Raw genomic sequence first — 60,580 nt, 5'->3', positions numbered from 1 at the left:
GTTTTCTACTTAACCTACTTCTACTTTAACCAAAAGTATATTCCATCTTGTTATTCTTTGATTGGGAACACTAAGCTGCTTGTAAAAAAAAAAGGAAATTCTATGAGTTTATGGTGAATTTTGGGAAAATATCCTATACTCATGAAAATACAGAAAAAGGCCATAATATCTGAATTTGTCATTGTCACAATTTGTCATTAATACAACATCTAAATATTTCTACAAAAATGATAACTTCTCAAAAGGTACTGGTGTAATGAAAATTCATTCTAAAGATTTATTTTAAACTTCAGTTGACTTCAACTTAAGTTGAATTCTTGTGATCAATCTTTTTATGAACCGTTCACTGCAGAAGAAATCAAACACTCATTGACAATTAAGAGTGTGACAAGTCCCCTAGAAGGATAGCTTCTCCAATGAATGTTATAAACTATATAGATGTAGTAGCACCTGAATTATTGAGATTGTATGAATATGGATTAGAGAATGGTGATTTACCTGAAGTCAAACTATTGTTCTTCCTAAACCAAAGATCATTTAGATGGTGCCCATTTTGGACCTGTAAGTCTTTTAAACAATGAATTTAATGACATGTAATTCCATCAAAGCAGGAGTTCTCTCCATGCATTCCTTTATCAGCAGATGCTAATACACTAGCATAGGTTTATTTGGCTTGAGGACATGGTTTTTAAATAAGGTTAAATGGCCTAGACGCTTTGAACACTAAGGAGATAGGGTGACAAGTACAGCTTAATTCACCATTTTAACCAATGAGTTAGCTAGCAAGTTAGCTAATGCACCGACTTATAAACACTGGAAATAAATTTGGTAGCTAGATAAGTAGATGACTGGCTGGTTTGCAAGACCTTCTGCAGCTGGCTGTGAATACTAAATCTACGTTGGGGTTGGTAAGGCCTACCTATTAATCTTGATATCTGTTGTGAGTTGATATTCAAGGTGATATTCTTGTGAAATCAGTAATGATAAGGAATGTATTTTAGATTTTGTAGCTTGTAGGAGTTATATTGCTGGACTAGCATTATTTTTAATCTTTATTTAGGAACTTGTTTTCATGCATGCAATGAAAACATTTCATTGTTTTCAGGCCATCATGTATTTTCTCCTTAGACGTGTCTTGCAGTAGCCATGTTGCCTCTGCTTGACCTCACTCTGCATCTGCTCTGCATAAAGCACAGAAGTAAGCATCAGTTAGAGCTCTTGCCTCAATGTCACAAAATCTTAAACTAGAAACTTGATAACAAAAAAACAGTGCTGTGAAGGCTTTCATTGCTGGAGAAAAAATATTCTGTGTGTGGTTCTGGTTACATCAGATTTCTGATCAGAGGCCAGACCAAAGAATTGCATTTTTATTGCTTTCTTGCCCAATCAATTCAATACAATGGTTAATTAGATAGTAGTTACCTATGTAGTTCCCTGACCGGCAAACAAACAAGTTGTATGTGTTATTCTCACCAAATAGCTAGCAAATAAAGTGGCTATGAGAGAGTTATTTCTGGAAAACATGGAAAGAGCAAGCTCTCTACAGTAAATTATACAATAATGTTCCCCAGTAAGCAAAAGTCTACATGACCTTTTAAACAACTAGATGATAGATAACCAGCTAGAGGGGAATTTAGCTCATTTTAAATGATAATGTTGTTAGTTAATAGTGAGAATCTAAACATTTTTAGTATTCATTCTATCAGACATTTAGCAAGACACAATCTAGTTATTTGCTAGTTAGATAACTAATATTAGCTGGTAAGATAAGGTGACATTGGTTCATGTCAGAAAAATATTTTTAAGAAAGATAACAAAACTGAAATGTGCTGTTTCAACAATAAGTATTTGACCTCTGTGCTCTGGAAGCTCCAAGTTTACATAGATGATAAAATGCCCTAATGAGGACAGTTGCTTTGCCATTGGCCTTTACCTGTGAAGCATTAAAGTAGCTGTCACATTTTTTGGATAAAAGCCCTAATCTGTTTAACACTAACAGGGACTGGGCATCTTTTTAAATTTGAAGGAAGAATGGATGGAGCATAATACAGGGAAATGCTGCAGAAGAACCCTAAAACCCTTTAGTCTAAAAACTAAAGTTTGGAAGAAACTTCACCTTTCAGCAGGATGATGATCCCAAAGCAACATTGGAATGGCTCAAGAACAAAAACGTGAATGTCATACAGCAGCACAGTCCAAAGTCCTGATCTCAATCCCATTGAGAATCTGTGGCACTATTTGAAAATTACTGTCCACAACATTCATCCAACCAACCTGCACAACCTGGAGAAAATCTGCCAATAATGGGAAAACATCACTCCCAAACAGAATGCAAAGGTGGTAGACTCTTACCCCAAAAGGCTTAAAACGGTTACTGCAGAAAAATGTGGCTCTACGAAATATTAATGCACGGTGGTTGACTACTTGCAATATGTGAACAACATATATATTTTTTTCTAATATAAAACCAGTGTCCCCCTGAAATAACTTTGAGTTTCAGTGTTTTACATAAAATATCAGACAAAATTTGTAATTCATTAAAATGTTAAAATTGGTCAAGGGTCCGAATACTTTTGCAAGACACTGTATATTACCCATAGTTATAGCTTTAACTGGATGTTTTGACTACATACAGCTATATCTACCTGTGATCCTGGTCTCTGTATGCACCTTACTGAAAATATATGCATGTAGCCCAGATGGGTTTATCCCCTCAATCTCAGAACACACCAGAGAACAGAAATTGTATGAATTGTTATACTGAAATCAAAACTGGTCTACATATACCACAGCCTATCACATGGGCCTGCTAACTCATGTACAGGGTGGCCGCAGTGGCAAGCCCTATGCGGATTTTAACTTGATAACACCCCTCTATTTGATCTGTGATGTCTGAACACTTCCTGTTTTTTAATGAAAGTAATTACTCTTCCCAGAGTCCTGTGATCAACTGGCAGCCTGCATTTTGTTTGCTGACTTCCACACGAAGCACCTCTGTTTTCAGAGGATGAGGAAACCAAACAAATAATACAAACACAAGGTATAGGAACAATTTTTATTCCAATTTAAAACAGATAATTTTTCAATTATTTTTCTTTGTAGGAGAAGGCTATGAAAATCATTTCATGTTTGAATGAGGTTCAGGCAACAGTGGTTGAAATGAAACAAATACAAAAAAAGAAATATGGCTAAAATACTGTAAATCAATAACCATTATGGCCCTTTTATGAAGGGTTTTGCATTAATACATTTTCTCATCCCACCCAGCCCCACCCCCACCCAAAACACATGCAATTAAAATGACACAATTCTTTAAAAACAGCAGTTTCTCTTCTTTTTAATCTTAAATACAGAATTGTCATTTCCATTCATTTCTAATCACATATTTAGTGTTTTGTTTTAAAAACTGGACCATAAAATACATTGGCCCATTTTATGATTTCCACAACATTGGCACTTGTAAAGAGTCTGGCTCTACAAAGAAAGGGGATTGGCACACTCATTATAGTACATCATTTACATTTGGTATACTTAAAAAAAAGAAAAAAAAAACAATACATTAATTTTATACACCACTACACAATGTTTAATTATCCTGTTTTATTAAAAAAACAATTATATTAAGTGGTCCTACATACAATAGTGTTTGAGTAATTACCAGCCATAAAAAGGAGAAAAAAAGCTTAAAATTCTCTGTATCCACAAATTCAGTGTGGATCTCAAGCAAAAGCATCAAATCCATCAATTATGAACATGTCTCATAGTACCAGCAAAGCTCTTGAATGAATTATTGGCAACTTGCATGAACCCGAGCAGCCCCATTACTACAGGGCAGGTTCAGTGCACTGACCCAGGGGAAAGCAGGAGATCAAGAGAAGGGAGAAAGGCTGATGGCCATAGAATTACATTTCTCTCTCCCTCTCACACACACGCACACACATGCACATACACACACATTCTCTCTGCTTCACTGCTGAATTTCGATGTAACCAGCTGCTGTACTGGCCTTAAAATACCTTGTAACAAGTGAACGGCATGGTAATTAAAGCTCAGATTCAGCCAGCTTGGACGATGGAAGATTGGAGGCAACCTATCCAATATTCTTACCACAATTCAACTGGGATTCTCCTTTCAACTTTACTTTGGTAGTGTATCCCTGTGACATTCAGTGCCGTTTTAGTGCACATGAAAATGGTTTGCCTTCTTGCAAACAGCTTTACCAGTATCTTTATACGAGCAGAAAAGTAATATTTGATTTTTTTTTTTTTTTTACCATCACCAATATCTGTTTATACCAAGACATTAAATTCTACTGTATTGTATCCAATGGCAAAGACAGATATTACACACACATCTGTAGAATACAAAATTTGTGTTTTTCAGTGTTTCCAACATACAGCATGTTCCTGCAAAGTCATAAAATCAAGTGTAGCATTTTTAGTTCCTTGAGTGTAACTAATCCAATGAGACAACATACAAAAGAATTCTTGATTCTTCATATCTGCAGTATTGGCCAGAACATAGTTTTACAACTCAATATCTCTGAACACTGAACCACATGCAAATACAAGCAACGACAAGGAGTTGAATACAAATCCAAAATAAACTGCTTTCACTGCATCACCTATAGGGAATGAAAAAGGAAGTCCTACAAATATGATGTGTGCAACTGGATTTCAGCTGTTCTGTGGGGGATGGAGTGTGCTAAACAAGGTAATGGATAGGCCTAAAACTATCAGAGTAAAACCAAGAGGATACTGTAATTCTAGAGGAGGTAGAAGTACCATAGTCTCCAAAGTATATTCTACCTCACCAAAAATACACTTGTTCCATTCAAGACCTCTAAACTGACATTCACATTCATTTCATCATGAACAATGTCTGAAACACAACCACGCTCAGTTACTTGGGTAGCTCCTACATCTTGTAGCTTGTGCATTAAAAGTGTTGTTTTTGCCTTGTGTCAAAGCTCATGGATGTACTGTATGCAGCTTTAAAGTTAAAATGTACACCCTAGCCACAGCCAAACGTTGTTACATACAAGTATAGCTGCTTTGAAGTAATGGGTACAAATGGAGTGTAATGAATTGACCATTTCCTTTTGCTATGTTTCATTTAAAGTATGCAAATCATAGCACTGCATTATACATCCAGCAAAGAGACAAAGGAGTAATTTAATGACTGGCAGTGCACAGACTCACATAAAGTCTTGAAAAGCTTGGAGGATTATGCATCATACCACCAATTATTTCTAAATAACACAAAACTGAGATAGTACACTGTGTTATATTGATACTGTTATGATTTAACTACAACAACTGTTGCAGCTAAGATGCAGAACTACTTAGTCAAAATTTCTGAAAGCACAACTCTTACTAAACAGTGTTGTGAGATGGGAAGTTGTCATTTTTATGATGACTACTGCAACTCTTTCCCCATTAAACAGCAGCCAAACTCAGCAGTGTAACACCAGTCTACAACTGAAACACCGGTGTGCAGACACACAAAGCACTGGAAGGTGATTTTTTCAGTAGAACATATAATTCACCGATTCTCAGCTCAATGATTCACAGGACAGCACCTAAAACATATCATCAAAACATCCCCGTACACATAACGTTAAAACTGGAACCATCACACAGAAAAGTCGGACTTTGCAGCGTTGCCTGGCAAGTTAAAAATTCCACCTATGAATAGACAAGGAAAGAGCTGACCTCCCTTTCCCTCACAAAATGGCCTGTGGATAGCAAGTTGTTGGCACTGTTGTAATTGACAAATTATGTTAAGTCCATCGTATTATAACTACTATCATATGCCCCCCCCAAAACTATTGCAGATCTTAGGAAGATCCCCCAGTGGTGTCCAGACCTACTGCACATAAGTAGAACTTTCCTACTGAACTGTGTAGTGTTAATTTTCCATGCCCAGCAGATAGAGGCACTGCCATCAGAGACTACTGTAATGCACATGCACTACAATGCTTTCAGGATTACTGGTATTTATAAGAGACCGAGATGAAACAGTCAAGCACACAAATCTCTGGCAAAGGGATCCGAAGACAAAATACAAAAAAAGGGTGTTACAATCAAGTGCAGCAAGAGGAAGCATGATTCATGAGGTTTCATTAAGTATTCAATTGAGACTATTTGTGATGGTCTGCTGTGGTTGTTGCTGTAGGGTCGTACCATCCACAGGACAATGAAACAGTCCATGTCCCTGTGGTTTCGTTCTGCTCTTTCAACCACTAACTCACCTCGGGTGCTGGGTAATAACCAGCAGACCAAAGATGACAAGTGTCATCATAAAATCCTCAGGTAAACCCTTGGATTCCTTGCATACTGGACCTGGGCCAATAGTTAATATCCTGGCACCAACACATGCCCACGCCCATTCCCTGACACTTAGCCCCATTGAAATTTCTCTCCCTGTTCTAATTTAGCCAGTCCTTTCATTCACCGTCTGCTCAATTTTATGCAGTTTAGTAGCCCTTGTAATGAAAATGTATGAAAACTCACCTGATTTACAGGACCAGCACAAAAAAGCCATCTACAAACATATCACTACCTATAGAATCTCTAGAACAATTGTGCCAAAAATAAGATATGGGAGTAAAATCAAAACTAGACCAAAATCGTAAAGTAAAAAAAATGCAAGCATAGACCCCGTAGAACTTAATCCACTGGTAGTTTTTCTTTTAAACTTCCTATATTTGCATAAAGCACAGTCGCAAAGTGAAAACTAATTTTCCACCCTCACACTAAGCAGACTTTTAAAAATATAACTGCCACAAGTAAATAAACAACCAAAAAGAATGGCAACAACCAAGTGTGAAAAGCTGAAAGAAAGCTGACAACTTGGCAATACAAGAAATTTTTACAGCAGTTGAGACCGTCTCCCATTCTCTCTGTGAGATGGGAACACTCCAACGTGAAAGCGGAGGGAAAGTCATAATCAACACCTACCAATCTGGTCCATAAATTAGATAAATAAAACTTTATTTACTTTCTTTTATAAATCACGTCTCATAGCATTACCCAAAATGGGAAAAATTCAATCTCTTTACACCGAAGAGCTGTATTTCTATGCGGACCTCCAAGAACTTTTTAACAAGTTGCTTGGTGCTTACTATAAAAAGCTTTCATAACCAGTTACATCTTCAAACTATTGCTCGTTACCATTCCATTTGACATCCACATATATTAGGTACAACAAGTTGTATTTAACTTCAATAATTAAAAAAGAAAATAAATCACAGTATTGAAACCATTGTAATTTATATAAGTAACATCACAATAAAAGAGGGTCATTCCGTGTCATGTGTGCAAGAGTTTGATTCTTGTCCATTTCAGATTTGGCTAGGGTCTTTTGAAGGTGCCAGTTTTCAAAAGAATATTTCTTTAGTTTAGACAGCCAGTCCAACATGGTGCTGTACATGATGGTTGTTTTTAAAATGACAAAGAGAATCTTTAGCGAGAAGAGGGACCTCTTGCGTTTGGCTGACCTTTACAGCCACAGCTAGGAAAGCGAAATAATACCATTTTTGAACTCACTCTGAAAACACGCATTTTCTAACAAAATCTGGAGATAAACAAGAATCAAATTTCCCTTTTTCTGGTACTTGGCACTGAGTGACCCTACAGTACATGGTAAGGAAATACAAGCAGATTTTTTTCCAATCAAAGTTAGTGTACCACAGATTTTTCATGATGGTATGTATGCATAGTGTATTCATGCATATAAATACACTGTTTACTTTTGCAGACTTTTTGCAGACTACCCCTACCCTTAGAACCTTAGAACTCCTAGAACTGATCTCCAACTTTCTGAAAGGCAAGAATCAATCAATTTTGTTATTGAAAATTTCCCATTTTGTTTAAATACATTTTGGAATTTGGCAAATCAGCAGCAGAACACAGAATAGGAATTTCAATAAATTTGTCAATACAATACGGCAAGGGATATAAATAATATCAAGTGTAGTGGCAATAACAAAGTATACACAAGCCTTTCTCCACAACAACAATCAAACAATACTACAATAAGAACAGTTGGAATTTCATAAAATATTTTGCTGTTGTCAAATGTTGCAAAATTCAAAGAGGCCATCCTGAAAACGTTTTGGCAAATTATAAGATTCAATTACCCACATGGGGGGGTTGAAGAAAAAAAAAAAATGGAGTTCAGATCTGCAAAAAGTCACCAATCATGTAAGCTTTCAGATAGCTCCTCCTCTGGTTTACTTCTTGTGTTGTCTTTACTTATTTTTAATGAATTTTATGCCATCTTGTCTCCCACTATTTGCATTAATGACCAATATTCTTTATCAGATTGTAGTAGAAGTAGTAGTAGCAATAGCAAAATTGATTCAAAAATGTTTAAAGTATTCTCAGCAAGATACACTTAGATTAAACTGATGTGTGTTGCCTCTCCCACGTGCTTGGTCAGAGGGTGTATTTCCTACGCTCACACTTGACGTTACATTCAACGATGTAAGGTTAAGTCTAACCCAAGGGAGACGCATGGAAGAAATGCACCCCACAACCTTCACAATCCCTCTCTTCACTACACCTCAGCTTTGTCTCCATGAGTTTGAATGATTTTCACACATTGCTGTCTGCACCAAGTTTCTCATATTCCTCCCTCAGACAGGCAGCCCACCCAGTCTCAGATGGGGACCTTCCTTCCAGTTTCCAAGCCGGCTTCTCTCTCATTCCATAATAAGCACCTGCATCCCAAACACAGTTTCCAGCAGCTGGCCGTCACTGCTCGTAGGTGCAAACCATCCCCATTCCAGTGTTAAACCTGCAGTCTGCAACAAATCAGACACTGACCAGTGATGCAGGAGCAAAGACACCTCTGATCAAAACTGTGACCGGGTGGGGCAAGCGCTGCAATGGGTGAGGAGCGAGAGGCGGGGAGAGACTGGGAGGCTGTGGGGAAGCCGGGCTCTGATCTGCCAGCTGGAGTGAAAATCAGGAAGAGGACACTGGGGCGGAGGGTGGATCTAGCCTGGCACATATTTGTGCATGACTGTTGTACGTGCGTGCGCGTGCATGTCAGGTGTGTGTGAGTGTGTATGTGTGTGCTTGTGTGCGCTATGTTGTGCGTGGGCTGCAGTGTTTCTCACACCAGGTTGTACTCCTTGAGATTTAGCTGCAGGATGGTGTCCTTGACGGCGGCGAAGACAAAGCGGATGTTCTCTGTGTCAGTGGCACAGGTGAAATGGGAGTAGATGATCTTGTCGCTGTCGGGGTTGAGGTCCACAAACATCTTGAGGATGAACTCCCGTGCCGCCTGAGCGTCTCTCTGGTGACCTGAAGGAGCATACCACACATTCACATCTTTAACACAAACTGTAAGACAGCACAACTTCTCTCAGCCTAAAAGTATTATGTGCCGATGGATATCATAGCTCTCTAACTGCAAGCTAAAACAGATTAAAGAAACTGACCAGATGAGTGAGACTATGGTCCCTGTAATGCTCAAATATTTTTAAAATACATTTTATTTTAGCCAACTTGGCTATTCAATAAAGTGAGTATCATCATTTCTGTTATTTTTCATTCATATTTAGAGCCATATTCCACCTTACAGTACTTGGCTGATTGGTCATGTAAAACAGCAACATTTGTACATCAAGGAGATGCAACGGAAAGGCTCATAAAGTTCTGGACTAGTCTGTATCCAGCACAATGGTTTTGTGGAGAACACCAATCACTCACTATCAGTATATAGAACATGTCCTGCTTTATGGTCGACTTCCTGTGACAAACTGTAATTCATCCTCCAGCCACTTGGTGGCATCATACACCAACGATGCACAAACAGTTCCCTCTTTTAACTCAGTGCACAAAAGCCTAATAGTCACCCATCAGTGTCCTAATCTTTCATAAGTAAAACGCACAGCTTGCCAGAGAAGTTAAACCTGTTTGACATGGTGATGAGTTGAAATGGGAGGATACGAGTCTGACTGGAAATGTCTTGAATACATTTTCATCCTCTACGACCATGATTCAGCAGCTCTGTACACCATTTAAGTCTGTGGGGCGTGTTTAAAAATGTCAAAAATGTATGTCACAATCCACAAATTTATCAGTCATTTAACCAACATGTGCAGCTTTGCAAAGTGTCTCCCAGGGAACACACCTGTAACAAGGGCATTTATATGCACAGGGCATCTCATGAGCACCAGGTATGGGCTTACTGCAGCAGTGGAGTGAGGAGGCGGGAGAACAGTGACAGTGGACAGTGGGGGTAGGGAAGGCTGATGTGTAGACATGCTGAGGTGTAGTGCATGCAGGCATGTTGACAAAGAGCAAGCACACAAGTGGTTTTGAATGAAGTAACTCACCATCAAACTCAGGGAAGTAGTCTACCAGGTGAGAATACATAATCTTCTCCTCCAGCAGATCCTTCTTGTTGAGGAATAGGATGACTGAGGAGTTTTGGAACCATGGATATGTGATTATCGTCCTGAATAGTGCTTTACTCTCCTCCATCCGATTCTGGGAGGAAACCACAAAGAGAGGGCCCAACAGTGAAGTGAGAATTTTACTTCATATTCTTGATGACGCTCAGCAACCTTAGACTGTATTATCCTTCTCTTTAGTCTACTTTAGTCTACTACCTGTCACTGCAGAACTGTGAAATGAAAGAAATGGCAGCTATATCATGACTACACAGCCATACTACTGCCTACAATAGCTAAACCCTTATCAAGGCTACAAAGTGCTTTGATACTGTCCCTCTTTCAGCTACAGGAACTGGAACGTGAACTACAAGGGTCAGTGATAAACAGCACCTAACTATAGGAAGACAAGCATTGACACTCAGACCCACCTGTTATTAAAGAATTACCAACCAGGCACTGAAAGCAAAAGCAAAACACTGAAGAAAGAGAGGACCTGAAAATAATCACACTTGGAAAAAGTAGTAACACATGAAAAGTTCTATATTGCTTAGAGTGTCGGAGACCTGGGTGTTGGGAGTTCTGGATCAGGACTCTTGAGCCACTCACCTCGTTGTCGGACTCCACCAAAACCTGGTCGTACTCGCTCAGAGCCACCAGGAACATGATAGAGGTGACATTCTCGAAGCAATGGATCCACTTCCTGCGCTCTGACCTCTGCCCGCCCACATCCACCATCCTGAGAGGGAGAGATGGGGGATTGGACGGAGGGAGAATCACAGGGAGACAGTGACTCAGAGGTGAGACAGTGCAGGACTAAAGAAAATAATTTATCAAGATAAATAATGCATGTGAACTACTTATGTGATCAGCTAAACTAGTTGTTTTTAACGTTTCAAGTAGGTTTACTTTAAAATGGGAGATGTTCAGTGGCACATACAGTCAGGCTTCCATTGACACAGTGGTTACCTTCCTTAAAAACAATGTACAGACTGAAATCAAATAAAAAAAAGAAACAATATATGTGGAAAATGGATTTAGATAAAATGCTCTAATGTAAATCTAAAATGTAAACTTTATAGTAATCGTTATTGAAGATGAATTTGATGCAATGATGCTGTCATTCACTTACTCAGTTGACCCTTGAGTCTACCCAATTAACCCCTCCCACCAAAAAACAAGACTTGTCAACTCCATCGAAGCCTGGCTGTATTGCCCGAGAAGCTGCAAGTGGCACATTAGACATTTCCCTTTTGAAGCTGCCTCTGAGAAAAGACACTCCAGTTTTATTTCCTTAACACCACACCCCAAATGTATTAATCCAAAAAGAGGCATCCAATCCTTTAAAAGTGGTTCTATCATGAAACGCTGTCATAAATATTGTATGAACTCATTATAGTCAGTTTAAATGTTTTTTTTTTCCCTGACAGCTGAGCACGTAGCTCAGAAGTGGAGATGACAATATGCAAAGCAACTGCACAATACTAATACTTTGAGCAGCATTTCACATAATATGTCAGGGAAGAAAAACTGAATGCAGCATTGCATGTGCCAGTATTTCTGCACGTTCACTGGTAAAGCTTTTTAAAAGAAATATAGGGGTAGGCATTATGAGAGGATATAAATATGATATCTGGGCTTCATGTTTCCCTTTTCCAATTAGGGAATATTTTGGCTGCCTGTATTCAAACTTACAATTTTGTTTTTGTGTACTGTTGTCTTCCATTACTAGTAAACAGTAATAATTCTTAAATCATAAAAACAAGTAAAACCATTTCACAAAACATCTTCCAACAGACCACAGAAGACTTCATCTTATTCCATAGAAGTACTTGTTTTTAACAGAGTTGTGTATAATACATTTCCTTTGATCACCATTTTACAGAAATCTGGTTGGTTTTCACGTAAGGTAACAATGTTCACAGTATATTATAAATATATTTTAAATTACCAAATGTTTTGGTTTCCAAATTTTCAATGCATTTTTAAAGAAATAAGATTTCTGTCCTTGTGGTCAGCTTTTGGAATCCATCAGTGCAACTAAGCGTTGTTTTTATTAAAGTAAATGATGTGTTCAAGTTAATTTACACATTTTTGAACCAATTTAACTTAGAAAGCCATGCATACAATTGGATGAAAAAAAACTGCCTTTCCAGGAATGGCTTTTTGAATACATATGTATTGTATGTTCATATGTACTGTATACTGACTTGTCATGTGTAAACACTGCAGCCTTTACTTACAACTAAAACTCACACTACGCTGTGGCTTATTGTGCACTGATGCATTGAGCATTGCAATCAAGCCCAAAAACCCAGTGTTCAACCCTCCAGTGCAACCCCTTGTTTAATAAACTCTTTCTGTCAAGCATCTTAAATCACAAGGGGAAATGCAAACAGAGGGTTAAACCACAAACACACACAAAATAAATAAAGACTGAAAATGTGCACTGAGCCCCGTCACCCTTGCCCAACCCAAGCCACCAGCTGCAAGCTTGATGGCATGGCAGGAGGACAAAAAAGAATCGGTGTGCCCCGCTCAGCCCAGTGTCTGGCACCCAGTGACCTTTCACAGCACAAGCCAAGCAGCAATGTGGAGGTGTGCGGAAACGGTGGAGGAGGGGTCAGAGAAGGAGGAGGAGGAAGAGAGAGACATATCAGAATAGGAAAGGGGGAGGAGGAGGAACAGAAATGAAAAGGGGAGGATGAAGACGAGGAGAGAGAGACAAGGGGAGGAGGAAGAGGAGGTCAGAGGATGAGAGACAGATCTGCAGAGGGGAGGGAGAAAGGGAAAGAGGAGGAAAAGGAGGAGGAAGAGGCTAGGAGAGCATCCGAGGGCATCTCTTACGGTCCTGTGGAGGAGCTGGCAGGGTCCTTCAGCCAAGAAAGCTGGGAAACTAAGTGCCCTGTATAATCTGTTCAAGGGGAACTGGGACAAGGCTCAACAGACATCAAGGGCAGTGAAGTACTGGCACCTGTGATTAAAATGTTGGGAAGTGAAACTATTTCCGTTCCGTTCAAGCTGTCACACGAGAACATGAGGGTCTCAGTAAGCATGAGGTGATATCATAGAGTCCAGTTCTGGTGCAGTACTGGACTGTAAACTAAAAAGTGAAAGCTGCTTTTGTAGGCTCCTCTGATGTGGTCTGCAAGCAGACTCGCGAGTGAAGGTCCCTGAGCTCAGCGTCACTGACACAGATTTGCATTTGTCCCCAGCAGCTGTCAGAGAGGATGTCTCAAAGAGAGGTCTAAGAGACAGAGAGTGACAAAGGATCACTCATTTCCTCAAGCTGTGTGACCCTGAATCTTCAAAGTCCAATGACAACCCCGGTGCCACACAGGAGGTGGCATCTAAACAACTGGTACATCAAAATCTGTCGCAGAGCAAAATGCCATCTGTGACAGTGTTACACAGTGCTGTTATGAGTACTCCCGTATACGAATGTATATTTCACCAACATACTGAAAATAATGGTCAGCATGGAATACATGCAATATAAGTGGATAACACATATGGGAGGGAATTAGGAGAAAAGGGACTATATTTTTTCAGTCACCATGAATAAATTTATAAATGAAACATCACAGGGACATATTCAAGGCACTCTGCTTGTATCAGTAAGAAGAATCCTTTGGTTATTATGATCAAATGCCTTTCAGACATCCAAATACCAAAATAAAATACTCCCCATACAAGGGCCAGCATACAAGAATCAAAACAGGCAAGGCACTTGAGACTCAGACGCAGAGTGTCTATAACAAAGTTTCCCCAACTGGGGTCCGTAGCCCCATGGGGGTCCATGAAGGAAAGGGAGGGGGTTTGTAGCAAAATGGGGAAATTAACAAGCAAAAAAGTTTAATAATTTTAAATTATATTTCATTATTTAATATTAATTTTTAAATACCCTTTTCTGGTTGACATTCTGCAGCACCGTGATCATTTTGTTTCTCAGTGCTCAACTCAGCTCAGCTGTCGGTCAATTTGATTATTCCAAAACATGTTTTTTAATTGATACCATAGTTTGCGCACTGCTAGGGGCACTGTATAATAATGTTTCATGTTTCCAGCCAGCAAACATGGCCTGCTTTTTAAAGTGGACACATTCCAAAGAACCAGCTAGCACTTCCATGTAGAAGTGAGTCAAATTCCTAACCCGAGGCAATCCCCAAAAAATCCAGAAGGTATGACACATCATACCTTGGAGTCCAGATTTTTGTCCATCAGTAAAGATGGACTTGATTACCCTAAATGTGTGCTATGCCAAGAAGTCTTCTTGAATGAATGCCTAAGACCATTTAAACGTAAAACATTTACAACAACATGCAAATCACGCAGACAAACCTGTTGAATTCTTGGAACGAAAAGCATCACAGCTGGCTAAACAAGCAAGTGGTTTCAAACAGCAACCATCCGTCCCAGAAACAGCATTAAAGGCATCTTTATTAGCATCATATCACATCTCCCAGGCCAACAAGCAAAATACAACTGAAGAAGACTTGGGAGAAGAGAAGACTACCTATGACCGAGGGCATCATTCTAGTAATGCTAAGTGAGGATGCTGCTTGGAAAACGGAGGGGATCCCTTTGACAAACACTATGGTCAGTAGAAGAATAAGGGACATGGCTGAGGACATGCCTAAGCAACTGCTTGAAAAAGGTACAGGCCAGTCCTTTATTTTCATTACAAATGAAAGAATGTGCAGATGTACATAATATAAGCAAATAAATGCATACAACATTTTTGGGAGGTCCCTCAGCCAGAATCTAGTCAGTTAAGGGGGCGCTGGCATGAAAAAGTCTGGGAACCCCTGTTGTACAATGTTGTCCCTGAAAGGCAGAAAGGACCAACCAGCAGCAGCAACAGCACTGCACTTACTTTGTTCAGTAATAACACAGAGGCTTAGCTTTGAAATACAACAGAAAACAAACAGGAGCCAGCAGAGGAAATAGTCACATAGATTAATCACACTTTTTACTGTGAGAACTGCCAGCTTTTTCTACAATGGGAGCAGTCACTGCACTGCTGCAATGAACTGAAGTGAACTGCACTTAGCATAACGTGCATACTGTGAGCCATTTCAGGCAATCAGAGCGGTAACCACCACTACTCACAGCAGCAGCAATCCACAAATGAGGACTTCCATTTAATCAGACCATTTTGTAAGACCACCTGTTAGCCTACAGCGTTAAAACTGGTGCTCAGGTCCTTTCCTCTGCAATTCCCCACAGTTTCCTACTTGACCATTCAATGGCAGAGGTGCAGATGGCACAGCTCTGATGTCTTCTCCTGTCCACAGATTTATGGGATAAGGTTCTAACCTCCTTGGCCCAGCAGCTTCCTCAATGGTAAACACACGCCTCTTGGTTTATTTCACTCTTCCTCTGTCATGATGAAAAAGTACACACACCAAGGTAAGACAAACATCCTGCCCCTTGCACCAACACCAGCAGCACTGTAACTGACGTATTAGTCAAAGGGAAACCGGATATGCCACTGAAAATTGGAAAATATGGCCTTCCTTGGCTTACTGGTGCATTCTATAGGATGTGGCAACATAGCATGATCCTACAACAGCCTGAGCATCGTGAATCGAAAACACCACATTTTCAATTCCACCACGATGATGCATTTAGTTGTTTCTTGCTGTCTAAACAGTGCTTTCGGTTGTATAACAGATAGCAAACAGCACGTGGGCAGTGCGTGTAACCTGACAGGCAGTTCCCATGTGATCTTAGGGCTCACATGACTTAGACCCTTATGCAAGACATGGCTTTATACAGTGGCAAATTAACGGTGTATGAGACTTCAGAATACTTATTAGTTTACTCATCCCTTTTCATAGCTTCTTTATGTCTTAGAAAAATTAAGCTGTAAATCTCAAAGAATGTTTATGAATTTTAATTTTTTTCCTGAAATGGTCCCAAAAAGTGATTTTTCTACTCTATTATAAAACTGTACTATAAAACAAACACAAAAAAGTACAAGGTCTGAACAGGTCTTGATTTGGTTAAATTTTAACGGAACAAACTGACTGTACTCTCGCTAATATTAAGATGCCTCATGAGGGACGCTGCTGTGCCGGCCATCGACCAGGGCGTATACTAGCAGGCAGCCATCAGCAGGGTCCAGGCCCACAGCCAATGACAGAACGCGCGTGAGTGAACACAGGGGGGCGTCACTGGGGGTCAGGACGGCCCTCGAGGCTTCCGTCCCCCTGGTGAAAAACTTTTAACTTGCGCTCAAGGCGAGACAGGTGTCTGAAACCTGGGCTCGTCGGCAGCAGCACAGGTTTTATTTGTGGTAGCCAGCACCTCTATCCTGCCACCTCAGCCCCACGCGGCAGGGAAGGCAGCTTTGATAAATGGGGCTCTCTAGGAGCGACTGCCTAAAATAAAGCTCCTTCACATCAGCCGACCTCCTTTCCTGTCGCAAAGCTGAATGACCTACTTACAAACATGCGCTCTCCGATGTAGGGCGAGTGGAGGGAAAAAAAAAAAAAAAAAAAATCACATTCTTCAGTTCCAACTCCAAGAGGGCAGCAATGATAATTAAGAAACACACACATTCATTTTTGTCTTCATGCAAAACAAGTTGGGCTGCTTGGACAGTTATCACCCAGGACAGAATGCATCTAACAATGCTTGGTTGGACAAGCCCAGCTCCTCATCTGACTTCTCACCTTGCATAGGATGTCAAGTGAAATTGGCAGCAGGAACAGATCTGTTTGACCTTGCAGTGCATGTTCTTCAAATAAAGTACTTCACATGGTACACCCAGTACCACTAGTGGTGGTAACCCCTTGAGTAAGCGTGTACTGTATGTGTGTCATTAATAGCCCTACTGAGCATGGGACATGCTTGCGTGCTTGCTGGGTTCCAATGGATTTGTACTCCTTTGAAGAAATACTTGATTTTCTGTATCTTCTCCTTCCACTCCTTTGAAATCTCTTCAGAACTAGCAGAGGGTCCCTTAAGAATCTCTCCTATCTCTATCCAGCATGGCGTAGCTCAAGCCACACTGCATGACCCTGTCCACACACACCAACTCCTCAAAACATCCCTTCCAGCTTGCATCCATCACTACCACCATGACACACCTTGACCCATGAAACTAGACTAGATACACTCTCCTGCAAACACTGAGGATTCCATCTCTGTAAACCAGGCTGACAGGAACCAAAATCCTATTTTGATAAATCTGGTTTATTTGATCAGCACTCTGGAGGATAAGGAGGATAAAAGATTTCCACCTTAACTTGGTTGGTCGGAATAAGAGATTCAGCCATCACTAAACAATGGCTTGTAAAATTATAACTACTTGAAACGGGACAGGAGCTGAGCATTCATGAAAAACAAATGGGTTCATGATGGAAGGTGGGGAAGAGTGACAATGAAATGCCCTTAGTGAACTATTAGTGGGAAAGACACTGGGATAACCAATTTCTACAACAATAAAATGGGAGGATTTTGTTCAATTAGCCATCTACTTTATGCGCTTTCATACACGGAGGAGCTGTCACAACTCAGATTAGCCCCATACCAGACACTCCAACACGATCATTTATTATGGTATTTCAACATCATCAAAACCAAAACATACACATGCCTAATACATTCCTGTGTGTATATGTGTCACGTTCATAAACAAAAAAACTCAGCACTGAAGTCAGTGGCTGTGTCGGTATCTTCTACCTGAAAATGATGCTTTGCAAGTCGAAAGGGTACTCAATGATCCCTGTAGTAGGGATGCGAACCCTAAGCACATCCTGTTGGGTTGGTAGATAGGATGGTTCGGCGATACGATCCAGATCGTTTAGATAGCTATAAACAGGGAGAGACACAGGAACAACAACAGAAAAAAAAATGAAGCATGACAGCAGGTAGCACAACCCCCCCTCCAAAGCAGGTGGTTCGGTCCGGAACAGATGCTTCCTGGTCGGACCATATTTTGGTTTTCTAAGAGATGTGGGGGTGGCCCTTTTTCCCAAAGTTAGTCCACTTATGCCCTCCACCAAAACTCCCAGTATCTCTCAGAAAATTGCAAATACTCACACCCTGATAGCACCTCTCTGAGACTAGAGTAGATGTCTTGCGTACAAAACGCCTCCCCTCAGACTGCTGAACAGACCATTTTTTGTGTTGCTTTATGTTTGTCTATGAATAAAGACTTCTGAATTCAAGTCTAACTGCTCAATAATGAAGTAGAACAAGGACTGTTTTCCGTTTTTAACATGCAGCAGAGGTACAACAGAAAAAGCCTGAGGATTTCTTTTTCCTCATAGCATCGATTTTCTGTGGCCTTGCACTGCCCTGAATGTATTTTTGATACATACACAGATCAAGCTATTTTCAGGATTCTGTATTTTTTCTGCTACACAATATGGGGTGTACTGAATTTAATAGACATAAAGGCAAAGAAGTATAGAAAATGTTTATGCCAAAAGGGATTAAACCAATCATCAGGGAATAAAGGGAATAAAACTGGTCATACAGAGCTGATCTTTGCCATTAGCAATCCAAATGAAGTGCAACATTTTAGCACTGCGTCTACTGTTATGCTTCTCATTCCTGTCAGAATAATCGCTGAGAGCAACACAATAAGGTTTATTGTGGCTTGGACCTGAAGCCCCTCAGTGCGCCTCAGTCTCAGAGACGGTGCCACCAGGGGCGGCTGAGTGGTGACAAGGGGCAGTGATGACAGCAGCAGCAGCAGCGGCGGCGGCAGCAGCGGTGGTGACGGCAGCTCTCTACACCAGTACCTGAAGATTATATTCTCCAAGTCAAAAGGGTACTCAATGATGCCAGTAGTGGGCACTCGAACCCGCAAAACATCCTGCTGGGTGGGGACGTACCCCGGCGAGGCTATACGCTCTAAATCGTTAAGATAACTGTGGAATGAAAATACAGACAAATGTACCAACAACCACACAAGTGCACATAAATAAAGTTACATACGTATTTGTCTAATAGCCTGGTGCTGTTAAAGTGCAGCAGGCAGAACAACCATCTGAAGACAGAGGGAAGAATAATGAACAAACGGCATATGAATCGACTTTCAGAACAGAAATGAGGATGTCCATTTACAGACTGCCTGACGCCCTGGCATTAGAGCGCACGAATCAGAAGCAGAAATTCTGCCTTGATAACAAGGCAGTCGTGAACAAACACCTGGGTAAAAACTCCACACAATGTAAACAGGACTGAAATGAGAGGTCACTGGTCTGGCCACCCTCGCTGTGGTAGCATCCTTCTCGGTTCTCGTTATTTCACTCTGCTAGGAACTTGTGCATGTCCTTCACATCCCACTGTACCAGGCAGGTTTTTATTTATTCATACAGCTAGGTGAAATTCAACAGCTGCTTTGGGTGATCAAATCAAATGTGATCTGTGATAAAGGTACACTATATTTAGAAGTTGCTGTATAAATGCAACACTTAAGTATGAGGTGGATGTTACCAAAATGACTGTTGAATATCATGAGGTTAATCTACTAAAGCATTAATTCTTCACTGATCTCCACTGCACGGGGCACCAGGATGTTGGAGCTAGTAATAAGCACTTCTATTTAGTAATTAATGACCAATCATTTACTATGGAACTTCCTGCTAAACTTCCACTTCTAACACCACTTAGGCATTTGAGGTTGAAGTTCAGGCATTAGCTTCCTAGTGACTCCAAAGTCCAACGGATGGTCAGTATAAAGCCAGTAACCAACTAGATTATAAGACCAGTGACCAAATAGTTGTTGATTTAACAGAGCTAATGCATATTGGCCTTACCTGATGTGTGCCAGTCATTTAAAATATCTCCATTATTGCACATTATAGAGGTACAGTGCATTGAACTTTCATCCCAGATGTTTCTGAGCAGGGTCTTGCTTAAGACAGCGAATAGTTAACCTTATTTCCAAGTTGATTTTCAAAACAAATCTTATTATAAAAATGAAATTGTTTCTATCCTGAAGAAAAATAACACATGGTAAAAGAAAACCAACAGAAAGATTATGTAACATCATGAAACACTACCTTCTATGATGTGCCATCCTTGGTCCAAAGACAGCACTTTTAATGATCACTGTGAAATAACCTGCAAATCTTTATCAGCTACATAATGTATTATGTATAGAACCAATCTTTAATTCCATTGCAAAATTAATTTTACAGCCTTGATCTGAAAGCAGGTTTGACAATTTAAGCATTGCCGTCACTTTTCTTCAGCTTCAAAATCGAACTGTCAAATACCAAGACATGGACCCACAACGCAAAATCAGGTAGAACTGAAGGTCCTCCGCTGTCTCTCACAACCTCTGTCAATGAAGCATGAACCTGAAGAAAAGTCACACGTGCCTTCACAACACTCATTTAACATTTACAGCAGATTTAGTGCCTGATCTCTTAAACTGTAAATGTGCATTCCCTCTGCACCCACAGAGGCTGCAGTTAGTGTGCCACACTTTGCCTTCATTCATGAGGGGATGATTTGATTGACAGAATGTGTGCTGTAGCAGGGTCTCCCAGGGAAACTAGTCCTCCCACAGTGGATGCCTCAGAAACTTGTTCACTCTGCTCCTGTGACATCACGTTGTGCACAGCACCTTTACCCTGAACCTGAAAGTGGAACATCACGGCTTCAGCAGAAGGACAGAAGTCTTGGCTGGCAGAGGGGAAAAGAGGTACACCTGTCCTCACAGGTACAGCCAGCATACACTCATATTTTTAACCTTTAGTCAATGTGGAGCTCAACAACATTATTAAAGGATATTATTTCATTAATATAGTATTTACTTACTTTCCTTTCGCAAGCTGATGTTTTCGGTTGCTTTGCTAGTTCTGATTTCCAGTTGAGTGATGTTCAGCTGCTCTGTATCAGGGTTCTGCGCATGACCTCATAGCTAAAGCCTCTGTTACTCTGGACAGCAACCTGAGGGATTTTTTTTTGGTTGCTACTTCATGAGACACTCAACTTTTTCTGTGCAGATTTTTGTTTCTTAAATGGTATGTTACTTATGCTTTATACAAACCCTTCATAGATCATTCCATCAGTTTTAAACAATTTCATCAATTCCTGCTCAGTGAATCTGATCTGTGAATCTCAGTAGTTTTCCCTGGACTGATTACCAGGCTAAACCCTCTTCTCTGTAGTGCTACTTTTTTTCAAAAATGGCAAGCTTGCACACCAACTTAGTGTGCATATTTGAGTCAACTCATCGAAAAGGAAAAGCAGTGCATGCTTTCTTTCGGACAGAGGGAGGGACCCAAACAGAGAAAGAGAACAACTGTTTCTGTTAGATCCTGAACCAGAGGGAGTCACATCATGTATGTGGAGGGACAAAGGACATGTCCCTGGAGGGTAACAGGATCAGTAAACACAAAAAATAATGCTTTTTGGTGGGGCAGTGTCCCCCCCCCCCCACCCCCCCCACCCCCTTGCTCAAGTATATAGTTTTTTTCCTAATGTAATCTGATGGGATATGACCAGTATCTTAGGGCATTTTGACCATTAGTATGCCAGGGGGAAAGTTAGATAATGTAACTACTTGAAACTTTTACCTTTTATTTTAATTATGGTAATGGGGGAGCATTATTACCTAAACGTAGTAGCTAGGTTTTTAATATATCATTTGGATGCTGTCCAGTTAAATCAAAGTTGGAAAATTAGGATACTTCGGACAATTCCTGCTGTGTAAACAAAGTTCCTTACTTAGTTGCCAAAGGTGTTTTACATCTCAACCGTGCTCACTCCTGTGAACAGCTGACTTTAATGAACAGAGAACAGGTCAATGTTATAGATACATATGGATATAGACCATATCATTTAAAACAGTTTTCTCATGTGAACACACTACTCAGTAGCAAATACAACCCACTGAACTGCCACTCAGCATGGACGATACATGCATCAATGAGATTAGTGCAGCACCCAAACATGTTTAAACAGCTGCAATCAGCCTGACACTGTGACACTTAGCAGACATTTTTAATGGCAGCCAGTTAATTGAAACTTTTTAAACTCATCACATTTATTCAGAAAACACTGCAATGATTTCATTTATGCAGCTTTAGTCATGACTGAAATCTGAAGATACATTTTGGCAAAATAGCTCCAGAGGCCTGACCACATCAGAGAATGAATTGTAAATTGGGATTCTGAGGGAGACACCTGTATTCAGCAAGCACATCCTTCAATCAGTTTTCATTCCCTTTATCCAAAAGTGAACAACCATCTCAGCTTCTTTTGGGAGTGCAAAGATGGTATGAAGACATCATTAAAGTTGTTCAACTCCGCTATGTGAAATGGGACAGCCAGGGATTACTCTGGAAACTGACATCTATATCACATGTAGAGCAATGATTCTCATATCTGGTCCAAAACTACTGCTACTTTATGGTCCTTTGCTTTGGCTAGGGCGCTCTGATTTCGGACATCTAGCTGTGGCCTCAATCAAGCTGAGACCTGAAGTGACCTCAGCACGGCCAAGGATGGAGCAGCATTCACTGTGACCATGATTAAAGAACAGGTCAAAGGCAGCACATTTTTTACATGAGGCAAATGACCACTTGTGCTGAGTAGTGCTTGCTACAAAGAGCTGAAAAGAAAAAGAAACTCACAAGGTGAGTGCACTCATCCAGGGCTGAGAACCATTGCTCTTAATGACAAATGGATTGTATCCCCTGCTCCGTCCTCACCCTAATACCCAGCTGTGTTCTGGGGCTCCCCGTATGGACTTACTATTTGGTGGAATCAGACAGCTGGTATTCTCGCCGCCGGTCATAGGCCTCCTGGATGCCAGGGTCAGTCCACAGCATCTTTATTGCGGCGACATAGGGGGGGTCAAAGGATGCCACCTTCTCTACATCCACCTCTTTCACCAACAGGGCGTTTGACTGGACAGAAGGACAGGGGTAGGAGAACAGAGACAAAAACAGATTGGTTCATTGGAAAAAATCTTTTCATCAGGCAGATACATCCAATTCCCAACAACAGCTTTTCTCTATACTTCTTTCAGTGTCAAAGTCAACCACCCCAGCTTTACCCTTTTCAAGTTTGGTTTGTAACTATCTGTGTGCATGTGAAGCCCGCCATTGGTTAACTGACCACATCTGCCTAATGAGAGGCACATTAAATACAGGTGTGTGGGTTCTGCTAAGAGAATTCTTGTGAGCAGCTTGTGCCCAATGCTGGGCTTCTTTGCATTTTTAAATAATTTTTATTTTAATTTTTCCAAAGTTTGTTCGTTCTGTTCTGTTGTTTTATGAGATGCATTAGCCAGATTTCTTACAGCCCCATTATTTTTAACCATTAGACAGCATTTCTCAAAAATATAAAAGCCTAAAAACTGCATGATTAACTGGGATTTGCAAGTGTCCACTACTTGATTGATACCTCTTATGTCTACACGGATTGATTCGTAGGTAGGCCTGATAGAATTCCATTAACACTGGCAAATTTATGTTTTCAGAATAAATCCATCTCCTTGATGATAAAATGGACAACTGTCAACACACAACGTTGTTTCACTGTTCAGAAACAAACTCGTAACGGGCAGACATTGAGCAGCTCAGTCAGAACATCCCTGGCGTCAAGAAACTGAAAACATTACTTTTTTCCCGCCCGTTTTCAAGGTTTGCTTTCACTTATGTTTGTGCAGCTCAATTGTCTATACTGGTGTGACAGAGATGGCTTAATTTCAAATGGTGACAAAATGAAGAGTGAGTAGGAGGAGCTCAGAAACTTCCCATTTGTCATTCCAGAAAATCCAGATTTTTTTAATTACCTCTGCTAACTACACACGTTTACTTTGATGCACTGATGTAAGAAACTCAGCTGATACATTCTTATTAATGTATATTCTACAAATAAAAACAATATAGCTATGCATGTGGGTTTTATCTGGGCGAAACACTATCTTTTAAAATGGAAGTGCTCTTGCTACAGAAAACAACTCTACTTCAGGAAATGTTTTGGATTCTGTGTGGAGGTTCAACCTTTGTGACAAAAGTATCTAACAATTGCTTAATAAAGCCACCCTTTTATTCTAAACACTGGTACCCAGAACTTTGTTCTAAGGTGAACAGGGAGGCTGTAATGTGTGCTCTAACTGGTGTCAAATCAGCACAAGCAGCTCAATGTTCTACAGGTCTTTTTTTTTTTTTTTTTTAATCGAATTACAGTGAACAACAGCACTTGGTTGCAGCCTACCCAGCAGGCACATACACAGTATAGGACACTTGCTTCCCATTCTGGAAAGGGTCCCCCTATTTCTGTTTGGTCTACTACATCATAGAATGGATATTCATAAGTCAGCCTCAAGGTGTTGCTTACTTTTAATAGGATGATGTTTCAGAAAGACAGAGCAGCTAAATCTGAGCAGCTAAATATAGCCCTTTCTGCCTTTCCTCATCTTTTTCCAGAGGATAATAACCAATTAAGCAACGCACATAAACTATCAATACGTAAGGACAGAAGGCCAATCATTAACAATATAATACTTTCTATAAAAGGTTGTATTGATACATAACATCAACAGGGCAGACCAACATGGTTGAGTGACATTATGTAAATAAATGCTAGTAAATGTCAAAATATGAAAAGTAAAAGTAACATCAACATTAAGCGCTGAATTAAAAGAAAACTGAACTGAGCCCATTCATAAACTGTGAAATGCACTGCAATAAATGTAATCTCTGTCAGGCCCTGGACATAATGGATTTCTTATCTTCCCATTTTGTTTAACAGCATGTCTATTTGAATATTCATCACTGCATCTCAGAAAACCATACTGATATGAAAATATATGGTGTGGATTTCCTGACAAGACCCTTCAGTGCAAATAAATGCTGAATGTTTCTTTTCCCTGGCAATATTACAGGACTAATGAACGGTTCATGTTTAAAATCTTTCACTGTCAAAGACAGCAGTAAAGAGTTTATATTATTATTTCAGGAGCACGCAACCCAACGCCCCCCTGCTTTAGTCCTAGTGCCTGTGATCTGAGAAATCTGAACTTAATAGTTACACAGCCATTAAAAAACACATTCAAAGGTATGTGCAAACGAGAGTTCTCCGTTATCTGTGAATGATGCTCACCTTGTTCTGCTCATACTTGAACTGGATCTTGAGGGTCTCTGTGGCCCGGATCATGGACTGCATGGAGGTGAAGATGTTCTGGTACACCAGCTTGGTGAAGCCGCGCTTGTCCTCGTCCGTGTAGCCCGTCCCGTGGATGATGCGCATCTGCTTGATGAAGGTGCTCTTGCCGCTCTCGCCTGTGCCTGAGCAAACACACACACACACATCACAGAAACCGTCAACGGCGAACGCACACCACAGGAATGGTCAACAGCGAACGCACACCACCGAAACGATCAAAAGAAAACACACACCACAGAAGCAGTCAAAACCGTCCACATCACAGAAATGGTCAAAGGTGGTCATCCGTACACATTCAGTGCTCCAACACACACACTGAGGACAACTCTGGCCCTGGCTACTCACTGCAACTGTGTTCAGAAGTCTCAAAGGCCTCTCCATTTGGTCACGAAGCTTGCCGCTATGGGTGACCTATTGCACTTGTGCACAATGATTATACTCGAGTTACTGAGATGTAACTATGCAATACAAGGGGTGTACTCACAAACCGCATATACCTGTTGTGGAAAAACGTCTTGCGCAATACTATGTGTAACTACTATGATTCTTGAAAAACAAATGCTTTGTGTAATATGCATTATCACTACTTGTTCCGGCCCCCTTGTGGTGGAACAAGCTTCCCAAATTGACAGAACGGCAGTCGATGGCCATCTTCTAGAGCAGACTGGAGACCCACCTCTTCACATTGCATCTTGGTGCGCAACCCCAAGCTCTTCCTTTCCCTAACACAACTGCACTGGGCATTTGTCAGCTCGTAGCTCTATTTATAGGGCTTATAAGGCACTGTGTGTAGTGCTTTTTAGCACATCATGATTTTCACCCTGGTTGGATAGTACTAACACTATTTATCAAACCAGCATATCGTTGCAGTATACACCCCTTTTAGCTCTTATACACTGTCACAATGCTACTCACATATTGGTGATATTTTCTGAATCTGCACAGCCGTACCTGTGGGTTTTTTTTTTATATGCACTAATGTATCTTACATTATAATCTCCCTGGGTAAGAGCATCTGCCAAATTAGTAAACGTAAACATACTGGCCCACAGTCACACGAAACACATTCGAGCTGCTTTCTGCTGAATGAACAAGGTAAAAATGCATCAGCAGACACAACTCCCTCCCTGCACCTCCCCTCCCTCCTCTGCTCCTGTGACATCACTATGTGCACAGCACCTTCACCCTGAGTCTGAAAGTGGAACATCACAGCTTCAGCAGAGGCACAGAAGTCTCAGCTGGCTGAGGTGAAACCAGGTACACCAGTCCTCGCAGGAACAGCCAGCATGCACTCGTATTTTTAGCCTCTCAAGGTGGAGCTCAACAATGCAATAAAGCAAATGTCATTTTCTACAGTATTCACTTTCAGGTTTCCCCTGTGCGCTGCATTACCTCTTACAGGCAGGGCTGCTTTCTGCCTCCTGTCTTACACAGGAAGTTTAAAATGCCCTTTACGATGCTAGTTTAGATCAAGCATGTTCAGCCATTCTATATATGGTAAAACAGGTGCCAAACATTCCAAAGTCTCCTTTGTCCCCTGTGGTAAGGCTTTTGACAGCAATTTGACAGCATGCCATTCTTCCAGCAATGTCACTGCTCCAGAATAACTCAGGTTTCCATCAGAACTGCACTTCAACAAAACCATCTTCCTAAGGAGGGTTAAGGTTGTTGGCTAGGCACCTGAGCATGGACTGCCTTTTTCTACGGTTTTTCTAAAGTTCGGTTTCAAAGAGGTGAGACCTGCACACAATGACATCTGACATGCCTTTTCTGAATGCCACCTTGTTAAGACAGTGACACCCACGTTTGGCACAAGAGCAATTCTCTGTGATGTTACATAACTTGCAAGCCTCCATAAAGACAGCATAATCATTTGATGATATAGCCAACATCAGTGTCTGAAGGACACAAAGCTCCAAACGAAATTGCCATTTCTCAGGCAACTGCTTGTGATGTGAATTTTCCAATGAGAGAAATATGGGCCAGAACCCACCGTCTTTGTTATCACATGGCAGATGAGCTCACTTCCTCTTGATAAGGACTCGCATGTCTCTGCACAACACATTCTCCATGAACATCATCTGTTTCTGTATCATCTGCATTCAGATAAATTTTGGGTATGATGGGTATGATGATGGTATGATGGGTATGAGGGTATGATGTCACAAATGCACTTACAGTTGTTGCTTAATCTAACAGCACTCCTTTTTAGGAAACTTCCCTGTAAGGTGTGTAACAAAAAGCTCTTAATACTTAAATGATGTCAGGAGTGTAGGTTAGCCTCAAATGAGTCTTGGTTTCTCTTGCAATTTATAAATAATTGTGTCATGGCAACCTGTCACTTTTGAATGAATTGACAGTTGGCACTCCACATAAACATAGCTGTTTACGTATTTGTGATAAATATGAATATCTTATAAGTATCTCCAAATATTGTTTACCAGTTCACATACAATGGCAGTGGTGTCACTGAGTGTGAATATCACACATTACTCTCTCTCTCTCTCTCTCTCTCTCTCTCTCTCTCTCTCTCTCTCTCTCTCTCTCTCTCTCTCTCTCTCTCTCTCTCAAAAATGGAACGGTATATAACACCAGGCAGACAGAAACAAAACTGAAAGCATCTTTTAAAAAAAAAAAAAAAAAAAAAAACAGAAACCCTGGCAGACAAAGCCGTAAAGAACCCGTCGGTCCACAAACACAAGAAGAGAAACCTCGGATATCGGACGACATGACACCACCGCATAGCTGCCTCATTACCGACAGAGGAAACACTCCCACCTACGTGCAGACCACCGGTGCACCGCTTTCTCTCCCTCTCATCCTCCAGCGCCGAGGCTGAGTCACCGGCGCCGTGCAGGACGCTCGCTGCTGCGTACCTGACTTTGCACTGCCTCTGCACACATGTGCGCTCCATTATCTGACACGGCCCGTTGCGTAACGCCAGCATTGTTCTCCCTCCTTTGTGCTTTCTGTGCGAGGGCCTGCTGCTTGCTAAACCTCGAATGGATCAGACACGTGCGAAACGCGTCTGTCTTATTGTCACCCGTCCTGTGTTTGTCACAATACGCAGCTGGTTTTGCAATGTCACTTAAGCAGACCACGGTTGCAGCGCGCTTACAGTTAGATGACACCCATTTTACCCAGAGCAGTAGTTGCGTGCTGGTTATACAGCCCTTTCAGACAACAGACTCACTCACAAAATTCAGTCCTGTTGCAGAACTATTTATGTTTCATTTTTGAGACTGGAGTTATAAAGCAGAAATGCACAAGAGCTATGCTTCACAGAATGTGTCTTTAAAACATGATTCCATGATGGAACACTGATTTTAAACTACGAAGAGACTAAACATATAGATTAAAAAACCAGTACAGTTTCAACATCAAGCGCCCTGTCCTGCATCTTGAGGTCTAAGAGAGGATTACAAGGGAGTGTTCACAAGCAACGGTGCAGTCTCTTTCAGCAAGTAAGCACTGCAAGGACAGTCTTGATGGCATCTGGGTGTTTCCACTGACGCAACACTTTCCTCCTATAGATAAGATGCCATTTCATGCGGCACTCACATTTGCTCATAATTTTCTCACATTAAAAAGAAACAAAGAAACAAACAAAACAAAAAAAACACCTCCAAGGAAGTCCTGGATGTAAATTTGGGGAAGCTTTGTAACACAAGCCGCCTAACTGCCAAGCTTCAATTCGGTAACAAAACGGCACCACTGACAAAGATACTGACTTGAGCAGATATTGAGACACACACCATCAGACGTACCCAACGTATACTACTGAATGAACTTTAAAACTAAAACAGGCTACGTTCCTCCAAAAGCGAATAAATAATGATAGCTATACTGATTTTTGTAATGAACATTTGAAATGTATCTCTCTCTCCTTATCTGCTTATAAGAGCTAATCTCTGATATCTTTACACTATTTCAACAGAAGTATAGCCACAGACCAAGAGCACAGCTCAAAGGAGGACAGCCAGAGATGGAGAAGCCATTTCAAAGGAAGGGTTCCTTTTCTAAGCCCTCTTCTAAATCATGTGGGCTAATTTATCAATTAAAGTCTGGGAATTCTAACTGGTTAATGCGAAAATCTCCATCAGATTGCTCTGGGAGGCCCCTTGCCAGTGCCAATTTAAATGATAAGGGCAGCCTTCTTTCAGATGAGTAAGAAGACTGGGGCAAGCAGACAGCTAAAGAAAGGCTGAGAAAACCAACATCCAAAAAAAAAAAAATCTTTAGCCACAGGCTTCTCTACTTCCACTGAGAGTTTAAGGGTGCATGGAGGCCTGGAGAGACTGTCTTTCCTTAATGATAAAGCAGATTCACTGACATCTGTTTGCCTTACTTCATATTATTTACACGCTCAAAACTAGGCCAGGGCAAAGACAAAGGGCTCCCTGTCGTGTGCCTTCAATCGGGCTCTCCCACGAGAGGGCCACAATTAGCTTCAGACTGGCTGATGGAGACGTTTCAGAGTAACTGAATGAAATAACTTTGGTCAATGTAATAACCTGCTAAAACCTGCGATTGAGAGGGTGTTACCCCCACCAGCCCCTACCTCTACACACTGAGGTGGCCAGGTAAACACTGGAGCAGCCCAGTGACTGCAAGTCTGTGACTGCGTAAGCAGCAGAGTGCATTTGCTATGAATCACAGTCAGCAGGGTCAGCAGCATCCAGCTACGTCTGGGGCTGCTAATTGATGTAATTCCATTAGCTTCACCTCAGACAAACCGAGGACAATCTTGGAGAAATTGGCTGCAGTTGTCTTTGACATTACAGAGTTTTAAATTACATTAAGTTTGCTAGCCGGGTAGCACAATAAAAGCTGGATGTTTTCTGAGACCATGTGAGATGAGCTCGAAACTAATTTCGATCAAGTGATGATTTTGCTCAAGCACTGTGGTATGAAGGGAGATTTCTGAATCAATTTGCCTGGGCTTGGGGGGGGGGGGTTGCTTTTTGGTGGCAGAACATAATTAGCTGCATACACCGCACCCCCAACACCAAGAGCAGGAAAGGATTTACAAATGGGACATCAGCCCATCTGTCAAATTGCAATAGACCAATTGCAGCTGTTGTTGCGTGTTGCTCTACATTCTTAAGCAAACTGAAGAAACGAAACCATATATTGGACATGTGAAAAATGCATACCTCCACTGAGTGCAACATTAAAGTAGCAGTGCTGGTCACCATGGCAACCACTTTCTGTGTGTGGTAGTCAGGTGAATATAATTCTAATTGCCTACAGCACAGGCAACCGCATTTCCCTTGTCATCGTCATTTTAAGATGTACAGTTTAAACAATTTAACACTTACTCCCTTAAGAATCTTTACATGACACTCTGCAGAAGTGACATGGAAAATGAAGGCTCCTGCAGAGTGTGTGGCCAACTGTTTAACCTGCACCACCACTGCCTCTGATACACTGCATCATTACAATGAATCATTTACTATAAAAATATTAACTGGTAGCTGTGAATTCCAGTCTCCACCGCTGAGTGCTGAGCAGGTTGTGCTGTTCCTGTGCTGTGAATATTCTGGACGCAAACCCAGTATGATTAACAGGCCAATCTGACCTTCAAGGAGTTAAAGCACAGAAACAGAAATGAACCCTTAAAATGATAATCCCTTCATCCTGTCACTATTTTCTTTTCAGTTTAATGTGAATCTGCTGTAATAAAATCAAACCAATTTATTCTGAAGCACATAATTTGCTACATTAAGGTTTTCCTACTGATGGTTTACAATTATGTCTCAACAGTTATTTGCAGTTGCACCAAAAGCCCCGTCCACTGCCAGTGAGATGATGACCACAGGACATCTAGTGAGCACATAATGAGAATTAGGCATCCACAGTCTGAAACAAACTGTATTTAGTCAACACAAATCAATGTAGTCCCTCTGACCAAATTCCAAGCGAGAGCTTTGAATACGTCGCTGCTCCAAATTGATGGAGGCACCGAGTCCGGGATCGCTTTTGTTTCCATGAAAAGTGTTAACAGGTGCAACAAAGTGGAACACGGCACTCTTCGTAAATGACTCCATAAATGTTCTCTGTGACAAGGGGAGCCAGCTCAGCAGAAAGCACGGACCAGAATCCCCAAGCGTGATGAGCTGCGCTGAGGCTCTGCACAGCTCTGGTGGCTTCCCCTGCTGTTCTAAAGCATCTCAGCTACACCTGTCTTAGCTGTCTGCCACAGCAGCTGTTAAAACATTCAACCTCAGATGCTCCAAAGCTGCTTGCAGACAGGTAAAATAGAAAATTCCTTTATTTATTTTGCCTGACCCTGTCAGAGGATTATGCCCCCCTTCTACATCTCCACATTGGTGTAGTAGCAGCAGCTGTCCCCGCTCTCTGTAACAGGCTAGTGAGCAGTGCCTTGTGTGATCGCACGTCACAGAGCAGGCATTTTCATCAGTAGCAAACAGACGGGAACAAGGCATTGCAAGTAACAATAGATATTAGCCTAGTAATATTAGTAATATTAGTCACCTGCATCCAGCTGGTTATGGAACTGACTGTGTACAGACAGTTCAGGTCAACGAAATCAACCTGGTAGCTAAGCGGGTCACCAAACAGGGCCTAGTTTTTCCTGTTCTTTTAAAGAGTTGAATGACATTTACTGTTGGTGAACTATTCTCCAACTTGGGCATCACTGGTTTACCAGCTTAATTACCAGACACGCTGTTCATCACTCTGAACTGTGCACCTGAACACCATATCCATCTACAGCTACCTACATCTTACTCTCAGAATGTCAGTCAGTATATGGCCAGCACTAAATGTCAGCTGAACACCTCAAATGAGTTTGTCGTCATCTTAGATGGTGAGCATTTCAGAAAATACAAGCGAGCCATCATTCCTGTATTCTCTTGTCTCAGATCACAGATTTTTGTTGTTGTTGCTATGGAGATGAGTCATTTACTTTGTGTATTGCACATATTTGTGAATGGAGAGATTGTTGCTGGTTTCTGCATCCTTTAGCAGTACAAACACTGCAAGCAGATGGAAAAAATATATAAATGCGCTTTGTGACACCATAAATAATCAAATAAAATAAAATCTGATCAACAAATGCAGTTCTACCAAGATGCACATCATTATACACACTTTTAATAACATATAGTAGCGAACAGGGGATTTCTGGAGAGGAGCTGGGAACTGAACCTTTATTGCCCCTTCCATGACAATGCAACATGGCATGGGACATTTTTCCCAGAGCTTGTGTAAATGAAAAACCATCAATCGGGTAGACATGAAACTTCATCTCAAACAGTGTTTATAAGGCTGAGGGAAAAAGGCTTCCGTTACTGTTCACACACAGACTCATATACACGATTCACATGTGTATCTGCAGCTGACCACAAACATGCAAACAGAGGGAAACGTGCAAAGAGACAAATGAACACACACACACGCAGATACTCAGACCAACTGTGGCCAGATCTTCAGAGGGACAGACGGTACACTCTCACTCACAAGTAAACCACAGGACCTACACACTGCCTTTGGTAAACATACTGAGGATAGACAAGGGTCTATAGAGGGTAGACAGAATGATGGAAACACAAAACGGAAAAGGGCTTGCGTTTTGAAGTAACTAAACTGAGATTCTAATTACAGTTCTACCAAGTTCAATACTAAAAAGACATATTTAAATCAGCACTTTAACATGCGGGTTTCTACAGCAACAGCATGAGAGATCTAACAGATTTTGAAGGTGCTGAAACTGTTGGTGTCCAAATTGCAGGTGTGTCTGTCACAGAAACAACACAATTATTGCATGTGTCAAGAGGAACACTCAAAAATCTTGACGGCATACACCAAACAAGGGAAAAGATAAACAGTGGCTGAAGCTGAAGTTCACCAACATTGATAGACAGACACAACAGAATGATTGCTAAAAAAAAAAAAACACACACACACACACAACAGGAGCCATAGATCTCAGTCTATACCTCTATGTCTCAACAAAAACTGACCCGACAGTGAGCAAGTGAGCAGGTGAGACTACCATATCTATGGCTGCTTAGTCACAACCAATAGTGGAGATGAATAATTCCTGGCTGTTAAAACTAAGCTAATTTTGTCAGGGGTCAGAACAACCATCCATAACCTGCCATTTACAGGTAAATACAATACAGAATCTGAAAATCTGCACACAGGCAAAAAAAAAATTAACAACTGTGATTCTGCTGGGGACAGGTGCTCCATAATGCCCCCCCCCCCCCCCCCCAATGGCAACATTGCACAACATGTATAGGTACCTACAACTTTTTGTGATTTATCCATACTTTTCTGATGTCACCGAAATAGCCGATGCAGTTTTACTGCAATGATCTCACATTTTTAATCAGAATAATTTTTAATTTTTAATCTCATTTCTTTGAACTAACCTAGCTTCACAGTAGCCATCAAAACAAAGAATCTGTGATCCAAACATGGATGAATATGTATATGATCAATGCTAAGGTCAGGGATCCCATGAATTTGAGAGATGCACATGAAACTGTAAAAATTCGATACAAGAATAAAATTAGGAACATGTTTATTTTACAGCATAAAAACATTCTTAATACAGAGGAGCAAATGAGCTAACTACACGCCAATTGGTTATTTGGCAAGAACCTATCCTGTCACACTTATGATCATTCAAATGCATTGAGTGTATTTAAAAATATTACTTCAGCTGGATTTTTTGGGTTCAATTATGTTCCTTCAAGGTTGAGTGTCTTTGTGTTATCAATATAAACACAAGCCAATAGTTATGACTGTGAAGAGAACACAGTGGTAACTGACAGGAATGGTTTCATGGTTAGGATGTTATGCAATGTCACTCAACAGCTATATTTCTTACGCACTTCCTGTCAGTACATTCCTGTGACCAGGCTAAGTGTAGGGTGCAATGCAGAGTTTAAATGAACAACAAACAACAGTCTACCAGAAGGCATTTAAACTTTATGGAAAAAAATGTGGTTTTGCACTAACTTTTCATGTTTGAACAATGTCACCTCAACGTACTGAATTCCTTTGTCAGACGAGACAAGAAAAACCTTGTTATGAAACCTTAAATGTCAATCTGTATTCCAATCCAGTTTTGTTTTCAAAACCAGTTTTGATGTTCACACTGTTCTCTAAACAAATTGTGCGAAACAAAAATTCCTCTGCGAATACCGACATGGCCTCTTGACATAGCTGTCGCAACTGGATTAAGCATGGGTTCAAATATGGCTCCACCTTGGTGCACAAGCAATCACTATGGAACCAGTCCCACAGTGGTTCACTAATCCTACCATTTTTTTTAGTTTGTTGCACACCTCCAATTTCTGGCTTACATTTTGACATATGGATAGAAATGATAACATCAGAGGATCTGACTATCACATATCACTATCTGAAGACTATGTGACTAAAAAAAAAAAAAGATTATGTGAAGGAGTTAGACTCATACAATCACAGGGATCTTCCTGCCCTGTACACAGAACCCGAAGTTGATTTCTGCATTTCCAACCACAGTGAACTGTGTATGATGGATGTTCCCCTTTGCCCGAGAATCTGAGGACAGGAAAGGTCATTATACTCACACTGTAGGTGCACGTGAGAGCATGTCAAAATATAACAACACACCCATGAAACCTCAAGTTACAGGGTGCCATTATTTGATCACTAGACTTAATGAGTTGGCAGTTTCACTTTAGATGTGTCAGCAATTTACCCATTTCACAATTTTATTAGGAATGAAATCACACCAACAAAAGAAACAATTAATTTGAACTTAAAAAGAAATTATACAACTTGAATTTCAGAGAATGTAATTTTGCAAATTATGTAATACTCATACTGTCCTAGAGTTGAATTATACAATAAAGCCCAGAGGTGGCGTTAACAGGAGGTCTTGCAAAGGTATGAAAATAGTAACATGTGTCTCTGTCACACGGTTGTGATAAATTTAATAATTTTATTATTTAGGTGAGAAAATACTGAAAATACTATGCCACTGCTCTGTCCTGGCTTCCTATCACAACTGGTAGGCTAACTATTACACTGGCCATCATTCACTTTGAAAAATGTGCCATGGACCCTCTGTCCATGACACAGGAATGCTAAACACAGTGACCTTCCATTTCTGTCTGAGAGTATTGGTGATAGCCTTTTGCAACGGGTGACCATCTGGTTTTTAGGCCTGGCAACAATGACAGTGACACAATAACAGTGAAACTCTGGGTGTAGCAGTGTGTTTGCTTAAACTGCAGACAAAGAGGTAACAAGGAAACACTCCAAGCAGCTGAACTTGTTCCTTCTGTAACTACCATTCTGCCGTGTACCACTGATATCACACTGATATCTGTTCTTATACTGGACATGAAGCCTCAGACGAGCTCAAGCAAGAACAATAACCAAAATGGTTCAGATTCTAGCGCAATCATTTGGTACTTGTGGTCATGAGAAAAGTCTTGTAATTATGGAGATTTTGCAGATGGTCTTCAAGGTTAATGAGCAGTTAATGAGCTATGAGATTATTAGCTATGAGTATCGAACAAAAAGTTGCCACAAAGCATAGCTTTATCATAACTCCTTCTGAATTTGACCCAATGCCTTTCCAGTCAATTTTACAGCAGCATACTTTCCTCCATTTATGGGCTGCAGTCAATGTATGCAGTGCTACTATTTCAGAAACAGCACTGTGGTGTTCCCGTCCTGTATAGGAACCCACCCTTGTGTTGTCTGACACCTGCCTTCACACAGTTGCTGCCACAGCAACTCTGTCACACCACTGGTCTGTTGTCAAGGTATTTGCCGATTACAGCACAGAATGGAATACCTGAAGCAGTGCTTTACACGATGCATTGCTGGTGGTGGATTGGTGGAATCCCTTTCAAACACCTAAAGTCAACCGTGCCTGCTAATGGAAGCTGTGTTCAGGCCTGGATTCAATACGTTCCATGCCAATTTCTGTGCCACGCAAAACTCAGTGCCCCAGTGCCAGCCACAGTGGCCTTGGATGTTTAAGTCTCTGGCATGATGAATTTGGCTGGTGGCTGAACCAACGGGTGGCTTCCAGTGGCAGCACAGACCCAGTGCACGCAAAACGCCATGTGGCTTTTCCTCTGGCTCGATTCACGAGCTCATCCCCATTTGTGTAGGACTTGACAATCAAACCTGCGAGATTCAGCAAGGAGGGTCTAAAAAAGAAACCTGAAACCAGATTAAGAAGCACTGACACAACACAAAGCAAGAGCCCAGTCCTGCAGGCTGCAACAGCGGAACAGGTGTGTAGCCATTCCTCCCAAAATAAAGCCATGTGTGGAGCTGCACTTGAGCTCACCCGGCCCTCTCCGGTGCCGTTTTCACACAGCTCCTCTCTCAAGCGCAGCGTTAAGATCTGCCACTGGCCTGGCTTTCTGTGAGCGCGTCGCTCTCTCTCAGCAATAACAGCAATAACTGCATGCAGTTCTACAGGAACCAGAAGGGTTTCAAATCCATCCAGACCCATCGCTTAAAGATTAAAGATCTATTACAGTGGGTTCATTTGTGAATGGTTTGCAAATCCATCAAAATTCCCCATTCAAGTAAGTCTTCTTCATTAAGGAAAGCACAGGGTGTTAAAACACTATGTTTGCTGAAAAGCATTCAGTATCGCGTCATAAACTTTGAAATATCTGAAAAATGCAAAACAAAATTTTGTTCTGTTCTTCATTTTGTAAATGTTGGTTGCAGTATGGGGGTGCGTTCCTTTTGCCTTCCCTTCTATTGCCTCTCGTTCCCCTGCACCTGTACCCATTTCTTTGTGTCTAAGCATCCACTCTTTCAAGAAAAATATGTACACTATGCATACGTGAGCACAAGTTGTATGTGATGTATCTGATGTACATGCAGATCTAAAATGTCCTGGGCTGAACCTATCTGCATGTACTGAACTCACAGGCATGACATGGTCACCGATAAACACTGAAAAGGGTCTGGCCATCCTCCACATTGACTTTCCCCACTGCCAGCATGCCTTTGGCCTGCTCCACCTGCATTTCCTGCAGTTGGAACATTTTGGTTGACATGTACAGACTGAGAGGTTTTGGCAGCTCTCGATACTCACTTTCAACAGTGCATAACCAGCAAAACAAACCTGGCAACTTCAACACACATTCAGTTGAATGGATAATATCAATGCAGTAATCACGTGACATGTGCAGGTCACATAGATTTTTTTGAATCAGCCAATGAGCAGAGAACTCGCAGCAACTCACCGGTTTACACATTATTTCTGAGTACAAAAACCAAGTTAAACCCCCTGGATCAATGATGTACATTCAATAGTGTGGTAGAATTTGCCAATTCTGAATTTGTCACAGTCCTACCGGTGGAATTTTGGTAACATGTGTAAGCTGATGATTCTTTGTACAGGAGCCAAGGGGGAAAAAGAACAAAGGTGCTTAAAACACAAACCCAAAGGCGGAGGGAGCAGGAGGATCAGAGCTCGAAACGCCTCAGGCACTGAGCACGCCACACCAGCTGCCATCCAACTGCAGCTAGAGAGCTGCTGCCTTCGCCCCTGGGCCCCGAGTATCACACACAGTGATGACACCCCCTTCCCTAACGCCAACCTACCTAATCTCACTGACAGCGCAAAGACAGCATGAATCACTCCCCTAGGGGAAATGGTGTAGAGGGCCTGGATAGGATCTCCTGAGGATGCAGACAAATTCACTCAAATCTCTGGGGGGTTGTGGTAACATGCAGCACGGTATAACACTGCAATCACCTTCACTTCAACATAAACAGAGCATCAGTTCAAATGAACTGACACAGTAATTAGAAATTCGATCAAAACAATGGAGATAGCAAGAATGCAAGAAACATTTGCAACGCATTTTATCACAAGCCTAATTTTTCAAAATTCAAATTATTTGTACATGGCCTGGTGTAAGTGATGATAAATCCAAAACACAGAGCCTGATACCACCACCCATGCTGGGGAGCAGGCAAAGTTCCAGTTGCTACGCATTTTGACCCATTTCAGACTTCCCAAACTGCCAGCTCTTATGCAAGCCATCAGCATGTGCTGGACATCCTTCTATGTTTGTACTTGGAGCCACTTTACAGGCAAGTAGATGAACACGCGGCACTTCACTCAGAATGTTCGGTACAATGTGTTCCTGTGCCTGCGGCTTGTGGATGCAGGATGGGTGAAAGCTCTGCACAGTGGTGTTCTGATGGATCAAACCCACAATACATGGACTAAGAGACAACGGATAAACGCACCAATGCCAATGCAGCACTCTAGGGAACCATGCCTCTAACATTACCATCAATATTACAATTGATGGTAATGTTAGAGGCACTTGTCGGGCGGGGGTCCTTCCGCGGTCTTTCTCTGCTAACAGCAGGTCTCACCACCATGGTGCTCTGCGGGATGCAATAATCACCCGTTTAGATAAAACAGAAGGACGGCAAACCCAGCCACATTGCCCCTGCAGTTCCTCTACCCAGCCTAGCTGGAGTACAAAGAAGCAGCCAAGAGGGGGAGACAGACTGGCTTTTCCCCAACCCACTCCCTCTCCTGCTTCTCCTTTTCGTCCTCCTTCTGTGCAGATGCTCTGCAGTGCAAGTCCCATACCCGTCTCTGCACAGTAAATCTGCAAAAACTAATCACAGCCTATGGGGGTCAGATGAGCTAATGACAGAGCCAACTGGCATCCTGCATCACAACCTTGTGCACTGGAGCCGCTTTCCTCAGCTTGGAAAGCAGGAGGAGAGTGGCTGCAGAGAGAGACCAGGCCCTGGCAACGGCAAACCATTTCCAGAGACATCTGACTTCCCTCTGTTCCACTCCACCTGGTTCCTTCGAAGGAGCTCTTCAAGGAGCTACTCGGGCCAGCTTGTTTCATCAAGGAAGTGGAACGGGGCTTTGGCTGGGACTCAAACGCTCCATTAACCAAGCGAGAGAGCCGGCTTTCCGTCTGTCGCATCGCTCTGGAGGGGACGAGTAACCAGCGGAGCAGGGCAGGGACACGGCTGTTGTTCCATTCCTAAACTCAACTGCCCTATCTCGCCAGGGAGCCATCTTCAAGTTATTTCTTCCTTAAAGCAATAAATCCCGTTTCAAAATGTTGACATGCTTTCTTTTCAAAACCACAGGTTTGTCGGTCAAAAATTAAAATAGACTTTCTGGAGCATGAAGCAGAGTTACAGTAATGTCAGTAAAATACTTAAGAATGTACAAGGTCACAATCAGGCAGTGCTTTATTTAGATAAAACAGGAAAGAAAGATCTTTCCATTTGGACCTAAACACTACAGGGCAGCCATAAAAAAAGACATTTCTAGGTCTTCTTGTAGTGCACGAAACACATCAGATATCGCCTGTCACTGCATACTGCTTCTGAAAAGCTAATTTTCCCACCCCAAGGCATTTTATCGTTTCATATCTGAGCTTCAGTGACTTGGACTTGAAATAATATTCACAAATTAATTACTTAGTTCCTAAAATAATTAAAGTCATCTTTATTACTTGAGTTTTCTATTCTGAGAAGAAACGCCTGGTGTTTGATTAATCCGGGTTACAACTGTGTAGCAGTCAGCTGCAAATTTGATGAGGTGGCAGCCAGCATCCTTTGTCTGAATTCAGACTTTACTGGAGAAATATCAAAGACAACTTGGTGGAAATAAGCAGTGTCCAGTCAAGTTGTACAGGTTCTGTGGCTTTGTGGCGACACTTGAGCCCTGACGCTGGATATTTATGGACTTCAGCCACACCAAGTGACACTTATCACATCAAAAATGATATTAATTGCCTCTCCACTTCACACTAGGCACTATGGAAATTTGGTGGAGCTAAAGCCCAATCCAGGGGGCATGCTATTTGTATATCTGGGTCACTTCCATCAAAGAAACTGGAATAAGCACTGATCGTGTTGGGCTCAAGCACAGCTTGCATGCCCAAGCTGACCAAAATGAAGATACTGATCTACATTTGGGCAATCAATAGTACAGATGCCAATATCATAATATCACTGGTATGATTTTTTTTCTGTAAAATTTATATTAATATAATTTACATGAATTTGTCCAAGTATTAAAAATGTTAACTTATCATTGCACATGGTGAACACCAATCACCTTTTTCACTGAAATTGAGCTGACAACGTTTTATTTATTTTAAAATGATTAGAACAGCAAGCTAATGCCAAGGTGATCAATGGAGACCCCTTTGTAGTACTCGTTTGTCTTTCACGGCAACGCTTGATAGAAGCTTTTTGTGAGGGATCACTCAATATTATGATGACATCAAGTATGTGATGCATCTCCCCATGATAAAACTGTGAGCTGGAATGTGTTTCCATTACAGGAGATAACCTTACGGACATGGTGCATTTTTCTAATGATTCTTTTATACTTTTTCCCTTTTATGCAAACCTATTTTTATTATTGCAAACTGTACACAAGGTTCATCTCACTGCAACGATTTCTGCATTCGTACAAGAGTGCCAAGGCGAGATAAATACAACCCTTTAAAACACTCAGTTGCAGCCACTATCTGTTTTTCACATTACAAGCCCCACAACTCACAAGAGTGGAGTGGGCGTTAATTGGAGGATATATGCATTTCCACTAACATCATCTGAGCAACTTGGGGGCCCCGACAAATGGCAGGGTACTTGAGAGCGGCAAGGCGTGGGGGCCTTGACCATCCTCCCCACCCCATTCCTGGAGGATGAAAGCTAATTGGTTTTGTTGCTGTGGGCTCCTGGTCATCGTCAGGTTAAACCCGTGCCATATTGACAAGCTTGCGCACAAGGCGTAATCACTGACCTTGACAGGAGATCACTGACCTTTACCACTGAGCTTCTCAGGAACCCCTTAATCATTTCATATAAACTACTGTAACACACATTAAAGATTCTGTAAAATAAATTTTAAAAAATAAACCTAAACTGGCAGCAACTGAATGAAACACACTGTTATCAGAACATTGTGTGCCATGTTTGAAAGGTTCATAGTGCAGATCTATGAGTCAGTCTTGTATGCCCATGGCAAAAGTGCTGAAACAGAGGAATACAGAAATGGGTGTTTAGTGAGGGTGAATAAGCTTTGGGTGTGCCGCAATCCAAACAGTCTCTTCTAACCACATGACCCTGTATGCTTGTGCTGCTGCAAATCAATGAAGTGTCTATATTCAAACTGTTCACATTAAAAAGGTCCAAACTCTCCAGCGTGACAAAAACAAGATGATCCAGTTAACCTGTAAATTTTATAGATACTGTATAATAACAACAGACAATAAAGGTAACAATATTTGCTGCCACAAAATGCTTTCTTCCTTCTAAGGGCAACACACTGTCATCCCTCTGACAGCCAGGGCAAATGTACCCCAGTTTTATCTGACCTCTGAGGTTTCAGGGAGACAGAGCAATCCAGACCACCTGCTCAGTTGGGCACAGCAACATAGCTGCCACAGAGGGACCCATAACCCAGGGTTTTCCCTACCATAGAAAGGCTTAGGCACTGCGCCTATGCGTTTTTGCGGAGCGCCTTAGGCCGAATGAACATAAAAAGGCATGTAGGCTACATATCAGAAAGAATGTAAAAACAACAGTGAGAGTTCTATGCGCTGACAAAAAAAAAAAGAAATAATGGAGAGGTGGCTTGATCTCAAACGGACAGGCAAGCCGGCAACAGGAATGACCTGCCAATCAACAATCAGTGTTTGGACGAACGTTTGTGCGATTGGTGTGTGAGAGATGCTCATCGCCAAGCTAATCAAACAGATGATTGGATATTTCTCTGTACCGTCAACTAGGGATGGCACTTACAACCATCGACTCGGATAAGCAAGTTGCAAGCCATTAATAAGGTAAGCCTCAACAAAGAATAAATGAAGTATAAACTTTTTTTGTTAGGGAGTAATTCTTGTGGATGTTAATAATAGCAATAGCAGATAAAGAGAAGATATAACTAATGTAGCGTATTTTATATATAACTGTAGCTTATATTATATATTATTTATTATATACTACATTATATATACCTAAAGAAATTGCTAATCTAGCTAATATGCATAGATATCCATGTACTGAATTAAGTTACGTTAGCCAGCGAAACTCGTTAGTTGACATTACATAAAGATACCTCGACTGAACTAACTTTAGTATCTAACGTGGCTTGGGAGCTAAACAAAGTTAGGCTGTGTTCACACGAAACGTCTTTCTCTAATGAAAACCGCTCCTCAAAGCGTTTTTTCATATATTAAAAAACGCTGTTCCAAAATGCAGTTGAGAGCGTCCTTTGTTACCATAACTTATCCTAACCTAGACTTAACATTAAGTAACAGGCTAGTTTTGCTAGTGACAGAAATAAACACAACCAGACACCAACCAGAAACTCTTAGGTACAGTTTTACTCCACAATTTAGTGGTCCGGTATATTTGACTGGCTGTTGAGCTCAGACATCAACAATTTTTAACCAGGATTGAGGACTACACCTTTAAAATCAGTTTCATTTTTAGGTCAAGACCCCACTGAGAAACAGGCTGACTGATGGTCACCTAGAAGTTTGCTGCCGGGTGGCCATTGATGGACCTCAGCCTGGGGTGTTGGACTACAAAAGATTCATTAGAAGATTTTACAGGGCCAACAAAGCTAGGAAAGTGGAGTGTTCAAAAGAGGGTTGCGATATTTGCAGTTGAAATAAATGTTTAAATAAATCAAGAAATTCTCTGTCTCCTTTATGTCCTTTAGTTGTATTTTCAAAATAATTACATATGTATTTCGACATGTTTATTCTTCCTATGTGTACAAGTTATGGAAATCCACATATATTTTCATTAAATCTCAAACATATTATTTGGTGAAATGAATAGACTTTTGACTATAGGTACAATAAGTGTTGCCAGCTTTCTTTCACAAATATGGTAAGGATAATGGTCGAAAACAATGTGCAACTTAAAAATAACGTAAAATTTCCCTCAAATAATTTCAAACCCCCCCAACCACCACCACCCCCCGGAACCCAGCATCTAGACAGCTTAGACAGCATCTAAGCCCACTGAAAACCCTGCCATAACCCCGAGGAGAGTAACTAAAAACAGGGAGAAGGGATTGGTGGGTGGGGGTGGGTGAAAAATGCTTTTCCAAGAAAAGCTCATTCGTGAGCACCCCATGCCAACACACACCAGCATCAGCACCTGCTTAAAACTCACACGAAATGTCACGTATTCAACAGACGTTTACTAATGAGAAATGCTGAGAAAAGAAGCACAGAAAGACAGGGGGATGGAAAGGAGTGCAGTGAGGCTGTCAGGGAAGGAGCAGATTTGGGAGCAGCGTTTCCCAAATGGGAGCAGCTCCCGCCTGCACCCCCTCCCTGCCTGCGCCTGCTCCTGCTCCTGCCCGCAGGGACACGGTCGCTCTGCGACTGGACGGGCGCGGAGGTGGCAGGCAGAGCAGCTGAGGCACAGCGGGCGCTTGCATAAGAGGAGGCACAGACACGCGTCCAATTAAACTGAGCGTCTCCACCGCGAGATGCGACCATCCCAGACGTTAATGAGCCCATTCTCTGACTGGAGCAGGTGGAATCCTGAAGGAATTACTCAGCAGCTACATGACTAAACCCAGCAGGGATGACCAGCGTTGCAACATACCTAGCCATGTTCGACCCAACAAGTGCAAATAAACTGAATTATTATACTTGCTGTACAGGATCAGCATCAGGACTCAAGAGAGTGGCTATATTTAACATCTTACTCTGGCTATGTTAACGCTGTCCTATATATTATCGATCAAAGTACTTTAAAGGGTACTGAGGCTCAATTTATTAAAACAAAATTATTCCAAAACCCTACTACATGCTATATAGTGGGTCACGTCATAGACTGGCATTGGGAGGCAGCTAAACATAAAAAAAAATGTAAAAAGAAATAAATAAATAACTTAAAAAATACATGTAGAGTACTCATTACTTTAGTTATTTTATTTACTGTAACCACAATTCTCAATCACAGTTCAGTACATGCACTGACACTGTCACAAAAAGTTACAGAACCCATAGATGTCAAAATAGGGCTACACATATTATCTGACCCTCCCCCTGTTCCGTGTTTGATGTAGCTTTCACTTCCCGTTCCCAAGAAGTTTGCCAAGAGATTTTGGGAAGAGGCTGCTTCACTGCCTCCTCCTTCACAATGCTCAGTCTCTTACTGGGTTTAACCCTAAAAAGGCCTCAGTTACATTTTTTTAGGTACTTTCTCATCCATTCCTTAGTCCATGCTCATTAACATCGACATTTTAGCTTTTTCCTCTTTGTTTTGATCTACGAGAGGACGAGAAATCAACACAAGTCATTCAGTGCAATTCTCCTCAGCAGTTACATGAATGGCGGTATCAGAGGTGCAGTGCTGCTGGTGATGTGGCATTTTAAATGGAGCACGTGCTGCAATCTTACAACATCAGTGAAAATTTTGCAATACCTTTTTCAGATATAGCTATGAACGATACAACATGAATGGAAAATGCAATAAATTCTCTTTCAACCACAAGATCAGTTTCATATCCTAGTCTAGTATTCTAGTTGAGCTGGCCAACACCAGTTCACCATTTACTATACACGGTTAACATCGATATATATGCTTAATACATGTATGTATTCAGGGAAGGAAATCGACAGTATTGCTTTGCAGTTCATGAGTCAAAAAAATCATAACACATGTAATGCAATTAAAAATTTGCCAAAATACTTCTAAAAAGAATGCATGCCAAGTGCAGCAGCCAGAAAGCATATCTGTTCTATTCTGTTTGTTTGTTTCTTAGAAGCACAGCAAAATGCAGCAGTAACAGATTCAAATAAATAAAACATGTGGACTGGTTCAAATGCATTTGTTGACACTGACTCAGACAATTACAGTGAGTCATGCACCGGTGTGTGTATGGAACATAACCCACCGTGGACTGAAATGAGATGAACTGAATTGTGCAGCTCTGACGTCAGAGATGAGGGTATTCGCATTCGTTCTATGCCAAAGGGAGAGCATTTCATTCACGCGCCAAACCATACTGCATTCAAACCAAGCTGCCAGCTGTCAGGTCTGGTGAGCGGGGCTGTTCTATGATCTGCCTCGGCCATGAGTGGGGTTTTCCTCAGGGTGGTGGGAGAATACCCCACCTTGGAGAGCCTGAACATGGGGAGAGGGATGCAGGCAAGCAGGCAGAGGGGCTAAGGGCTCTGGCTGTGGGTAACAGCCCTCCTGCCAAATACTGCTACCCAGAAGGCGGTAACCCAGAAACCCTTCAGTAACAGGCAGAAAAAACCCTCTTGTTCTCAGTGCTATCACAAAGTTAAAAAAAAAAAAAACACAAAAAATACCTAACCAAACCAATACCTATACCAAAACCAGAAGCAAGGAAAGTCAGTAAAAAAACATGATACAATACACCTACAAAATACAATAAAATGGTTAAAAATGAACTAATAGTCCTAAGTGGAATACACATACTGTACATACATTTAGATACAGCGATTTCCCCCCAAATACATACGTTTTCTTTATATAATCTAATACTACAATGACATTATGTGACCTGTAAATTTCCTGTTCACAAATTAAAACTGCCTGCTAACAAAACATCTTGAAAAATAACAGCGATTTGGGGAGGTCGTTCAGCATTTTTCTCTTCTCCAAAATGGGTCATGGGAAAAAAAAAAAAAACATCTTTCTTGGATTTCATTTTTCGGCATCTGCCCTACATCTCATTATTTATTTGGGAACTGAGAAGCGGGACAATCAATTTCCCTGCTGCTGATGTATTTTTAATCAGTATTTATGACAAGATGCGGGCCCAATGAGCCCAGCAGACACTTGCCTGGGCACTGTGAGCCTCCAGTTGCGCTTCATCGCAGTTCAGTTTGTTAGAGGCGCCAGGTCACTTACATTTACCTCACTCTCCCCGGTGAACGCTGACTGGTGCTCACCCTCTGGCATCTGCCCTGCATACGCCTTGGGCTTTCTCATGTAGTGACCATAGTGAATAAGTGATCTCGATATAGAACAATTCGGCATGCTATGGTATACCCAACACTCAATTCTCGCTGAAACTCATCGGTTACTTTCTCATCTTGCTACCGTTACTCAGGTCCTAGTCATTCTTTCCCAACTCAGAGAAAGTGGGTTGCTGAAAGCCAGGGTTTGTGAGGACAGGGGGATGTGTGCAGATTTATGATGAATCACCTGCTCCCACTCACAAACCCGCTGAAGATCAGCAGGTATGAAGAGGCATTTTAGGAGCCAGTCAAAAGATGAACATGACATGTTGGAATCTCCACCTGTTTTTTTAAGGATTCTGCACCTTTACAAACCTGAAATGGATCCTGTGCTAAACAATGACTGTCATGTTAATTTAGACCTGCAATTGCGTTGGAAGGAAATATGAACTCTGCTCAACTCTGGGAAGATAGCACTGAAAATAAACTGACAGATAATGTAATTGCAGGAGATTCTTCCTACTGCTCATTGTGCCAAGGCAGTTCAGAATACCAGACTGATAGTCAAAATATTAATCTGCAGAATTAAAATATTCATACTGGTGAAACTCAATGCAGTAAGAACAAAAAGTAACTCACCTACATTCAAGATCAAGAGCCACCTGTGTCCTTCATTTATTATTTCACACACCACTGGGATGGAATCTGCACTTGCCTGCTCACCCAAGGAGCCTATGGGTGAGTAAGAACTCTGGGTCCCTCACCCCTCAGGGGAAGAGGACTTGTGTCAGCATTGTAAATAAAGTGTGATTTTTTTTTTTTTAATGTGATGGATTCTAATGAAGGCCATATCCATAATGTGTTAGATGGGCACGAAATGCTAACATTAAAGGCATTTGCAAAAGCAATACTGCAGTTTTACATCTGCTCAGTAGCATGGATGAATGAATAAGCCCGCATAATTACAGTTAGGAGGCAGATCCAACCGGTTTGGCCTGATTAAAATTCAAAATCAGCACTGAAACAGTACCGTATCATAAACATAACAAACACAGATACTGTAGCTAGATACCCGCCCAGCAAGCTAACATTACAGGAACCAATGATTCATTAACTTAGAAAACTCCTCCTCCTTTTTAAAGCTGACAACTCTTCGCAAACTCTTTGTCAAACTGTATGTTGTATAGAAGGCAAGCAGCAATTACACAAACATTTCTGCACTCTCTGAAATGTAAGGTGTGTGCACAGCAGACGTGCCTTCCCATACACTGCCTTTCCATCCGGGGGGGGGGGTGTGTGTGTGTGCAGGGGTTTTCCACCACTGCCAAAGTTAAACATTTTTTAACATGGTTTTCCGGTCCATCCACAAGCGCATCATGTGTTTATCTGCAGGAGAAGGCAGCGTGGCCCATGCACAGTGGCGCTGTGTGTGCAAGCATGTGGACAGCACTGCAAACAAATAGTAGTGGCCACTGCATTCTATCTAGTTATGTCCCTTGTTTCTTTTTGATGTTATATTTCATTGTTGCTGTGTGCAAGAAATGACCAAATACACATTTACTTTCTTAATTCATTTAAAATTTCTGGTTGTGGCATAGTCACATGCTAAGAATGCTTGCAGTATTTAACTGGACCAGAGGTAATGTAACATTTGTAGCCCAGTAAGCCAGTGCTAAAAATCTGCTTCCATCTGTGTCAATCCAGTGCTGACTGTTCTGTACAGCCCCTTGATTCTGAATGCATCTGCAGACAGTTCAAGAATAAAAGTCATGCAGCCAACATGCACTGTTTGTCATTACATTAACACAACCCATTCAAGAGAAAAACCTACAATGGAACTTACACAGCACACCATCTTAACTATACTAGATAAAAATCTATGGTGGAGGTCACACAGTATGCCATCTTAAATCAAATGGGACTCTTCCATCTTAAATGGAACAGCAGTGTCTCAGAGGGCAAGTGGCAATAACAGAGAATTTGAAAGGAAGTTCAACACAATGCACAGTGGGCTATTCCCCTTTCATCATTTCAACTTACAAAACTTCTCCACTGCCCACGGTCTCATCTCCACTTAGTCGACTGAGCTGAGCTATATTTTAAAACCCAACACAAAGGAGGTAGACTGGGTGGGACATGATTCCACTTTCTTCTACCACTATACCCTACAACAGATGTGGGATGTATCTAAGTGGACTGACATTCAAAACAAAACCTCCACTGAAAAGCATGTGAACACAAAAGAAACAGTACAGAGAGGTATGCTTCGCTTGAGTGTATAACTGTGCAATAATTAACCATGGAAAAACCCATTAATAAAGCTCCTCAAATTTATATTATACATTACACATACATACATACATACACACACACATATACACACACACCAGACACATCATGTCAGGAGGAGACTTGAGCTCATGAAGCATTTCAGGAGTCATATCACCCACGGAATTATTTCTGATACAAATTTTACAAACCTTTGAACTGTTCCAAAATTTTGGCTACATTCTGAAAATGTACTAAATTAACAACCTGCGTGCCAACATTTCAGATTATTAAATGGTAACACATTTTCCAAGAAACATCAGTAATTGTTAACAATCCTTTTGGTTATATGCATCAGAGAAATTGATATTGGAACAAAGCAATTCACTTCTTCCCTATCCAAGCGATCAGTACAGTTCAAAATATCAATATCAGACAAATAAACCAAATGATTTTACCAATTACTACAAAAGTACAGTGTATAAGCTTTAACTATAGTTTCCCTTGGGACTGCACTCAACGCTCAGACTATGCAATTCAGCAACCCAACAGTGCAGCGGGAGAATATCTGTTGTGCAGGTCTCATCCGTCGACTCAGTGTCTGTGGAAGGTCACTGATGTCTTCTTCTTTAATTATAAATGCTTGGGATGTAGTGTTTTACTGAGCCCACCAGCTAAGTTTTCATGTCATGGAATGGCACGCAATTCAGTATGCCGAGTTACATGAAAAAAAACAACAAAAAAAAAATTGGAGGACAATCAGTGTGAACTTGTGTCTATATTATAAATGTGGGTGGGCAATATATCGAATATACTCGATGTATCACGACTTGTTCTACGTGGGATGCAATAAATGACTATATCGCAAACAGTGAGTACAAATTGTCACATAATTTTTCACGTAAATTTACTGACTTAATCAAAGGTCTTACAGATCACAATGCTCTTGAAAGCAATTAATATTAATATCTATTACAATAAAACAAAATATGTCCATGTTAAATAGTTTTTATTGAAATCCAGGCATCAGAATATAGATAATGAAACTTGTGTTTCATTAAAGTGATCTAATATGATATAATTCATCCAGATATAGCACTGCATTTTAGGAGCTGAAAATACAGTTGCCAACATGGTTGTGAATGGCAGATGAATTACTTCAATGTCATCATGTATACCAAACTGACACGTTGCCTAAGCAAGTTTTTTTGCTAGCTAGTCTAGCTAGTTCAGTATATACAAGGGCTGCAACTAACAACTACTTTGATAGTCGAATAACCTATCGCTTATTGTAATGTAATTGTAATGAATAATCGACTATTATGAATCGCACAATTACTCAATGACTCTTATTTATCTATCGGCTTTTAAATTTAGCTTGAGGTTGTTTTAGGCATATGCTAACAATAATGACAATAAAGATGAGTACTTCATTCAAAAATACGTCTTTTAATGAAGAAATCTTTTTCGATTTAGAAAGTATCCAATTCTCTGGTGTTCTCTAAACTTGTGCACTCGGCAGCAACGCTATACCTAGCCATATATCTCGTCAGATGCTCGAGCATAACTGATGTGCTCCCATGCCAGGCAAGGTCAGGTTTGCAAATGTTGCAGTTCACAACCTTCTTGGCAGAGCTAACCCTTTCGCGCATATGGTCACACCGGTGTGATTAGCCATTTAGCGCGTACACTAAAACCATTGTGATTAGAAAACTAGATTGGAAAAAATTCCAGCTAATATTAGCTTTGAGGAAACAGCAATTTAACATTAAAAAATATAGCAAATGCTAACTGAAAACTATGAGAAGCTTAATAACGCTAATGAAAACATAACGTAACACGGCGCTACATAGCATAAAAATATGTAACGTGTGAAAGGGTTAAGAGTGAAATGCTGCCACACTTTTGAGGTTGTTTGTCGTTAAGGTGTTGCCATCTCTATTGTTCACTCCAGTAAAGCAACGTAGCTTAGGCTACATGACTGAGCATTCCAAGTCAGCACGAAAAAAATACACGATAACGTCACCAACTAATCGACAACTAAATTTGTTGGCAACTAATTTGGTCATCGATTTTAGTCGACTACGTTGATTATTCATTGCACCCCTAGTATATAGTATACAAAACCTTGCTATCTCACATCCATTTTAGTGATCTTCAGTTCAACACTGAATGTGTTTTTATACAAGCAGGGACTGCTTCATAGTGAAGGCTTGTTGTAGCTAGTTTAGTTCAAGTTTCATTCACACCATGTGCCTGGAACAAAAGAATAATTAGGAAATGAGATAGCACGCTTGTTGCAGACGGTGCATTGTGTCATCAGCCTGCTGTTCGAAACAGTTATGCAACGCATCTCAGAGGGAGAACTATATGCTGCTCTATACACCAAGAGCAACAACTTTCCCCTGCAAGACTGTAGATCAACAACTCTTCAACTCACCTGCAAATTGCAGAAAAGACAAAGATTCCACTCCCCGTAATAGCATAAATAGACTGCAGGTTGAATGGATTACTTAACTGAAGAGCAGTGCAAATGATTCTTTGGTACAAATCCCAACAGCTAATGAACACATGCACATAAAGGGGGGGGGGGGCACATATTGACATACTGACAGAAGTACATAACAATACAAATACTTTGTCTGATAGGGTCCCTGTTTTTAAAACATGCATAACAGTGTGATGACTGGAAGCAAACTGAGGTCATATTAAAATATGAATTAATGTCCAAGTCAGTCGTCCTTCTACACAACAACACAGGGCTTGTCCTAAATCCTGCCAGTTAAGGGTCATTATTAGGCCATTATCACAGCTCAACAGATTACTACAACAGTTCTGCAATATAAAGATTTCTGTAAGAGCACATTAATGAATCTAATCATCTGGTTGAAGAGAAACTTACTCAGGTTTACACCAACTGTTGTAAATAATTTTGGGTTTAAGGGTTTCTACATATCTACACACAAGGCAAACTATGCTCGCCTGCATAATCAGGATCACACAAATCCAAACAAATAATTACAAATCACTACAATTTCACTTCAGCAGTATTGTGTAAGCACAAGGACATTTAACAAAATGAGGCACAAACTACAACTGCATTTTAAATTTGCAAATCATACTCTTGCCAGCTGCATGCCATCATAAAAATCTACATTTTTGTCAATCACTTGTATTTTCATTTCAGCACAAGGTCTCCATCCCCATAAAATGTAGCTAAACTAAAAAACAGTCACACAATATCATGAAAAAGTCTTACTTGAGATACATCATTACCTTTACCTGATAACACACAATAACAATTTAACACACCCAAACCTGGCACTGTTATTTAGTTTGATAATGAATGAAACAACTTTGAGGAAATCGGGGGGGGGGGGGGGGGGGGGCAGAAAAATAAAACTATTAAATCTGTCAAGACCATGTACACCTGTTACCTTTAAGAGGGCTTGCTCGCTAGACGTTACCAGTGATGTAGCTCGTCAAGGCCATTTATAATGAGCAATGTCAACTTTCCAAAATGTATCAGATGCAGATTTGTTTGATCCAGGGGTATGAAACCTAACACCAGGAGGGCCACATTTCTGCTACTTCTGTTCCAGTAAATTCCCGCTGCTTAATTAGGACACTCAGTTTGACTGTACACATATTCAAAGACGCATTTCTCAAAATACACCTACACATGAAAGGGTCTCTTGAGAATATGGATCTCACTCTTAAGAACAGGAATAAATGCAATCCATAGACTGTAACAGGATTTGTTAAAATTATTTCATGCGTTGACATTGAATAAGTGACTGGGGTCATGAACTAATTGAGACCTGAATCTGAAGGACAACAAAATGCCCTGAAGTAGCTGATGAGTGCCTGCATTTGACATCATACTCCCTGTCTGAGTCAATCAGAAACATACTTCCACACCACTAATAAAACTTGAAAAGGAAGTGTCCCTGGCTGCTGCTGCGACTGGGAGGCCATGTACATACAAGAGAATCTCCACACAAGCTGCAATGATGCGTTCATGACAGGTGAAACTGGACTTACAACTGCAGGCATCCAAAAGGGATTCATCCTTCTCTTGTACATATACATTTTCTACACAGGAGACTGTATTAATGTGATGACTAAAATAACCTGTGACCATACGTGAAGTGTCAACAAGTCCACAGCTCAGATGTGAAAGTTAACTGCTCCAGGTCCACTCACCACAATACTTGCTGTGCCAAATGAAGTAGGCTGTTAATATTCCCCAAAACCTTTTTTTCCCCCACATGTCAGCTCTGCTCCAAACTATTTTGACTAAAACAGCAAATCAAATAGCATTTTTAAAAATGCTCATCTCCTGTGCTGTTGAAAACAATCCAGCTCAGATTCAAGCACATAAAGACACATCACATTCTTCCTACTAAAATCTCCCCACGTGCCAAAGTAAACCATTCAATAAAGTCTAAAATTAAATCATAGTCACTCTTTGTTCTAACCAGACAATTAATGCATATCCTGAAAAATAGAAAACAGTTCCAAAAAAACTGGACTTGCAATTGCACACAGAATCATCTTTTACCAGTATCAAAGATGATAAATGGCAGTTTCCACTAACACTTTCCGAGTCTGAAGGAGCACACTATTTCACAGTACAGTTCTCTCTAGCTGTGTCACCCTTCATGGAAGGCTGTGGTCCTTGAGGGCCACAAGGTCATCTGGTTTCATGACCCAAATTCCAAATTATGTCCCTGATCTAATTATTTGCTAAATTGGACTAGCTGAAACATCCCCCCCAGTTCTGAAGCACGTGAATCATTTGAAGAGATCCATTAGGTTTAGTGCTCTTGAGATTCAAAGCTAGCAACCCTCCATTTCACTGAACAACATTCTGACACTCAAATGAGAGAAATCAGTCTATTATTTTTCTGTCTTCGTGGAACATTCATTGCGGCGCACGTTTCTCAAAAACCTCTTCATTCTGTGCTCATACATAAAGACATTTATTTTAACAAACTCTGCAAAAAATTCTTTACTTTTCAATCTATTTTTATGGTCAGTTATGAGATGCATCTAAGCCTCTGTTTAATCGAATAGGTACCACTTCCTGAAGGGGGAGGGGCCAAGGTAGTCCAAATCCCTGTCGTCTTCTGCCTTCCAAAGCAACCCAGAGATAAAACCCTATTTTCAACCCACTATCAGAACATACATGTATGCTGCATGCTGAATAATAAATAATAAACAATAGATAATGCATATGAACACGCATATGAAAAGACAAGCGACTTTTGATGTCATCAACAAAACTATTTATACTATTTATAACAATTTATGCCGTCGGCTGCTATGAAAAGAGTAATTAAATGAATCTACATTTTGGTGAAACTGCTGCCCCACACTGTCACCAAATACTTCCCATTTAAATTATCGCAAACTGCATGGCTAGCCATCGAGTGATGCGCTAGAAACAAGAAATTACGTAAATCCTTGTACATGACAGAAAAGCCTATTATGGAAACTTTGTGGTTCATGACTGCGAGTGCTAGGGACCATCCCCCTCGATCCGCATACAACACCAACGGATTTCCCAGTCTGATGAATACTTTGAGATAGCTGGCCAGTTATACGACTAGCTATATAGTTAGCTGCTACTGTAAACTGAACGCACAAACTACCGCATCATATCCCGCTAACAGTATGGCTAGTAACCGATTCCCGACATAAAAGACGATCATCGTACCTAAAAGCATTTAAAACAGTCAAGCAAACTAGCTCCGAGCTTCCCAATAACGTCAGATAGCTAACTACATGGCTAGCTCTCGCACCTGTTATGAACTGGGTAGCTAACTGTTTAGTTCGTTTGCTAACTAGCCATCGAGATACTGCAGCGTACAACCTATTCCGACATGTCATTGCTAGCTGGATAGCTTGCTTTATTGTGACCTGGTCGTGCATTTTGACACATTTTGACAGGTTTTTTATAAATTTGCAATTTCAGCATGTTTTTTTTTTAAGTTTGCACACTGTATCAGCAATCCACACTTCATTTAAAGTAACTGGGTGGCTGGCCAGCTAATTAACAACAATGTGTGTTAGCTGGCTAAGTTAATGTAACAGCGACCTCGTTGGTTGGGGTTTACTAGTTAGCTATGTGATGTTTATAGCTTGCTGGTCTACCGTTGTATTCGGCTTTTGCAGTCATTTAACGTTGTAGCTACCGCCGACCAGCCATTAAACTATATACATCTACCAGTCAGACGTACCTACATGTTAACCGACGCTTCTTGCTAGCTAGCTGGTTTGCAAGTCAACATTAGCAGGCTTGTTAGATATCTAGCTAAGCAGACACCCCAACATTCACAAGCACAAAGAGCTAAAATTTAAAGCCAAAGCAGTGCGAATAGTAGTTAATCGTTACTGGTACGTTACCCAGCAGAAGCAGTTTCAGTTCCCTCCTCGCGTCTCTCTTGTCTCGGCGGAGTTGCTTATCGATCTCGGCGTTGATTCGTTTCGACTCCTTCGCCTCTTCGCTCAGGCAGCAAGCCATCATGGATTCTAAAGTCATCACCTCTATATTTAGAAATCCCGGTTTTAACGGGATGTTACACACTATACTGTTTTGTTGTATCCCGATCTCCTCCGTAAACCAGGGCAGAAGGGGTGAAGAGTAAGGGGGCTGGGACGGAGTGGGGGCCTCGTTCTCAAGTAGTCCCTGCTAACCGAGAAGTCTCTGAATGCACCCGTATGAAAGATCTCTGCTGACCGGGAAAAAGGAGAATCAGGGACAATGTTCAAGTGGGCAAGGCTGAGGGCCCAGCGTCTGCTTTCGTTGCTCAGTTCTAACACTTCACTAACACGCACTAACTTGTTAGCTAGTTAGCAATGTAGCGTTCTGATTCCCCTTCTGTCGCCGTCGCTCTGTCTTGACACTCCTCCGCCTCTGGTCGTGTGCGTTTCAACACCTGGAGTCCCAGAGACAGTGGGACAAACTGGACTGTCGCGACATCCGTACCGTCTTCTTACTTTTAGCCTAGCCGCCCAAGAACCAAGCCCAAAATGAGCCCGAATAACAACCAAGCACGCCTGTAAAATTGTCCATTAGTTAGCCTGCTAGCTAGCTATCTCAGAACCCTCTAACGTGCATCGAGGGAAAACATGAAAAATATTCAAAACACGCCTTTGCCTTTTAAATATTTTCTACAGCTAGCGAACTAGCTGATGTGCTTTAAAATAGCAATGTTCTGTTTATCATCATGTAACGATATTTTCACTATGCTGAGTGTCAACAGTTAGCTAGCTAGCAAGCTACAGATTAAAAAAATCTTAGCTAACGGTAGAAGGGGCCTTATCTTTTTCGGACGATTCCCCCTCTCAATTTTTTCCTGGTGATCGCGTCTCCTCCTTCAGCCCCCGGTGAGATCTACACACTAGCCTAGTTCGCACGATACTAGGCAACATTGATGATTGACAGGAAAGGGACAAATCATGATACAGCATTGGTGCGGTAAAACTAATAATGGGCGGGCAATGTGTTCAATCTGAAGGCGGATTTTAAAAAAAATGTCAAGTTTGGTCGAGCAACTACTGTATTTAGATCAAACTCTCGTTTCTGCCCAGGCGTGATCTGATATTGACTGAAAGGACAACGCCCACTCTGCCTATAAAACACGTTTATGCTGTGTCTGCATTCGAACAGAGTACGCCAAAATCTTAACAATTTTGCACAGAAGAGTGGCTGTGGCCTGTTAGACAGATATACAGTAGTTCTGGGGTATTGCAACAATACATATTTTCACACACCAACTGTGCTTATTATTTAGGATGTACATTTCGTAGACTTAATTAAAGCACAGCAAAGTTACTGAGACGTGAAAATACAACAGTATGTTTTCTGTAAGTGCTGTACTGTAATTCACTTCCCATTTACCAAAGATGATTTAAATGAGCAAGATCTCTGTAATCTCCTTTGTTTTAGTAGGAAAGGCCATATGCAAACTTTTTTTCTCGACTTTTTGTTCACCAAAATTCTGTACTATTCCAGCTTCAGGATCAACCATAGCTAGAACAGCTGAAAGCAGAGGAAGCAGGGATGAATCTCTCAGCCACAAAGATCAGATATATTTGGTTATATTAAAGTGGAAGCTAGAAACAGAGCTGTCTCATTAAACAATTTAGTTCTTTCAAAAATCAGCATTTCAAAACAGCAGCAACAAGTTTTTCAAAAAGCTGTTTTGTGTAGTGATTAGATGCAAGAAACTTAAATGTAGTGTAAGTCTTTGTGAAGAGCAGTCCTGAAAGCCAGGAACATAACTGTACAGCACACCACCACATACAGCAAACAAAGAACCACCCCAGACATCTTATATTATATCATGTATATAGATTATCTTAGTAAATGTTGGGGCTACCTAGAGATGAGTTTGGTAAAGACACAATTATTGAGTTATTTGTACATGTAATTGACCATGTAATTGCCTAGAAATTTACACAGGGCCTATGTTTTCCCCTATCTTGCTCCTATTCAGTGGCTAACAAGAAAAATAAATCACCACCCTATTTTTTTTCCAGTTTTGCCTCTGGCAGAAACTGGACTCGTGTTCAGTAAGAAAAATTCAACACGGCCAATTTATCTGGGTCCTGTTTTAAAGATACAAAGAAAAATATATCTCAAGTATATAATGTATCAGAACAACATTTTTCATCTTTTGATGAAATATTTTTCAACATCGTTTCTTAATGAAACATTGTCACAGTTATGTTTGACAAGTGACCTATAAATGTGGCTATATCAGTGTTTTCTATAGCATACTTCTGTTTCCTCTAATTCCATGAGATGCCAACAACATGGCTTTTGGGAGCAAGCACAGCTGGAGAAATTACATGGAATGGACAATGAAAGCTAATTATGTCTGAAAAGGCTGATAGTGTGTTGATGGAGGTTTTAGATTACAATTTTGCGTTTGCACTCAGTTGTTGGGAAGCAAAGGGAGAGTCAAACATTACATGTCATACTTGTAGCCTCTAAACTCTCAGGGTGAAGGGATAAAGTTCAAATTTTCAGATGTTTGTGTATGGATTATTGTATGTCATTGTATGATGATTGTGCTTCACACAGAGCACAACCCTGAAAACCATGTTTTTACTCTGTTCTAAAAGCGTAAATTTCAAATGGTATCCACTGGATGGTTCATGATTTTGTTTTTTGGCTACACATCCTGATTTTCATCAGATAGAGCCTGATATACACCAACTAGCCAAACTTCAGTTCAGTTTTAATTCAGGAAATGTAAGGTCTTAAAATTTTTTAACTTACTTTTCTCTAGTTAATGCTTTGGAGAGTAAATACAGTCAAGTGGTTCACCTTTTGAATAGACAGTTGAGGCAGTGGAAGAATTCCATTTTCAAATTTTGAGTTCTATTGTAAGTAACCAGAGATCCTATCCCTTGTGGCATTGGTAATCCAATTTCATTACATGAAATAGGTGTAAACATTTTTTGTATTTCTAGTGTCAGTGGGCCAGCCTCATGACAGACATTTAACTATGGCGTTGCATTTCTCAGTAGCGTTAATAAAGATGACAAGTCCTAAAATGGTGAAATGGAAAGAAGCAATAATTCATAACATACACATATTTAAAAAATGATGTAAATTAAATGTTAAAATAAAACATGTGTGTAATATCAAAAAATATATTAACATTTTTACTATATTGTATGCAATAATATAGAATATTATCCAAATAAAAAATATTAAAATAATGTTACCTAAGTAAGTGTAATTTTTTTTTTAAATGTATGTAATATAATATAGACATTTGTGGAAATTTAGAATTTAAATGCAGAGACTTTTTTGCCTGAAACATATCAGGTAGATGACATCTGAATAATTTAAAACCTTCAGGCTTGGGATAATTTAGAAATGTCCCATTTTAAAATAGACACATCTGTTTAAAAAAAAAATCTTATATTTCTCTGTAGAATATTTTACTTACATATGTTATGCAACTATGGAATTGTTCTGGAAAAAAACTTCTCAAAACAGAATAATTTTTGGCACCAAGGTGTTTTGCCAATGAACTTTTTTTATTGGTAATATGCTTCTCCATTAATAGCCAGGGCTGGATTTATGAACTAACATTCTTCTGCATTAAACTATAATCCATAAGTAATAAATATAATGCAATGCAATATACTACATATTTATATTTTAATAAATCTTTCATAAAGTCTACTGTACTTGTTGTTGGAAAAGAAAAGGTGTCCTCATCCTCTTCTTACTTATTTCTGTTTCTTCTCAGCAAGAATGTCCACTACCAGATATATTCAAATCCCAGTTAATATATTTATAAGCACTGTAGCTCATACTTATTAAACTGAAATAGTGTCAAAGGCAGGGTTAAGAATATTGAAAGACGAACATGGCAGACAAAGAAAGACCCTTCATTGAACTATTTACAAAAGAACAGCCTTTAGAAAAAATCTAAAAGAAAGGGATACTGCTAATGCTCTAAAGTGTAATTGCTCACTTGTATAACCCTCCATACAATACACCTGTGGCAATATTCATACATTCTCTGATTTTCAATTATGTATAATTCTGTAAACAACAACCTTCACAAGCAAACCCAGATAACCACCAGGATGACACCTTGTGGGAATATAGCATAATTACATCTTAAATTTGACTCCTTTTGGAAGGGATTAAAAAATCTTTCAAATTTCTGATATGAGTACTTGAATTTTGTCAAACATTTTTGGTGAGCTCAGTATGTTCAAAGGTTGATCAAATGAAATTATTTTCTTTGGTTGAGGACTGTAAAGACAGCAGCAAAAATCATTGGTACAGAACTACCACAACTCCATAATATCTACACTGCTCGATGCAAAAGGAAAGCCCAAAACATCATTAAGGACACCAACCACCCCGCTCATGATCTGTTCTCGCTCCTTCCATCCAAAAAACGCTACCGGAGCATCAAATCGCGTACTACCCGTCTCCGTAACAGTTTCTTCCCACAGGCAATCAGGTTGCTGAACAGCTGACGCAACCATGAGCACTGCACATTGTCGTTGTATAATATGTAATGTTATTGTGTACTGTATTATGTGTATATAACGTTATGTTATCATGTACTGTATTCCGTGTAAATAATGCATACTGGATTCTGTGAATATAATGTAATGGTATTGTGTACTGTATTCTGTGTATATTATGTATATCTACATGTGCAAGGTGTACATAGTCTGTGTAGGTCTGCAGTATCCTTCTTTGCTGGTTTTGTGACGGTGTGCCCTTCATGTTAAGGCAGAGAGAGTCACAGCACAAGTATTTCATTGTATTGTTAATAGCCTACACATGACAATAAAGGTACACTAATATTCACTGGAATGTAAGAATTCCTGAGTGAACTGCTTGTAAGGACAAGATAGATGGCCTGTAATTCCAGAAGTGTCTTTTAGATTGATAACACCATGACTACAGTAGCTTTTCAGGGCCTTCTGGTACAGTTAGGAGGTCCAAGCTGTGACCCACTGCCTAAAAGGTCAGGCAGGTCCTCCACAGAACCATTTCCACGGGATGTCTTCTGGACTAAGCTGCCCTAGTTTGAGTTCTGCTTTTAGCACCACAGAGGACACTGTGAGGCATGTGTGTGTGTGTGTAGACTGCTACTGACTGGCATCTCTTTTTAACTTTCTTTTGGATTGTTCAGTATTCATTCGTGCTGAATTTAATGATGTCAATCTTATCTACAATTTGAAATACACGTGTACTTCCCATTTTTTACTGATAAATTTTGTG

At 40.7% G+C, this 60,580-nt stretch overlaps 1 protein-coding gene across 3 annotated transcripts; it reads right to left on the bottom strand.

The window, feature by feature from the left end:
• Positions 1-7,967: 7,967 nt before the first annotated feature.
• On the bottom strand, positions 7,968-56,187 carry LOC118772600 (guanine nucleotide-binding protein subunit alpha-11-like). 3 transcript variants are annotated; one of them, XM_036521085.1, is made up of 8 exons: positions 55,210-56,187; positions 25,496-25,680; positions 23,138-23,292; positions 19,168-19,296; positions 18,101-18,229; positions 11,018-11,147; positions 10,352-10,505; positions 7,968-9,314 (listed from the first exon to the last, which is right to left on the bottom strand). In XM_036521085.1, exons 1-8 carry the CDS (start codon positions 55,343-55,345, stop codon positions 9,124-9,126), a joined length of 1,209 nt encoding a protein of 402 aa, XP_036376978.1. In that variant the 5' UTR covers positions 55,346-56,187; the 3' UTR covers positions 7,968-9,123. The 3 variants fall into 3 exon arrangements, with proteins under 3 accessions (XP_036376978.1, XP_036376980.1, XP_036376979.1); XM_036521087.1 differs by lacking the exon at positions 18,101-18,229; XM_036521086.1 differs by lacking the exon at positions 19,168-19,296.
• Between the last annotated feature and the right edge of the window lie 4,393 nt (positions 56,188-60,580).

This window comes from Megalops cyprinoides, chromosome 2, assembly GCF_013368585.1.
Source record: "Megalops cyprinoides isolate fMegCyp1 chromosome 2, fMegCyp1.pri, whole genome shotgun sequence".
Taxonomy (NCBI): domain Eukaryota; kingdom Metazoa; phylum Chordata; class Actinopteri; order Elopiformes; family Megalopidae; genus Megalops; species Megalops cyprinoides.
Note: the sequence above shows the minus strand (reverse complement) of the source record. Positions and strands in the feature narration are given on the sequence as shown.

Bases quoted from the DNA above. Each gene is read 5' to 3' on its own strand.
- LOC118772600 (XM_036521085.1), bottom strand. From the start codon at position 55,345: ATGACTTTAGAATCCATGATGGCTTGCTGCCTGAGCGAAGAGGCGAAG. The intron at 23,293-25,495 runs GTGAGCATCATT...CCTTCTGTCCAG, and splicing joins TCAAGTATGAGCAGAACAAG to TCAAACGCCCTGTTGGTGAA. The intron at 19,297-23,137 runs GTAAGTCCATAC...TTCATTCCACAG, and splicing joins CTGTCTGATTCCACCAAATA to TTATCTTAACGATTTAGAGC.